The 72,089-nt window shown below is 44.4% G+C and overlaps 1 long non-coding RNA gene across 1 annotated transcript; it reads right to left on the reverse strand.

The window, feature by feature from the left end:
- Positions 1 to 14,032: 14,032 nt before the first annotated feature.
- On the reverse strand, positions 14,033 to 18,231 carry LOC133626754 (uncharacterized). Its single transcript, XR_009819752.1, has 3 exons — positions 18,026 to 18,231; positions 17,369 to 17,521; positions 14,033 to 14,695 (listed from the first exon to the last, which is right to left on the reverse strand). It is a non-coding gene; the product is annotated as an uncharacterized LOC133626754 (long non-coding RNA).
- Between the last annotated feature and the right edge of the window lie 53,858 nt (positions 18,232 to 72,089).

Consider the following 72,089-nt stretch of genomic DNA (forward strand, 5'->3'; position numbering starts at 1 on the left):
GCTTGTCTCATTTTCTAATGGCAAAAAGAACAACCAAAAGACAGTTGTATTTACATAAAGATATGCAAATGAACCGAGTGAACAAGGACAGAGGATATTTATAGTGATTCAAGTCTGTTTTAAACAAGACAACTCACAGAAAACATTCAAGTTACCTCTGTGTAGAGAAATCCCTCTAAACTCAAATCAAACAGTAAGGTATCACTGATCAATGCTACAAGTTATTTCAACAGTATCTAATGCTTTTCAGCATATCAACAAATGACCCTGCAACTCACCCTTTGTCTTATCAAGTACAAAATGCTTTAGAATATTCCTGCATCTGCTGATTTGATTGCTCTTTGTAAACTCTGATACATAGGCAGTGTTTGTTAGGATACTTTTTGTTCCACTTGTTGGATTCCAACTGATATAGTAGTTCAATATATCCAGGTAAAGACAAATGATGCACTGCATGAATGATTGCTGCCAACACACACGGTTCCCACTTGTTTCAGGATCTGTTGATACCTTCTGCTGGAGCAGCACTGTCCTCAAATCAAGTGCAGGATTAACAACTTTCATTGGAAGAGAGTCAAGATTTAATGATGTTTGGGTCTGCTGATAATCTGCTGAACTCACTGCATTCTCTTCAGCTTGCTCAAAATGAGCAAAGCTGCTTAAGACGAGATCGTCATTAACGCATACCTAAAAAACCCAAGTATTTCACTGACCAGAATCAACAAGCAAGTCACCATCACATACTGCTTTAGAATTTATTTGAAGCTGTAAACAACAGGAAGACATATGCAGTATGTACAAATGCTTTCTGAAGAGTACTCATTCCACAGCAGGAAAGTTGGTCATATCTTCCTCTATGTTCTCCAGACAGGTGTTACTTACCAGTTTCATGCTTTTGCCTAAAATTCTGTGCTCAGTTTTCTATGAGCTTTAAACATTTTTAGAAAAACTATCTTAGTTTTATGTCCCTTTGATTCAGAGTGCATCCAAACCTGGCAGGAAAAAACAATATTCAACTTAAAAGTTCTTACTGGCTCAGAGAGAAGTGACACTTGCCAACTGTGATTCTGAACAGAGAAGGTATTCAAATTAAGATGTAATCCAAGTTATTGTCTACAGTGAAGACCACAGCTCTAATGTTAAAAGTCTTGGTAAAATACTCCAAATGGCTCTCTGCACTGGCCTGATGCAAAGGCAATTTGCATCAAAACTTCTCCAAAATCCATTTTTTTCTCTCAGAATTGCACCAAAACCTCATTTTATCCCTCAGAACTCCCCCAAACCCCACTTTTTCCCCTCAAAACGCTTCCAAAACTCCACTTTTTCCCTCAAGATGGCACATTTTTACCCAGCAGTTCCCAAAAATCCCACTTTTTCCCTCAGAATAGCACCCAAAACCCACTTTTCCTCTGAAAATACCTCCAAAACCTCACTTTTTCATTCAGAACTCCACCAAAACACCACTTCTTCCCCTCAAAGCACCACCAAAACACTTGTTTTTCCACAAATCCACCCAAACCCCACTTTTCCCCTCAAACCTCCACCCAAATCCCACCTTTTCCCCTCAGAATTGCACCATAACCTCATTTTATCCCACAACTCCACTGCTTTTGGCCCTCAGAAATCTACTCCATCCCCACTTTGCCTCTCAAAACTCTTCCAAACTACACTTTTCCCCTGCAAAGCTGCACCAAAACCCACTTTTTCTCCTAAAACTCCAACAAAACCTCACTTTTGCTCTCAGAAATAAACAAAAACTCTACTTTTTCCCTCAGAATTGCTGAAAAACACCGCTTTTCCTCTATAAAATTCCACCCAAATCCCAACTGTTTTCCTGGAAAATGCCACCCAAACCTCACTTTTCCCCTCAGACATGCCCAAAAACCTCCTTTCATCTCTCACAACTCCACTGAAACCACACTTTTGCTCTCTCAATTGCGCCAAAACCTTATTTTATCCCTCAGAACCCCCCCCAAGCCCTACTTTTCTTCTCAAAACTCTACTAAAACCCCACTTTTTGCCACCTAAGTTCCCCAAAAACCCACTTTTCCACTCAAAACGCCACCCAAACCTCACTTGACTTCCGAATTGCCCCCAACCTCATTTTATCTCTCAGAACTCCCCTAAACCCTCACTTTTCCCCTCAAAACCCCAACAAAAACACACTTTTTCCTTGCAAACTCCACACAAACCCACACTTTTGCTCTCACAATTGAAACAAAACCCCATTTTATCCCAGAACTCCACCGCTCTTTGCCCTCGCAAATGTACTCAATCCCAGCTTTCTCCTGCAAAACTGCACCAAAGCCCCACTTTTTCTCCCAAAACGCCAACAAAACCCTACTTCTCCTTTCAGAAATAAACCAAAACACCACTATGCCCCTCAGAATTGCTCCAAAACCCCACTTTTCCTCTATCAAATTCCACCCAAATACCAATTTTCCACTCAAAACGCCACCCAAACCTCACTTTTCCCCTCAGATTTGCCCCCACACCTCATGTTATCCCTCACAACTCCCACAAACCCTCACTTTTCCCCTCCAAATCCCAACAGAAAACAACTTGCTCCTTCAAACCTCCACCCAAACCCCCACTTTGGACCTCAGATAGTTACCAAAACCTTCCTTTTTTTCTCAAAACTCCACCCAGATCCCCACACTTTCCCCTCAAGATTTCCCAAAAACCTCACTTTTTCTTTAAACACCCCAACAAAAACACATATTTTCCTTCCAAACTCCATACAAACCCCCACTTTTTCCCTCAAAATTGCTCCAAAACCCCACTTTTCCTCTCAAAACTACACCCAAATCCCAATTGCTTTCCCTCACAATTACCCCAAAACCTCTTTTCATCCCTCAGAACTCCCCCAAAACCCCACTTGGTCCTTCAAAACTCACACAAAACCCCTTTTCTCCTCATATCTTCCCCAAAGTCCCTCTTTTCCCCACAGAATTACTCCAAAATCTCATTTTTTCCATCCAAACTCCACCTAAACCCCACTTTTGCTCTCAGAAATTTACCAAAACCCTGCTTTTTCCCTCAAAACACCACCCAAATACCACTTTTTCCCTCAGAAATGCCCCAAAACCTCATCTTTGCCCTCAAAACTCCACCCAAATGCCACTTTTCTTTCTCAGAAATGTACTCAAACCCCACTTTACAGCCTCAAAACTCCTCCAAAATCCTTGTTTTTCTCTCACAATTGCACCAAAACCTCATTTTATCCCTCAGAATTCCCCCAAACCCCACTTTTCCCGTCAAAACGCCACCAACTCCCCCCTTTTTTGCATTCAAACTCCACCCAAACCCCACTTTTTCCCCTCAAAACGCTTCCAAAACTCCACTTTTTCCCTCAAGATGGCACTTTTTTACCCAGCAGTTCCCAAAAATCCCACTTTTTCCCTCAGAATACCACCCAAAACCCACTTTTCCTCTGAAGAGACCTCCAAAACCTCGCTTTTTCACTCAGAACTCCACCAAAACAACACTGTTTCCCTCGAAACTGCACCAAAACCCCACTTCTTCCCCCACAAGTTCCCCAAAACTGCACCTTTCCCCCCTCAAAACTCTACCAAACCCCACTTTTTCCCCTCAAAACTCCACCAAAACCCCATTTTCCCCCTCAAAACACCACCCAAACTCCACTTTTACCCTCAGAATTTCCACAAAACCCCACTTTTCCCCTCAAAACCCCACCAAAACACTTGGTTTTTTCAAAAATCCACCCAAACCCCACTTTTTCCCTTTAAAAATTTACCAAAACCTCACTTTTTCCCTCAAAACTCCACCCAAATCCCACCTTTTCCCTCAGAAATGCCCCAAAACCTCATCTTTTCCCTCTAAGCTCCACCCAAATGCCACTTTTGTTTGGGTATTTCCCACAGAAATACCCAAAAGTCTCATCTTTTCCCTCAAAACTCCACCAAAATCCCACCTTTTCCCTCAGAAATGCCACCCAAACCTCACTTTTCCTCTCAGATTTGCCCCCACACCTCATGTCATCCCTCACAACTCCCACAAACCCGCACTTTTCCCCTCTAAATCCCAACAGAAAACAACTTGTTCTGAAAGAATAAAATGAAATAAAATGGAGTCGGTGAGGCTCAGTCACAGCAAGGCCGACTAGGCCACGAGAAAGGATGATGAAACCAACCCTGGCCATTGCATCAGAAACCGCAGGGGCTGAGAAACATTTCTCAGAAAATTGGATCCATTGTCCCCACCTTGCCAGCAGGGCACCTGGGTTTAGGGGAAGTTGTGTGCGTGTGTTGGAATTTTCCGTCCCTCATCCCCAGCATATGTAAACCCCTACCTGCAAAGCCTCGGGGCCGCCTCCTCTATCTCCTGCGTGAGATACGAGACAGCCCGGAGCTCCGCAATAATACTCACCTCTTGCTTTTGCAACAAGCCGGTCTCTCGTCTCCCTTGGGGTGTTCGCCGTCCGGGCTTGGAGCGAAAGCCTGCAGCTTTCAACATCACGACCAACAGTTTTTACACTCGTTGAGGCAAGGGACTGAGGATGGAAAGGACGAGCCCAGCGGTCCGTGAGGGCCGGGGCCGGCGGTGTCGGCGCGGTGTGTGGGGGGGCTCCGGAGACACCGACCGGGCGCGGGAAGCGGCTGCGCGGCGGCGGCTGCGGATGGAAGGGGCAGGGGGGGTCTGGCTCACTCCGTGCCGGCCCCGGCGGCGCAGCCGCTGTTACTCTCTCCCGTGTTTTCTTTGTCTCCCCTCACATGCCCGATGGTGTCGAGTGTAACACGGGGTCGCGCTCCCCCACTCTCCTCTGATCATCCTGCGCTGCACCCCCGCCCGACTCTGCCCGCTCGGCATTCCCCTGCGAGTCGTCCCAGGGGTAACTCGGCGGGCTGGGCTCGATTTGGAAGCAGCTCTCCTGCGGGGGCTCTGCTCTGAAGCCCCTTCGCCTCTCTGACTTTGTAAATACTCTTGTGTAGAGAAGAACATTTTTCTTTTTTCTTGGTATCATCCGCCTCAGCGCCGCTCCCGGCACCTCTCCCGGCGCCTCTCCCGGCGCTGCTCCCGGCACCTCTCCCGGCGCTGCTCTCGGCACCTCTCCAGGCGCTTCTCCCGGCGCTTCTCCCGGCACCTCTCCCGGCGCCTCTCCCGGCGCTTCTCCCGGCGCCGCTCTCGGCACCTCTCCCGGCACTACTGTCGGTGCCTCTGCCAGTTCACTCTCTGCCCCAGGGACAGGCTCACTAAGTGGGGGGGGGGGAGGCGGGGGCTCTTTAGGCCGGCACTCTTGGTCCTCGGGAGGGGCTGATGGCTCTTATGGTTCTCGTACCCCGTCTGTGCCTCCAGGGTCATTTTCTACACGCGGGGTGGGGAGCACTACTTTTGAGACGGTAGGAGCCAGCGGGGTAGATTGGAAGCAGTCACGCTCATCGTTTTTGTTCTTACTCTGTGCTGCTGATGTGTGCTCAGCAGCCTTCTTTTCTGCCTGATGTTGCAACAACTCATTGTGCACTATCCGCCAAAACTTCCCTAACTTTTCAGCTATCTCATCGTCCTCCAGGGTAGCTTCCCACAGCAAATCCCCAAATCTACGCCATTCGCTCAATTCATGCACTGTCTGTGGATTCTGAAACACTCCCTTAGCATACCCATAAGCTAACAACCCTGGTAGGTCTTTTTGCAGATCTATACCCTTTATCTGCCGCTTCTGCAAGAATGCAGTAAATAAATCATATGCCGCTTGCCTTTTCACACCTATAGCATTCACTTTAGCATTGTATGATTGATTGTACTTGACTAATAAATGGTAACATATGTAACTAACAATAATATAAAGGTAACTAAACGTAAGGTAAGCATAACCATAGTGTGAGAGAAAACTAACTGAAGGCCGAACAGATGGGGTGATATTTTAGACACAATAAGGCTGATGTTTTATGCACAATAAGGATGGTGTTTAAACACAGTGAGGTTGATGTTTAAGTTCTTACCAAAATGAAACTTTGAGGCCTTATGCATAGTGCGTGATGCTTAGTATTAACTATTTGCCATGAATTGTGGCACGTACAAAGCATTTGGAAAAGGTATAGAAGTGATGATGATGTGACAATAAATTGGAGCTGATGCACATCAGATTGGCGTCTGGTCACTCCCGTTTCGCGCAACAAAGAAGAACCCCTGCACAAAGAAAAAGAAACCCTGCAGAACAGGCTGCCCAGAGGGCTTGTGGAGTCTCCTTCCTTGGAGGATTTCAGCACAAGCCTGGACACGTTCTTGTGCGACCTGATCTAGGTGAACTGAATTCTGGGGGAGGGGGTTGCTCTAGATGATCTCTAATGGTCCCTTCCAACCCCTATCGCTCTAGGATTCTATGATGTCACACAGTCTAGATGCAGTACCCAGATGTGCTGTCATGTCACGGAGCACTGTTGCAGCATCCAGAGGTGATGTGATGTTATAGAGAACTGTTGCCGTGCCCACATCTGCTGTGATGTCACAGAGTCTCATTTCAGTGCCCAGATATTGTGTGAAATCTCAGAGCACTGTGTGTCCAGTGTCCAGACATCCTGTGATGTCACAGAGCACTATTGCAGTGCCCAGATGTGCTGTCATATCACACAGCCCTGCTGCAAAGCCCAGATGTGCTGTTGCGTTACATAGTCCTATTGCAGTGCACACGTCTTATGATGTCACAGAGCACTGTTGCCTTTCCCAGATGTGCTGTGATGTCACAGAGCACTGTTGCACTGCCTAGTACTAGGACATCGCAGAACCCCACGACAGTGTCTGGATGTGATGTGATGTCAAACACTCTTGTTGCAGTGCCCAGATTTTCTGTGATGTCCTACAGCCGCGTTCCAGTGCCTAGATATGCTATGACGTCATGGAGCAGTGTAGCACTGCCCAGATGTTCTGTGATGTCCTACAGCCGCGTTCCAGTGCCTAGATATGCTATGATGTTACGGAGCAGTGTAGCACTGCCCAGATGTGCTGTAATGTGACACACACCGGACATCCTCTGCAATGCCCACATGTACTGCTGTGCCACACAGTCCTGTTGTAGTGTCTAGATGTTCTCTGATTTCACACACCCCCTTGTCATGCCCAGATGTGCTGTGATGTCACACGGCCCTGTTGCAGTGCCCAGATGTGCTGTGATGTCAGAGTACCACTGCAGTTCCCACTTGTGCTGTGATCTCACAGGCACTGTAGCAATGTCCTCTTGTGATAGGATGTTTCAGAGCACTGTTGCAGTGCCCACGTCTGCTGTGATGACAGAGTCTCGTTTCAGTGCCCAGATACTATGTGAAGTCTCAGAGCAGTGTGTGTCCAGTGCCCAGACGTCCTGTGATGTCACAGAGCACTATTGGAGTGCCCAGATGTGCTGTAAGGTCACACAGTCCTGCTGCAAAGCCCAGATGTGCTGTTGTGTTACACAGTCCTGTTGCACTGTGCACATGTTCTGTGATGTCACAGAGCACTGCTGCCTTTCCCAGATGTGCTGTGATGTCACAGAGCACCATGCCAGTGCCTAGTGATGCTGTTATATATCACAGCAGTGATTGAGTGCTCAGATGTCTTGTAATGTCACAGAGTACTGTAGCAGTGTGCAGTTAAGATGTTATAGAGCACTGTTGCAGTGCCCAGATGTGCTGTGATGTCAGAGAGTCCTGTTTCAGTGCCCAGATATGATGTGAAGCCTTAGAGCACTGCTACAGTGCCCAGACGTCCTGTGATGTCACACAGCACTGTTGCTGTGCCCAAAGGTGATGTGACATCACAGAATACTGCCGCAGTATCCGGATGTGATGTGATGTCACAGAGCCCCATTCCAGTGCCTAGATAAGCAATGATGTCACAGAGCAGTGTAGTGGTGCCCAGATGTGCTGTGATGCAATACACACAGCACAACCTCTGCAATGCCCACGTCTCCTGCAGTGTCACACAGCCATGTTGCAGTACCTAGTTGTGCTGTGATGTCACAGAGCACTGTTGCAGTGACAACGTCTGCTGTGACGCCACAGAAACCCGTTTCAGTGCCCAGATATGATGTGAAGTCTTAGAGCACTGCTACAGTGCCCAAAAGTGCTGTCATGTCACACAGCGCCGCTGCAAAGCCCAGATGGGCTGTTGTATTACACACTCCTGTTGCAGTGAGCACCTGTGCTGTGATGTCACAGGGCACTCTTGCAGTGTTCAGATGTGCTGTGATGTCAAACGTCCGCGGAAGAGGAAGACGGAGCACTGGAACAGGTTGCCCACAGGGCTTGTGGAGTCTCCTTCCTTGGAGGACTTCAGCATAAGCCTGGACACGTTCCTGTGCGACCTGATCTAGGTGAACTTGATTCTGGAGGAGGGGGTTGGTCTAGATGATATCTAATGGCGCGTTCCAACCCCTACCATTCTAGGATTCTATGATGTCACACAGCCTGGATGCAGTACCCACATGTGCTGTGATGTCACAGAGCACTGTTAGAGTGTCCAGAGGTGATGTGATGTTATAGAGCACTTTTGCCGTGCCCACGTCTGCTGTGATGTCACAGAGTCTCTCTGCAATTGCCACATGTGCGGCAATGTCACTGAACCCCATTGCAGCGCCCACGTGTGCTGTGATGTCCCCATGTAGTCTATCAGCCAGCACTCTGTCACATTTGCAGCTGCTTTCCTGTCGGAGCTATCTTCAATACCACACTTTTTATCCTCAGCTCCCATTGAAAAAATAAATGTGTCTGTTAAGGTAAACCACTGAATATGGGAGCTACAAGAAAGCAGGAAGGCAGACCCCAGCTACAGTAGTAAGTAGGTCCCCATGCAGTCTATCAGCCAGCACGGTGTCACATTTGCAGCTGCTTTCATGTGACAGCTATCTTCAATACCACATTTTTCTGTTCAGCTCCCTTTGAAAAAAATACATGTCTCAGTTAACTTATAGCACTGAGTATGGGAGCTACAAGAAAGCAGGAAGGCAGACCCCAGCTACAGTAGTAAGTAGGTCCCCATGCACTCTATCAGTAAGCATGGTGTCAACATTTGCAGCTGCTTTCCTGTGGGAGCTATCTTCAATACACTTTTTATCCTCAGCTACCAGTGAAAAAATACATGTGTCTGTTAAGGTATACCACTGAATATGGGAGCTACAAGAAAGCAGGAAGGCAGAGCCCAGCTACAGTAGTAAGTAGGTCCCCATGCAGTCTATCAGCCAGCACGGTGTCACATTTGCAGCTCCTTTCCTGTGGGAGCTATCTTCAATACCACACTTTTTCTCCTCAGCTCCCATTGAAAAAAATACATTTTGTCTGTTAAGTTATGCCACTGAGTATGGGAGCTACAAGAAAGCAGGAAGGTAGATTCCAGCTACAGTAGTAAGTAGGTCCCATGCAGTCTATCAGCCAGCACGGTGTCACATTTGCAGCTGCTTTCCTGTGGGAGCTATCTTCAATACCACAGTTTTTATCCTCAGCTCCCATTGAAAAAATACATTTTGTCTATTAAGGTATACCACTGAGTATGGGAGCTACAAGAAAGCAGGAAGGCAGACCCCAGCTACAGTAGTAAGTAGATCCCCATGCAGTCTATCAGCCAGCACGGTGTCACATTTGCAGCTGCTTTCCTGTGGGAGCTATCTTCAATACCACACTTTTTCTCCTCAGCTCCCTTTCAAAAAATACATGTGTATGTTAAGTTATGCCACTGAGTATGGGAGCTACAAGAAAGCAGAAGGCAGACCCCAGCTACAGTAGTAAGTAGGTCCCCATGCAGTCTATCAGTCAGCATGGTGTCACATTTGAAGCTCATTTCCTGTGGGAGCTATCTTCAATACCACAGTTTTTATCCTCAGCTCCCATTGAAAAAATACATGTGTATGTTCAGTTATGCCACTGAGTATGGGAGCTACAAGAAAGCAGGAAGGCAGACCCCAGCTACAGTAGTAAGTAGGTCCCCATGCAGTCTATCAGCCAGCACGGTGTCACATTTGCAGCTGCTTTCCTGTGGGAGCTATCTTCAATACCACACTTTTTCTGTTCAGCTCCCATTGAAAAAAATACATTTTTTGTTTTAAGTTAATACCGCTGAATACGGGTGTAGGCACAGACATAGCTTGGACCAGCCAGCTTGAATAAAGATGGTAGGGATAAGTTAATGCAGCTGGCATGCTACTTCAGAAACAGGTGCTGCAAGTTAATCAATTGGGCCCTGGGTGATCTCATGGGCAGAAGCAGCATATAAGGAGGTAGCTAGCAAAGGAAGGGTGGCTTCGAGTCAACTGTGGTGGTTGTACTGTGTTGCCCCTGTATGTCTCTGCACGTGCATTACTTAGACCCTCTACGTCTTTGAGTGAATATTGCTTGCTCAACAACAACAATTGGTGACCCCGATGTGATTCGCTGATCCTCGGCAGAAAAGCACTTGGATTCCTGCTGGAGAAAAGGCAAGTGATCTGAGTAAACTGATATAATGGGAAAAATGCTAAGCAAAGAGGAAAATCCTATTGACACCCTCCAGCATATCCTTGCGGAAAAAGGATTCAATTATGAAAGAGAGTCTTTGCTAAGACTCGTAAGATGGGGACAGGAAGTAGGTCTCTTTGCTTCCCCCCAAGAAGTATATGAAAAGGGACACTGGGATAATCTAGGAGACATGTTGAATAATGCTATCGGCTTGTGTAAATTGGTATCATCCATTATACACCAGCTAGAAGCTGAGCGTGCTGCCGCTGCTGCCATGAAAGCAGAAGCTGCTGCACCATCTGCGTTCCCTGTAGATGCTAAAAGATTCTTTGGAGGTGGTGACTTTATAGTACCATCGGCTCCATCTCTAGAAGAAAATACTCAGAGATTCTTCGGAGGGGATAATGTCGTAATACCCTCGGCTCCACCCCTGGAAGAGGAGAGCATGGATGTGAGCCCGCCTCCCCCAGAACCCCCTAGAGCACCGTTCCAGGAGCCGAATACACGCATTGCTTCTCCTCCCCTCCCACCCACCCTTCACCATCCTGCCCCATCCCAACCTTCTGCTATACCTGAAGGAGTACCTGACAGAGAACGAAAGGTACGTTTTACAAATGATGCTGTGGATATGCCGTTGCCCCTGAGCTCATCAATCCCTGAGTGTATTCCTCTGCCATCATCACCCCCAACTTCTAGTGAAGATCAACAAAGACAATTATTAAAGGAAGAGTTAATACAACACGGAGAAGATATGAAACACACTTTGGCCCAGTTGGAGGAACTGATAGAAAAACCAAAAGCAACAGCTAATCAACTGTTGGAACGAATTAATGAATTAACCAAAACAAAGATTAAAGTTTCATCCCCACAGGTACTCAGAGATCCTCGGCCGGATGACTATGATCCGGCTAAGAAATGGAGAGGCCTCATACGTGATGCAGTAATCGAAGGCGAATTTATTCCACAAGCCTTTCCAGTAATAACAGCACAAAGAAAACGACAATGGGCACCTTTAGATTGGAAATTGGTAAGAGAAGGCCAGAAAGCGGTAATGCAATATGGCTTGTCCAACCCATACGTTCAAACGTTACTGGATCATATTTTCGCCAGTGGGTTAATGACTCCATTTGACTGCCAGAAGCTTGCAGAAACTTTCCTGAAGCCCACTCAGGTATTACTATGGGAGTCCGAATGGGAAAAAAGAGTTGATCTGACAGTGGTGGAAAACATGGACTTACAACAGGGAGATCCGCGGCGAGTCGTCACAGCAGACATGATGCTGGGTAAAGGACCATTTGCTGATCCTCAGGTACAAGCCCGACTGCATGAAGCTATCTTGCAGCAAACAGAGACACTGGCACGTCAAGCATTTAAGATTGTTCCTGATATGGGGGTGCCAGTTCCCTCATATACAACTATTATTCAAAAACCTAATGAGCCTTTCATGACCTTCTTAGACCGTCTAAGAGCAGCTCTGGATCGTATACCAAACATGTTGGCTGAAGTCAAGGCGGAAATAGGGTTACACTTAGCAGTTGCTAACGCTAACCATGATTGCAAAAAGATCCTGCAGGCTCTCCCGCGGACAGCAACTTTGGTCGACATGATAGAAGCCTGCTCTAGGGTAGGATCGTCAGCACATTTAGCTGAGGCAATGGCAACAGCATTGAAACCTTTAGTTCAAGCCCACAAAGGAGATCGGAGGCCAAAGTGCTTTAACTGTGGAAAAATAGGACACGTGAAAAATCAGTGTCGGTCCAGACCATTGGTATGGACAAACAGCTCCGCCAGGCCATCTGGGTCCAATGGCAGATTTCATGGTAATTGTTACAGATGTGGCAAGTTTGGCCATAGAGCCACTGAGTGCCGCTCTCGAGTGGCCAGACATACAATGCATAAGGGAAACGGGTTGACGAGCGCAAAAAGGGCGAGCGCGATGACACAAAAACGCCCTTCAACACCAAGAGCTGCCTGGATGGCCTCAGATCAGCCACTGCAGGAAGCGCAGGAGTGGATGTGGAAACAGCAGTAGATGTAACCATCCACAACACAGAGGTAACAATTATCTCCTCTAACGTTAATGGACCCCTTGGCTATGGATTAAGTGCTTTACTTTTAGGACGGTCATCGGCCTCTCGACAGGGTATTTTTGTGCTCCCCGGTGTAATTGATGCAGACTATGAAGGAAATATTGGAATAATGGTTAAAGTTTGGCAGCCACCAGTTCATATACCTAAAGGAACTAAAATAGCGCAATTAGTTCCTTTCAGGGCTAAAGTTCCTTTCGCAGGAAGTCGTAAGCGCCGAGACGGTGGTTTTGGATCCACTGGAGTACCTGAGGTAAGACTGGCGGTGCCGCTTTCACAGGGAAAGCCCACTCAGACGGTTGTATTCCAACATCCAAATGGTGAACACATGGTTGGGTACAACACATTACTGGATACGGGAGCAGATGTTACTATTGTTCCATTATCCTACTGGCCAAAAAGCTGGCCTTTAGAGAATTTAGACACCCTTGTTGTTGGAGTAGGAGGAATACAGATGACAAAAATTAGCACAGACCTGATTTCGGTATGTATACAGGGCGAAGAGAATAGATGTGTGCAAATTAGGCCCTATGTAATGAATACTTCAGTTTGGCTTTTGGGTAGAGACGCCTTAAGCCAAATGGGCTTTCGCTTGTCAAATGAAAATTTTTAATGGCGGCCATTGATGGGCGACCAATCCTGAAGTTAACTTGGCTAACAGATAAACCAGTTTGGATTGATCAATGGCCGCTAAGCAAAGAAAAGCTCGCCCACATTCATGAATTAGTAAATGAACAACTAGAGAAGGGTCATATTAAGCCATCCACCAGTCCATGGAATACACCAATTTTTACTATCCCTAAAAAATCAGGGAAGTGGAGGCTGTTACATGATTTAAGAGCTGTTAATGCAGTGATGCAGGACATGGGTGCTTTACAGCCAGGATTGCCCTCTCCTCCAATGCTTCCAAAAGAGTGACCCCTGTTGGTGATTGACTTAAAGGACTGTTTTTTCACAATTCCCTTACATGAGGATGACAGTGAGAAGTTTGCCTTTACAGTACCATCGATTAACAAACAAGAGCCAGCAAAACGATATCAATGGACTGTTTTACCTCAGGGAATGAAGAACTCACCAACTATTTGTCAAACTCATGTTGCCTGGGCGCTGGCACCTCTGCGTAAAAAATACCCTCGTGTCTTATTTTACCATTATATGGATGATATCTTGATTGCAGGAAAAGACCTGGACCAGCATCGCATTCTACAAGAAGTGAACCGGCAGTTAAGCAACTCTGGGTTGGTGATCGCGCCAGAGAAGGTACAAATGCACGCCTCTTGGAAATATTTAGGTAATATTATCACTGATGTGCGCATTTATCCTCAGAAGGTGGCAATTAAAACAGATATTGCTAACTTAACAGACGTTCAAAAGCTTATAGGTGATATCCAATGGGTACGAACCATATGTGGTATCACAAATGAGGATCTTGCGCCACTAATGCCTTTGTTAAAGGGCTCAGTAGAGGCTGATAGTGCGTGAAAACTGTCTCGGCAGCAAATCCAAGCAATAGAAAAAATAGGAAGCAAGATAGTCAATAATTACAGTCATCGATATGATCCTGACTTGTCAATTAACATTGCTGTGATAAGTCAAAACCAGCATGTAATGGCAATCTTGATGCAATGGGATTCAGTAGCGAAAGACCCATTGAGGATCTTGGAGTGGATATTTTTGCCACATAATTTACAAAAAACAATTACCACGAGGCTTGAGGCAATTGCAAAAATAATAGTTAAGGCCAGGAAACGTCTGGTGGAAATAGCAGGGATTGAGGCAGACATCATTTTCGTTCCTCTCACAGATGAGTTCTTGAACTGGGCACTGCAACAATCTGATGAATTACAGTGGGCCTTATTGTCATATCCAGGAACTATAAATAATCATTATCCGGCCCATAAATTGTTTTCTGTTAAATTTCAAATGGAAGACCAGCCGTTGAGATCAGCAGTACCCGTTAAAGGCCTGACTGTTTTTACCGATGCCAGTAAGATCCAAGCCAAAGCAGGAGTGGTTTGGTGGGAAAATGGAAAATGGCAAAATCTAACTGTCCACTCCCCAGGCAGTTCAGTTCAACTGCTGGAACTGATGGCTGTAGTTAAAACTTTTGAGAAATGGTCAGACGTCCCATTAAACATCATCTCCGATTCCCTCTATGTGGTCGATGCTGTCACTCGATTAGAGAGAGCGCTGTTGAAAGAAATCTCTAATCAGAATTTGTATAACTTATTTCTGCGACTCTGGCATCAGATAAATGAACGGCAAACTGCTTATTATATTGGACATATTCGAAGCCATTCGGGCTTAAAAGATGGCCTATCAGTTGGCAATGAAATTGTTGACAAGATAGTGGCAGCTCCTTTATTGATACCTACGGGGCCAATAATTGACAAATTTTCTCAAGCCCGAAGATCGCACGATTTTTTTCATCAAAGTGCGAAAATGCTGGTGAAGCAGTTTGACCTGACCATATCAGACGCTCAGGGTATTGTTTCCACATGCCCTGCATGCCAGAATCAGATCGGCCTAGGAGTAGGAGTCAATCCCAGGGGTCTGGCACCATTAGGTATATGGCAATCAGATATCACTGTCTATGCTCCTTTTGGGCGATTTAAACGTATACATGTTACTATTGATACTTATTCAGCCATGGTTTGGGCCACAGCCTTAACTAGTGACAGTTCTCGAGACGTCATAAGACATTGGAGGAGTTGCTTTGCAGTCCTTGGTGTTCCAAGAGAGATAAAAACTGATAATGGAAGAGATACTTCCATCTTATTGATAATGCTCACAGATCAGCATGCTAAAGGATCTGAAAAAAAGTCCAGAACTACATCAGGAAAAAGAAATATCAGTGGAGCTACCAAGACCTCATCCCTTTCTGCCAGTGTGCGTCCCTCCTACCAACACATATCAGATTGTTTATTTTGACTTTATGGATTTCTGTATTGTATTGTTCAGCGATGTAGCTGTTATTGACCTTTTGTTGTAAACTCATGGCCATGGGTAAAAATATTTATGTTTTCTTCATGTACCTTTAATTTTGAAATGTGTTGCTAAAGGCTGGCTGGTTCAAAAAAGAAAAAGGGGGGAATTGTAGGCACAGACATAGCTTGGACCAGCCAGCTTGAATAAAGATGGTAGGGATAAGTTAATGCAGCTGGTATGCTACTTCAGAAACAGGTGCTGCAAGTTAATCAGTTGGGCCCTGGGTGATCTCATGGGCAGAAGCAGCATATAAGGAGGTAGCTAGCAAAGGAAGGGTGGCTTCGAGTCAACTGTGATGGTTGTACTGTGTTGCCCCTGTATGTCTCTGCACGTGCATTACTTAGACCCTCTACGTCTTTGAGTGAATATTGCTTGCTCAACAACAACATAGGGAAGCTACAAGAAAGCAGGAAGGCAGACCCCATCTACAGTAGTTAAGTAGGTCCCCATGCAGTCTATCAGCCAGCACGGTGTCACATTTGCAGCTGCTTTCCTGTGGGAGCTATCTTTAATACCACACCTTTTCTCCTCAGCTCCCATTGAAAAAATACATTTCTATGTTAAGGTAAACCACTGAATATGGGAGCTACAAGAAAGCAGGAAGGCAGACCCCAGCTACAGTAGTAAGTAGGTCCCCATGCAGTCTATCAGCCAGCACGGTGTCACATTTGCAGCTGCTTTCCTGTGGGAGTTATCTTCAATACCACACTTTTTCTGTTCAGCTCCCAGTGAAAAAATACATGTGTCTCTTAAGTTATGCCACTGAGTATGGGAGCTACAAGAAAGCAGGAAGGCAGAGCCCAGCTACAGTAGTAAGTAGGTCCCCATGCAGTCTATCAGCCAGCACGGTTCACATTTGCAGCTGCTTTTCCATGGGAACTATCTCCAATTACACTCACATTGACTCCTCAACTCCCATTGAAAAAATACAAACTGTAGGTAGAAGTTATACCACTGAGTATGGGAGCTACAAGAAAGCAGGAAGGCAGACCCCAGCTACAGTAGTAAGTAGGTCCCCATGCAATCTATCAGCCAGCACGGTGTCACATTTGCAGCTGCTTTCCTTTGGGAGCTATCTTCAATCCCACTCACTCTAAAATCGTGGCGGACCAATATCAGTACAATCAAACTGATAATAACTACATTTTTTTGCGACAGGTATTATTATGGTCAGTAAGCTGCATTAGCGTGGTTAAGTAAGGGTGGAATAAAGAGAGTTTCCCCAAAGAACAGGGTCCACCCGGGGGATTTACTGGTATTCCGTTCCAGACCCTTTCTGCACAGATTAAAAATATACCCGTGGGCAATTTCTTCGGTGATGTAATACTAGAAACATTACAGCTGGAATGCAATTGCTTAAATACTGTTTCTGACTTCAAAGAAGAGTCTAAGGTGGCCCAGTATTTTTGATTCCTATTATAGTTATGGATATCCTGTGGCCTAGAACTTATCCAATTTTTCCCCCAGTTACATTAGTACCGAAGCTTGCATTGGCACTTCCAAACAGGTCTATTTCCTCAGGGGGTGAGGCTAATGTGGTATTAAGGGACTTAATCATCTCACATTGACGTTTCCCATCCTAATTGCATTCAGCCTCATTCTATTACACAAGGTGTTATCATCTACTAGTCCACAAAGTTCCTCCAGATTCCACACGGGCAATCCTACCAAACATGTTTTAAAAAGGATTAGTAACCTCTCCGAAACTAAGACAAAGAGATGATTGACCAGTTCGATTAGCAAAGGTTATCCAAATATTATCTCTAGGCTGATTAAAATGCGTCAAGCTGTTAGCAATTATAGTTATACTAAAAGCTATGGTTATAACAAAACACCTCATTATTCATTAAATTCACTGTCTTTTTGTTATATAACCTTCAGTCTTTTGATTGCTAGCCAGTCCTCCAATGACCACAAGACGAGGGTGTATGTATTCTTCAATCTCTTCCTGTCCTTTTTCATCAGATGGTTGGATCTCCGCAGCTTCAAGGACAGCTCTTGTCCACCTGGCTGGCACCCAAATGGATCCTGTGGGAGAATCAACACACAAATACCCACGTCCCCGGTATAATACTTTGGCCGGAGGCTGCCATATCCCTGTTTTAGGGTCACGATATTTAACCCATATTTCTTTCTTTCTTTCCTTTTCTGCCTTTGGATTATGATGCATTATTACAGGTGGTAGCTTCTGTTCCCCAAACACACACAGGTGGTTCATAACAAATAAGGCCTTTAACAATTTCATATGTGGGTCTTTAACATCCCCATATTTGCCAAGATATCTTTTTAGAGTCCCATTAGCTCTTTCTATTATGGCCTGTCCTGTGGGGGAATGGGGAAATCCCTGCTACATGTTTAACTCCCCATTGCTTCATAAACTGTTCTATGCTTCTACTTATATAGGCTGGCCCTTTGTTTACACCATGTGCTTATATCTGCTACCACCAGCACCTCCTCTCACTCCACCCCGTGCCCACCTCTTCTGTACCTTTCACCTCTCACGTTACAACCCGAGATCTTCCGGATGCCTACCACATCTCCCGTTCCCTATGCTCGATGACTCCAGTGTCCTGTGGCACGGGCTGATACATAACGTGTCTGTCCAGCACACATGCTAGCTGAGTCAATTGCAGGAAGATATGATCAGGTGGTCGTGTTCCACTTCATTATTCAATCTTGCCAATAGCTGAGTGACTCCATCTTGATCTGCATCACGGTGAGCACTCCGAGAAACGCGTCAATCTGCAAGAGAGACTCAGTAGACCGTTATATCTTCTACACTCCATGCTCTCCCCCTCCCTAAGACTAGTGTGAGGGATACCGTGGCTCAAGGCATGGGGATAGCTGGTATGTCCATGACCCCTGCGGGCAGCCTATAACTCAAATTTTACTAACAAGCATCAGACCCTTACAATCAGCAGCAAAGCCAGCGTGTTTATAGTACTTCTAATTGGTCCTTTCTCTAAAAGCCAGCTGTAGTTTTCTGCGAGAAGCCTTGCAGTTTCACACGCTGCCTCAGCTTCCTCCTTGCTCCTTGTGTAGGTATTTTTGCTTCTTTGTTTCTCACAGTAGAGAGCAGCTCAAGGACAATCTGCACATTAGTTTTAGCAACTCATGCCTGGTAAGCTTCTTCTTATACACTGAAAAAAAAGCACAGCTGACAAACAAAGTTATTATACTTGTGCTAAAGGTAAAATCTCTAGCAGGTCTATGTTGCAAAGTTGTATGGCTGATGCTACTTACATTACTAATCAAGTCTTCTGATGTCATTAAGGTTTGGTTACTTTGTTTGCTAGGCCAGTATCCTAATTTGCATAGCTGAGTCAATAAAGCAGATACTCCTACACCTGGAGCAAATATACTAGTTGCTATTATTGTTGAGGGAGACCAAAGGTAACATGGTCATCACATTTGCCAGTAAATGCATGCACAAATTGTTTTGGACAATGATGTTTCTAAATCATTGTGTGATTAGGCATCAAGATCGTCAGTTGTCCCAAACTGCATGGTCCCCTTTGTAATCTCGAGGCTATTCCAGGCCATGCCTGGTCCCCACAGATCAGAAAAATTCCCTTTGGTAACTGTACAGGCACAAGACTAGACCTGGATCTTTTTGGTGAAGTATAATTGCACCAAGATGTTGTGTTCTTATACGCCCAGGATGGGATCCACATTCTGTCCCAAATGTTTTGGTATTGCCGGTAAAATTAAACATAACACAAAAATCCATCTTTATAGATCCCAATAATTCTAACTCCTGTGGCTCTGTTGTCATTATTGGCAACTGTGAAATGATCAAATCCCAGCTGTCAACTTTGCCATTACCCTTAACTAAGGGATTTGGTTTTAATGCATTTGGTACAGGCCATTGTGCCACATCTGATGGAACTCCCACCAAACAGGTAGAAAAAGGATTATCTGGAGTGGCCATTGATAAACATATTGTAGACTGATTGATTGCTTTGGCCAGTGTAACCCACATGTTTTGCTTGGGTTGTTGAAATTGCCTAAAACTATTTACTACAATCATTTCAAGCATCAACATAAACCACCTTTTAGCTTCTCAATGCCAAAATGTTCTGTTCTTCCAAGTTCCATTCCTGACACCTAAAACGACTTAGAGAGTTTCCACTGTAAGAAAACCAGTATTCATCATCACATTTACAGCAAAATGCATAACATCACGACCAACAGTTTTTACACTCGTTGAGGCAAGGGACTGAGGATGGAAAGGACGAGCCCAGCGGTCCGTGAGGGCCGGGGCCGGCGGTGTCGGTGCGATGTGTGTGGGGGGGCTCCGGAGACACCGACCGGGCGCGGGAAGCGGCTGCGCGGCGGCGGCTGCGGATGGAAGGGGCGGGGGGGGTCTGGCTCACTCCGTGCCGTCCCTGGCGCCGGCGGCGCAGCCGCTGTTACTCTCTCCCGTGTTTTCTTGGTCTCCCCTCACATGCCCGATGGTGCCCAGTCTAACACGGGGTTGCGCTCCCCCACTCTCCTCTGATCATCCTGCGCCGCACCCTGGCCCGACTCCGCCCGCTCGGCATTCCCCTGCAAGTCGTCCCAGGGGTAGCTCGGCGGGTTGGGCTCGAATGGGAAGCAGCTCTCCCGCGGGGGCTCTGCTCTGAAGCCCCTTCGCCTCTCTGACTTTCTAAATACTCTTGTGTAGAGAAGAACCTTTTTCTTTTTTCTCGGTATCATCCGCCTCAGCGCCGCTCCCAACACTACTCTCGGTGCTGCTCCAGGCGCTGCTCTCGGCACCTCTCCCGGCACTACTGTCGGTGCCTCTGCCAGTTCACTCTCTGCCCCAGGGACAGGCTCACTAAGTGGGGGGGGCAGAGGTGGGGGCTCTTTAGGCCGGCACTCTCATTCCCCGGGAGGGGCCGATGACTCACATGGCTCCCGCACCCCATTTTCTACACGCGGGGGGTTGAGCATTACTTTTGAGACGGTAGGAGCCAGCGAGGTGGATTGGAACCTGTCATGCTCATTGTTTTTGTTCTTACTCTGTGCTGCTGATGTGTGCTCAGCAGCCTTCTTTTCTGCCTGATGTTGCAACAACTCATTGCGCACTATCCTCCAAAGCTTCCCTAACTTTTCAGCTATCTCATCGTCCTCCAGGGTAGCTTCCCAGAGTTTATCCCCAAACTTTCGCCATTCACTTAACTCATGAACAGTATGTGGGTTCTGAAAACAACCCTTAGCATACCCATAAGCTAAAAGCCCAGGGAGATCCTTTTCCAAATCTATTCCCTTAACCTGTCGCTTCTTTAAAAAGCAAGTAAATAAATCATATGCTGCTTGCCTTTCCATTTTCAGAAGTCGTCAGCGCTGTTGCAGCCCCACAAGGTCTCGGCAGCACGTATCAGCCGGGCTCGTCTGTACGGTCACCCAGGGCACGGCACCACCCCTTCCTTCTCTTTTCTGGTGCTTAGTTGCCATCCTCGCTGCTAGGACCCGAGCTCCTTCGCCGCTCCGCCGTGGTTGCCAATCTTGTATCACGTCGTTCGTGTATCACGTCGGTATATCACGTCCCCCGTGTATCACGTCGAGGTCACCATTTGTCGGAGACGGCGGGAGAAATGCAACACGACCAACAAGGATGATCAGCAAATCTCACTTTATTTGCAAAGACACCACTCTTTTATAGCATCAATACTCAGCCTGATACATATTGCCAAAGCTAAGCTCATCATTGGCTATTTGTCTAAATGTCAACTCCTCTTAAGAAACATCTTGCTCTACATTTTTGTGGTTAATACATCCTCTTTTTATATCCTGTCTACATGCAGCTGCAAGCAGTCCCTTATCTCAAGGACAATGCGCCCTTGGGCTAACCTTTTTTCTATTTAAGACATTTCTATTAGGTTAACATTGCTATGACCTCTTTCTTTCAGCCATACTTGAGCAACACTCTCCACAGTGGTGCAAGGAGTAGGAACAGTGAGAGAAACAACCATGCGGACTCCAAGGTCAGTGAGGAAAGAGAGGAGGAGGTGTGCTGGAACAGAGACCTCCCTGCATTCTATGGAGAGAACTGGGGAAGCTGAGGTTTGTTTGCATTTCTTTAAAGACCCTACAGCAGCGGTAGAGACTCATTTTGGTAAAGCTGGCCCCAGTCCAGGGGCAGCGATTCACTTGATTATTGGCCCTGAGCAGGGGAAGTGATTTCCTTCTTTATCACTATGGCCAGAGCAGGCCGTGTCCCGAAGGAGGGACCAATATCCACAGCTGTAACTGTGGGGAGGAACCATATTGGGATTTATCAAAATGAGACAGAACATAGTTAAAAATGTCATCATGAATGCATTCTGTGTCAGACATTCCTGTCAGCCTTTCTTCAGGCTGGCAGAAGGCCAGGGTTTGGGCTATTTTTAGCAGAAGTAGTTAAATTACAAATTCACAAATCTCCTTTATTCTTAGAAGTCAAGATATTTTAGTTTGTTATATCTTAATAATTAAAAACCCCACTTACCTGTGTAAAATGATGCTCACCCGATGAACCATTTCTGCCTCATCTCCTGAATTAGTGAATGTCAGCACCTTCTGAATATTACTGCGGGTAAAAGACAGTATTTTGAGTAACACAGCGGTTCTTTCACTGTCCATACAAGGCTGTACAACCTAAAGGTGGATACAAACCAGAGGGCTGGTAATTCATGGAATCTAGACATGCTTTACTGTGTATTTCTTATTTTAAGAAACACGAAGCATTGTTTATGCCAAAGACCATCGGTAAATCGTAAATCTTCTGTTAAACTTATAACGTACAATATACAACTCTCACAAAGGGTGTGAATTTCTGACAGCTTCCAGAAGCAAAATTAAAACCCATCACAATCAAAATCTCACATCGGTATTTTCTTATACGTGTGATTTTTGATGATTTGTCAATGTTGAAGTTTCTCACTGAAGTACCACTGAAGAAGTTTCACACTCCATAAGCACAGTGCACTACCTCAGATAGTCTTTAAAAAAGCCCCAAAACATGGACATTTGCAGTGCTGCCAAATCACTAGACTTTTCACAAAAAGAGATGTTTTTCCAGTTTCATGTCATGCTCAGAATGTCTGGTCTTAGAGACTTCCCAACATTTTCAATCCCCAAATGATTATGTTTTGAGTCATTGAAGAATTCAGATCATACTTGTAACATTTTATACAATTCTTCAGCTCTATACCACACTGCCTGGAAGTTCCATGAGAAGACACCTCAGGGTATACAGTAGCTTTCTCAAAATATTAGGTCAAATTAATTTCTGCACTGTGTGGCACAGAGCAGTCAAACAAGCATTTTACTAGCTCTGTCTTTGGAAAACTCACTTGTAGTTCTACCACTCAATCAACAACCACAAAAACATTCTGAACATTCTGGTCACAAACAACTAAGACAGCCTACATTGCATTCAAGTGTCATTAAGACGACAGAAGTATTCTTACTTCCTCAGATTTTCACACTTTTAGCTGCTTCTTTGTTCTGCCCAAGTATTAACAACATTGGATGAAGCTGTCTGGAGCATCTCTGGTATGTTTTCAGTAGCTCAAAAACAAGTTGTGTCTCCTTCCACCCAGGACACAAGATAAGTGCTAGTGGCTAGGTGTGTATGTACAAAAGAGTTACAGTAGAGCATGAGACAACTGTTTAGAATCTTAGTCATTGTACTATTTCAGAATTTAGGGCAAAAGTAAAATCCGCAAAACGGGCCTTTCAATGCTTCAAACAGAAGCTTTTAACACCATATCACCTCTTCAATGCAGATGGTACAGGCCCGAGGAACCGTGCACCAAGCTGGAGACAAATGGATGTGCAGCAACACACGGTGAAAGGTCCAAAAGTTTCATAGAAGCAGAAACATCTTGTCTTACTTGGAGCTGTGTGAGCCATTTTCAGTGGTCCCTTACAGCCTCAGTAAGTCTATGTTTCTGTGATCTAATGCAGTAGAAAATGAATGACAATGTTTTAAAAATCAAACCAGACATTTCCATTTCACTATGTAACAGCCCCTTAAAAATCAAGCTTCATCGAGTATCAAAGTGATATGACATTAACCACTTGTTAGATATGACTTGATAAATAAGTTACAGACTCCCACACTCATGCAGTCCATCTCTGTCAATGTCTAAGCAGATGGCCTAAATAACCTGGGAAGCATCATGAAGATACTCTAAGATGACATCAGATGCACCCATTCTCAACATGCACTACCTTTTGGATCATTCATTGACATTTGCACCTTAGAACACAAAACCTGCAGTACTCTAATATATACATCCTCCACTCCTTTTTCTCAAGGTTTGTAGCAACTGCTCGACTGCAAAAGTGTAAGAATTGGTGGAATATACAAGAAAGGATTATTTCCCTGATATGAGATGGCAACTATATCACATCCTTGAGCTATTGGTGGCCAACAGTAAGATTCAGTGGAGTTAGGGCCTAAAACTTTTTTCCAAGTAAGTTCCTACAGAAAGAGAAATAAAGAGTTCTACCTGAAAATCGTGTGCTTGAAACACCAACAAGGCAACACAAAGCACTGAGCAATTTAAAAGCCTTTGACCCACTGCATAATACATTTCCTTAACACACAATATGATAAGAGTTCTTCTGGGATGAGGAGTTAAATTCTTACATCTAATTCAAATGCCATCATTTGTAGCAGTGGTTGATAGATCAGATGAAACTGTACAATTCTACAGTCTCTCTGAAGCATAATTTACTCAACCGTATGAACAACCTCCTACACATTCCTCAATCAAAATTAGCTACTATAATATTTAGCATCTGAAAGTTAAGGTATGATACTAGTCTTAAAAATACTAAATGTAATGTAATACATTAGCATTACTCTTCCCAGATCTTCAAGAAGTGGTGCTGTTTCCAGAACTGATGGTGGCTTCATTTTCTTGCCAAGAAAGACAAAGTTTCTTTCTTCAAGATTTTCAAAACTCTGAAACCACATGAAATAGATGACAAAGGCAATACTTAGTAAATGGGTTTGAGCTTACATCCAACTTAAAAACTATTTTTTTTGAGAAGAATTAGCCAAAGAAATGCAAACACAAATGAAGTACAACTCACACACACGTCACACAGAACAGAGCTGAGACTCCTACTGTCCCCTGACTTGGCCATTGCCTCTGTTTCTTGCTTTTTTTCTTTTTGTCTCTTCCCCTGCATTTTTTTTTTGCCCTTCATATTTTCACAGAGGCACCATCAGCTTTGCTGGCTTGCTGACCTTTGGTCTGGTCTTGTTGCTGATGTGGCTGGATTCAGTCCCTGATGTCCCTCCACAGAGTCCCTCCACAATGACCACTCTTGTAGCCTCAACACTACCCACACCTCCACATATATGACACACGTTTGCAAAGGTTTAAATGGAAGTTATATCCTGGAATTACCTGTTGCTCATTTTCAGTTCTATGTGTGTTCAAAGGATCAGAATTTAAGCACTGCTGAAGCCTGAGAAATATACAAATATTAAATTCAATGGAAATGCAAAAGGAAAGTGTAATCGATAAATATCACCAATATTTCTAAAATGGCACGAAACAGTTCACCTACAAAATATCTCTGATGTATTACCTGTGCCAACAAAAACCCTCAAATATGACAGAAGAAATCAAAAAGGACCATTTTGGATGTAAAATTTACTATTAGGTTTTAGGTATCTGAAAATAACCCAAAGGTTTTTTTAACCAAGATAATTGGTGGGTTCCTCAACTTCAGAAGAAAATCAGATGGGACTGCAGGAAAAAGGTGTCTTAAAGTTGCAAAAACATGAAACAATGTATCTTTGCAACAGTTAAAACTTGAATTAGAAACACTCCTCAGCTTGTTTACATATGCAGCAAGTGATCTGCAGCATAACAAAAGCCTTGCACAAATCAACTCAGTCAGATTTCATTCAGCTGGAAAACTTTATAAATCACACTAAGAATAAAATAAGGCAACTGAATATGCTGAGTGTGCAGAAACCTACTGCCTCATCACAGCCTTGTTTTCAAGCTACTGTTTAGAAAGAATTGCTATTTTTACTGTGGTCTGGATAAGTATCAGCAGCTTCTAATGGCCTCCTTCCCCAATACCATGTGCACACATCTGGTCTTACCCTCTGTCCTTTTAACTGTCTAAGAAGAGTAACTGGAAACATACTACAGCTCCTAATTATCTGGCTACACAATTGGTTCAAATATGTAACATACTGTACCATACCTGTCTGTGTGAACTGCTGGATTTTCCTTGAAAGGCAATCCTGGGATTGTTTTGACAATCTATCAAGAAAAGACAAACCCTTTTCTGGCAGTAAAATACTGTTTAAGAGCAACATTTTAGAAAAAAAAGATTACTGAGCTCAAGGTGGTTTTCTTACCTAACCGAATTTTCTTCATTAAGAATCAAGCATGCAACAAGAACATCAACCACACAGGAGAATCAGTTCATGTTCACAGCTCAAGCTATAGCTTCTGGCAGCTCTTTCTCTGAAGAATTCCCCCCTGTATTCCCCCAACAACTACCAAAAGCTGGCCACACAAAACCACTACACATCTTCACACCACTAGAGCAAGTGAGTACAAAAGGAGACACAACCTGTTCAAAGTCCTTAGTTGCAATCTAAAAACCCAAAACCACCAGAACCACAAACTTGAAGGACAATGTTCTCTTTTAACTAGATCAAGAGTTAGTCCCAGATTTGTTTCAGAAAAGGATGTGATAGCTGACTACAGTATTCCTAATCTGCCTTACAGATGCTGCACTTAATTCATTTTGACATTTGAAGAGAAAATCTAACACTTACAGATGTGGTAGTTTCACTGTCATCTGTGCTGGAGCTTTGTCATGTCTTTTCAAGAACAGAACCAGATACAGCAAGATCTAGAAAGACAATTTTAAAAGATGCAGAAACACGTTTGTGATTATCTGAATCTATGAAAGGCCAGTGTTTTTACAGTTGGTTGCAACTGACTTCTTTCTCTGCTTGTCTCATTTTCTAATGGCAAAAAGAACAACCAAAAGACAGTTGTATTTACATAAAGATATGCAAATGAACCGAGTGAACAAGGACAGAGGATATTTATAGTGATTCAAGTCTGTTTTAAACAAGACAACTCACAGAAAACATTCAAGTTACCTCTGTGTAGAGAAATCCCTCTAAACTCAAATCAAACAGTAAGGTATCACTGATTAATGCTACAAGTTATTTCAACAGTATCTAATGCTTTTCAGCATATCAACAAATGACCCTGCAACTCACCCTTTGTCTTATCAAGCACAAAATGCTTTAGAATATTCCTGCATCTGCTGATTTGATTGCTCTTTGTAAACTCTGATACATAGGCAGTGTTTGTTAGGATACCTTTTGTTCCACTTGTTGGATTCCAACTGATACAGTAGTTCAATATATCCAGGTAAAGACAAATGATGCAGTGCATGAATGATTGCTGCCAGCACACATGGTTCCCACTTGTTTCAGGATCTGTTGACACCTTCTGCTGGAGCAGCACTGTCCTCAAATCAAGTGCAGGATTAACAACTTTCATTGGAAGAGAGTCAAGATTTCATGATGTTTGGGTCTCCTGATAATCTGCTGAACTCACTGCATTCTCTTCAGCTTGCTCAAAATGAGCAAAGCTGCTTAAGACGAGATCATCATTAATGCATACCTAAAAAACCCAAGTATTTGACTGACCAGAATCAACAAGCAAGTCACCATCACATACTGCTTTAGAATTTACTTGAAGCTGGAGACAACAGGAAGACATATGCAGTATGTACAAATGCTTTCTGAAGAGTACTCATTCCACAGCAGGAAAGTTGGTCATATCTTCCTCTATGTTCTCCAAACAGGTGTTACTTACCAGTTTCATGCTTTTGCCTAAAATTCTGTGCTCAGTTTTCTATGAGCTTTTAGAAAAACTATCTTAGTTTTATGTCCCTTTGATTCAGAGTGCATCCAAACCTGGCAGGAAAAAACAATATTCAACTTAAAAGTTCTTACTGGCTCAGAGAGAAGTGACACTTGCCAACTGTGATTCTGAACAGAGAAGGTATTCAAATTAAGATGTAATACAAGTTATTGTCTACAGTGAAGACCACAGCTCTAATGTTAAAAGTCTTGGTAAAATACTCCAAATGGCAGCACTTTTCAAACACATTTATTTTTGTCTACTAGGCAGCTGCTCAAGTCTGACAGTAGCTGCAGCAGAGATTTAGCAGGAGTTACGCACTTTGGTAAGTGCAACGAGCTTTCTTCCTTTCTCCCAGCTATTTGGGAATTCAGCCTTATGCACATGTGAACTTGTATTTATTTTCATAACACCATGCAACTGCCTTCTTGAAATATCTTTAAGTGTATCACAAAGAAGGACAAGAGTACAGTAAATTCACATAGTTGTTCATCTGAAGTACTTGGGGGTCTTCATTTGCTTGTCAATACCTTCCAAAGCGGTTCACAAGTTTCCACCTCACAGAATTCATTCCAGAGTTCATAAACAACAGATTTAGAAAATAAATCTTCTAGTAAGTTAATGATTGCACTTCTACTGTATATGGCAAATTACAAAATTCACTTGCAAGTAACACTTTTCGGTCTGAAATTTGTCACAAAGTTATAACATCTATAGTAGAGTGCACAAAGAGGTTTGTAGAGATAAAAATATCTCACCTTTTCACCTTTTATTGTCACATAAAGGAAAACACCAGATGTGGTATCTTCTACAGCACATACTTTGGCTGTCGTCTGGGTAGTAGCAAAACTGAGTGATGGTGTTTCAATGACGCAGCTGCCTGTTCTTTCTTGCTCTCCTCCAGCCCAGTGTTTCCTCACTAACCCAGCATCTGGAAGAGCAAACAATGGGTGTTTTAAAAGTCTCCCTCTCACTGTAGTGGTGACAAGTTTCTGTTGATCTCCTGGGGACTTTACTTTGGGTTTGCTTTGACATTTTGGCCACCTGGACTTGAGAATTCTCCCTCCCTTTTCCACCCCCCTTTTCACATTTGTTGCCTGGGATTCTCCCTTTACAGTTCTTGCTGGACATTTATCCAGACTCTGTGCTCTGCACTTGAAACAACTAGCAGATGATTTCTGATGGAACCTGAGGCTCTCTGCACTGGCCTGATGCAAAGGCAATTTGCATCAAAACTCCTCCAAAATCCTTTTTTTTCTCTCTCAGAATTGCACCAAAACCTCATTTTATCCCTCACAACTCCCCCAAATCCCACTTTTTCCCCTCAAAACGCTTCCAAAACTCCACTTTTTCCCTCAAGATGGCACTTTTTTACCCAGTAGTTCCCAAAAATCCCACTTTCTCCCTCAGAATAGCACCCAAAACCCACTTTTCCTCGGAAAATACCTCCAAAACCTCACTTTTTCATTCAGAACTCCACCAAAACACCACTTTTTCCATTCAAAACACCACCAAAAAACTTGTTTTTCCACAAATCCCCCCAAACCCCACTTTTCCCTCAAAACTCCACCCAAATCCCACCTTTTCCCCTCAGAATTGCACCAAAACCTCATTTTATCCCACAACTCCACTGCTTTTGGCCCTCAGAAATCTACTCCATCCCCACTTTGCCTCTCAAAACTCTTCCAAACTACACTTTTCCCTGCAAAGCTGCACCAAAACCCACTTTTTCTCCTAAAACTCCAACAAAACCTCCCTTTTGCTCTCAGAAATTGTGGTGGTTTAGGCCCATCAGGGAACAAAGACCACGATTAGCCCTGAGTACCCAAGTGGCTGAGAATTGCTCAAGGGCAGGGAGAGCTTAATTGCCGCTTAAGGTTCAGGACAAAGCAGACCAGGCCACTCGGTTTGGGGAAGAAAACAGAGAAACAGTTTGATGCAACGTCAACTAAAACATACCCCCAAAAACCCAAAACATAACCAAAATGAAACAACACAGAGCAATACATCAATGAAGAGTCCAACCAGCCTTTTGAAGAACACCTTCTTGCCACCCCTCCCCTCTTCCCGGGCTCAGAGCCCTGATCCCGGGGCTTTTACCTTGTCCCCCCCCCCGAACGGTTCGGGGGAGCAGGCAGTGGAGGTCTCAGTTAGTCTGTTCCCCATAGCTTCTGCCGTTTGTCCCTCCTCAGGACGGGTGAACTCCACACCAGTCCTCCCTGCGAGTCCGTGGGGTAACTCACACGCATGGCAGCCCTGCACGGGCTGCTCCGATGCCCACTGACTCCAAAGGCTGCAGCTCGTCTCTGCCTCTCGTGTGGGGCTGCTCTGCGGCGTGCAGGCTCTCCAGCACGGCCTGGGCCATGGCCCCTCCCCACACAGTCCCTCTCCCATCCGGGCTCACTCACACGGAGCTGCTGGGAACTCTCGGTCCTGCCATGGATCTCCATAGGCTGCAGGGGCACAGCTGCATTCTCGCCACGGCTTGCAGAGGGGTCTCTGGACTGTTGCTTCTCCTTCCTTCCTCCTTCTCTGGCTGAAGGGTCCACGTGGTCGCCTCCATCTCGTGTCACTCTTACACCTCCTGCCTCGCATTCCAAATTCCCGTCCCCTAAATAGTGCTGGCAGAGGCGCCAGATTGGCCCAGCCGGGCCGGAGGTGGGTGTGAACCCAGGAGCCGGGGGAGAGTCCACAAACTCTTTCTCGGGTCTTCACTGCAACCCGCTCCCCCGGTACTAAGCCAAAAGCTGTTCCTTGCTAAAACAGAACACAAATAAACAAAAACTCTACTTTTCCCTCAGAATTGCTCAAAAACACCGCTTTTCCTCTATCAAATTCCACCTAAATCCCTCAAAAGGCCACCCAAACCTCACTTTTCCCCTCAGATTTGCCCCCAGACCTCATGTTATCCCTCACAACTCCCACAAACCCGCACTTTTCCCCTCTAAATCCCAACAGAAAACAAGTTGTTCCTTCAAACCTCCAGCCAAACCCCCACTTTGGACCTCAGATATTGACCAAAACCTTCCTTTTTTTCCTCACAACTCCACCCAGACCTCACACTTTCCCCTCAGGACTTCCCCAAAACCTCACTTTTCCTCTCAAAACTCTACCAAATCAAACACTTTTCCCCACAGAAATACCCTCAAAACCCCACTTTTGCCGCCTCAGAAAACCACCAAAACCCCCACTTTTCCCCTCAGACATGCCCAAAAACCTCCTTTCATCCCTCACAACTCCACTGAAACCACACTTTTGCTCTCAGAATTGTGCCAAAACCTTATTTTATCCCTCCAAACACCCCCCAAACCCTACTTTTCTTCTCAAAACTCTACCAAAACCCCACTTTTTGCCACCTAAGTTCCCCAAAAACCCATTTTCCCACTCAAAACGCCACCCAAACCTCACTTGACTTTCGAATTGCCCCCAACCTCATTTTATCTCTCAGAACTCCCCTAAACAATCACTTTTCCCCTCAAAACCCCAACAAAAACACACTTTTTCCTTGCAAACTCCACACAAATCCACACTTTTGCTCTCAGAATTGAAACAAAACCCCGTTTTAGCCCACAACTCCACCGCTCTTTGCCCTCGCAAATGTACTCAATCCCAGCTTTCCCCTGCAAAACTGCACCAAAGCCCCACTTTTTCTCCCAAAACTCCAACAGAACCCCACTTCTCCGCTCAGAAATAAACCAAAACCCCACTATGCCCCTCAGAATTGCTCCAAAACCCCACTTTTCCTCTCAAAACTACACCCAAATCCCAATTGCTTTCCCTCACAATTACCCCAAAACCTCTTTTCATCCCTCAGAACTCCCCCAAAACCCCACTTGGTCCTTCAAAAAATCACACAAAACCGCTTTTCTCCTCACATCTTCCCCAAAGGCCCTCTTTTCCCCTCAGAATTACTCCAAAACCTCACTTTTTCCATCCAAACTTCACCTAAACCCCACTTTTGCTCTCAGAAATTTACCAAAACCCTGCTTTTTCCCTCAAAACACCACCCAAATCCCACCTTTTCCCCCAGAAATGCCCCAAAACCTCATCTTTTCCCTCAAAACTCCACCCAAATGCCACTTTTCTTTCTCAGAAATGTACCCAAACCCCACTTTACCTCCTCAAAACTCCTCCAAAATCCTTGTTTTTCTCTCACAATTGCACCAAAACCTCATTTTATCCCTCACAACTCCCCCAAACCCCACTTTTTCCCCTCAAAACGCTTCCAAAACTCCACTTTTTCCCTCAAGATGGCACTTTTTTACCCAGCAGTTCCCAAAAATCCCACTTTTTCCCTCAGAATAGCACCTAAAACCCCCTTTTCCTCTGAAAAGACCTCCAAAACCTCACTTTTTCACTCAGAACTCCACCAAAACACCACTGTTTCTCTCAAAACTGCACCAAAACCCCGATTCTTCCCCCAGAAGTTCTCCAAAACTGCACCTTTCCCCTCAAGACTCTACCAAACCCCACTTTTTCCCCTCAAAACTCCACCAAAACCCCATTTTCCCCCTCAAAACACGACCCAAACTCCACTTTTACCCTCAGAATTTCCACAAAACCCCACTTTTCCCCTCAAAACCCCAGCAAAACATTTGGTTTTTTCAAAAATCCACCCAAACCCCACTTTTTCCCTTTAAAAATTTACCAAAACCTCACTTTTTCCCTCAAAACTCCACCAAAATCCCACCTTTTCCCACAGAAATACCCAAAACTCTCATCTTTTCCCTCAAAACTCCACCCAAATCCCACCTCTTCCCTCAGAAATGCCCCAAAACCTCATCTTTTCCCTCGAAACTCCACCCAAATGCCACTTTTGTTTGGGTATTTCCCACAGAAATACCCAAAAGTCTCATCTTTTCCCTCAAAACTCCACCAAAATCCCACCTTTTCCCTCAGAAATGCCACCCAAACCTCACTTTTCCTCTCAGATTTGCCCCCACACCTCATGTCATCCCTCACAACTCCCACAAACCCGCACTTTTCCCCTCTAAATCCCAACAGAAAACAACTTGTTCTGAAAGAATAAAATGAAATAAAATGGAGTCGGTGAGGCTCAGTCACAGCAAGGCCGACTAGGCCACGAGAAAGGATGATGAAACCAACCCTGGCCATTGCATCAGAAACCGCAGGGGCTGAGAAACATTTCTCAGAAAATTGGATCCATTGTCCCCACCGTGCCAGCAGGGCACCTGGGTTTAGGGGAAGTTGTGTGCGTGTGTTGGAATTTTCCGTCCCTCATCCCCAGCATATATAAACCCCTACCTGCAAAGCCTCGGGGCCGCCTCCTCTATCTCCTGCGTGAGATACGAGACAGCCCGGAGCTCCGCAATAATACTCACCTCTGGCTTTTGCAACAAGCCGGTCTCTCGTCTCCCTTGGGGTGTTCGCCGTCCGGGCTTGGAGCGAAAGCCTGCAGCTTTCAACATCACGACCAACAGTTTTTACACTCGTTGAGGCAAGGGACTGAGGATGGAAAGGACGAGCCCAGCGGTCCGTGAGGGCCGGGGCCGGCGGTGTCGGCGCGGTCTGTGGGGGGGGGCTCCGGAGACACCGACCGGGCGCGGGAAGCGGCTGCGCGGCGGCGGCTGCGGATGGAAGGGGCGGGGGGGGTCTGGCTCACTCCGTGCCGGCCCCGGCGCCGGCGGCGCAGCCGCTGTTTCTCTCTTCCGTGTTTTCTTTGTCTCCCCTCACATGCCCGATGGTGTCGAGTGTAAGACGGGGTCGCGCTCCCCCACTCTCCTGCGCACTCTCCTGCGCTGCACCCCGGCCCGACTCTGCCCGCTCGGCATTCCCCTGCGAGTCGCCCCAGGGGTAACTCGGCGGGCTGGGCTCGAACGGGAAGCAGCTCTCCCGCGGGGGCTCTGCTCCGAAGCCCCTTCGCCTCTCTGACTTTCTAAATACTCTTGTGTAGAGAAGAACCTTTTTCTTTTTTCTCGGTATGATCCGCCTCAGCGCCGCTCCCGGCACTACTCTCGGCGCATCTCCCGGCACCTGTCCCGGCACTGCCTCTGCCAGTTCACTCTCTGCCCCAGGGACAGGCTCACTAAGTGGGGGGGGGGGGGGGGGGGGAGGCGGGGGCTCTTTAAGCCGGCACTCTTGTTCCTCGGGAAGGGCTGATGGCTCATATGGTTCTCGTACCCCGTCCGTGCCTCCAAGGTCATTTTCTACACGCGGGGTGGGGAGCACTACTTTTGAGACGGTAGGAGCCAGCGGGGTGGATTGGAAGCAGTCACGCTCATCGTTTTTGTTCTTACTCTGTGCTGCTGATGCGTGCTCAGCAGCCTTCTTTTCTGCCTGATGTTGCAACAACTCATTGTGCACTATCCGCCAAAACTTCCCTAACTTTTCAGCTATCTCATTGTCCTCCAGGGTAGCTTCCCACAGCAAATGCCCAAATCTACGCCATTCGCTCAATTCATGCACTGTCTGTGGATTCTGAAACACTCCCTTAGCTAACAACCCTGGTAGGTCTTTTTGCAGATCTATACCCTTTATCTGCCGCTTCTGCAAGAATGCAGTAAATAAATCATATGCCGCTTGCCTTTCCACACCTATTTGTCAGCGCGCTGTTGCAGCCTTCAAGGTCCGGCGGCACGTATTGCCCGGGCTCGGCTATACGGTCACCCAGGGCACGGCGTGTTCCCAATTTTCACACTTATTGCCGTCCTTGCTCCATAGCACCCGAACCCCTTTGTCGCTCCGCCGTGGCGCCCAGTCGGTATATCACGTCCTTCGCGTATCATGTCGGGGTCACCATTTGCTGAAGATGACGGGAGACAAGCCCACCCTGCAGTGCAACAACTCTCAAGTTTATTTGCAAAGATACAACTCTTTTATAGATACAATAATCAGGCTCATACATATTGCAAAAGCTAAGCTCATCATTGGTTCCCAGTTAGGTGCAAACCTCGCCCTTGTTTCAACATACTCCAGATAGGTGTGGCTGCTTAACCCAAACTAAGCTCCTGCTTTCTCATCCTGTTATCATACAGCTCTCTTGCTCTCATGGCCTTGAGCAGGAGTCCACTATCTTATCGCTTAATGCTTACTGCCTAACCAGCTGTATTCTATCATGTCCTCTTTTCTCTAGCCAAGTCTCCACAAAACTCCCCACATAGGTGGGATCTGCCTTCCTGCTTTCTTGTAGCTCCCATACGCAGTGCTGTAACTTAACCGACAACATGTATTTTTTCAATGGGAGCTGAGCAGACAAAGAGTGTGGTATTGAAGATAGCTCCCACAGGAAAGCAGCTGCAAATGGGACACAGTGCTGGCTGATAGTCTACAATGGGACCTACGTACAACTGTAGCTGGGGTCTTCCTTCCTGCTTTCTAGTAGCTCTCATACGCAGTGGTATAACTTCTACCGACAGTTTGTATTTTTTCAATGGGAGTTGAGGTTAATTATGGACGGATAAAGTTGTGATGGACCGGCTTGCACCTCCTCGTCCACATCCATAGCAAGCTTGAGCAAGGGGAAAACCGAAACAGCAGATTGTAACAGAAACAAGGTCAAAGCAAGAAGATAGCACAGGACATTAAACCAAGCGTTGTTAGAGGACTGAATATAGCATTCAATTTAGCATTGTATGATTGACTGTACTTGACTAATAAATGGTAACATATGTAACTAACAATAATATAAAGGTAACTAAACGTAAGGTAAGCATAACCATAGTGTGAGAGAAAACTAACTGAAGGCCGAACAGATGGGGTGATATTTTAGACACAATAAGGCTGATGTTTTATGCACAATAAGGATGGTGTTTAAACACAGTGAGGTTGGTGTTTAAGTTGTTACCAAAATGAAACTTTGAGGCCTTATGCATAGTGCGTGATGCTTAGTATTAACTATTTGCCATGAATCGTGGCACGTACAAAGCATTTGGAAAAGGTATAGAAGTGATGATGATGTGACAATAAATTGGAGCTGATGCACATCAGATTGGCGTCTGGTCACTCCCGTTTCGCGCAACAAAGAAGAACCCCTGCACAAAGAAAAAGAAACCCTGCAGAACAGGCTGCCCAGAGGGCTTGTGGAGTCTCCTTCCTTGGAGGATTTCAGCACAAGCCTGGACACGTTCTTGTGCGACCTGATCTAGGTGAACTGAATTCTGGGGGAGGGGGTTGCTCTAGATGATCTCTAATGGTCCCTTCCAACCCCTACCGCTCTAGGATTCTATGATGTCACATAGTCTAGATGCAGTACCCAGATGTGCTGTGATGTCACGGAGCACTGTTGCAGCATCCAGAGGTGATGTGATGTTATAGAGAACTGTTGCCGTGCCCACATCTGCTGTGATGTCACAGAGTCTCATTTCAGTGCCCAGATATTGTGTGAAATCTCAGAGCACTGTGTGTCCAGTGTCCAGAAGTCCTGTGATGTCACAGAGCACTATTGCAGTGCCCAGATGTGCTGTCATATCACACAGCCCTGCTGCAAAGCCCAGATGTACTGTCGCGTTACATAGTCCTATTGCAGTGCACACGTCTTACGATGTCACAGAGTACTGTTGCCTTTCCCAGATGTGCTGTGATGTCACAGAGCACTGTTGCACTGCCTAGTACTAGGACGTCGCAGAACCCCACGACAGTGCCTGGATGTGATGTGATATCAAACACTCTTGTTGCAGTGCCCAGATTTTCTGTGATGTCCTACAGCTGCGTTCCAGTGCCTAGATATGCTATGATGTCACGGAGCAGTGTAGCACTGCCCAGATGTGCTGTGATGCGACGCACAGTGCACATCCTCTGCAATGCCCACATGTACTGCTGTGCCACACAGTCCTGTTGTAGTGCCTAGATGTTCTCTGATTTCATACATCCCCTTGTAATGCCCAGATGTGCTGTGATGTCACACGGCCCTGTTGCAGGGCCCAGATGTGCTATGATGTCACAGAGCACTGTTGCAGTGCCCAGATGTGCTGTGATGTCACAGAGTACCACTGCAGTTCCCACTTGTGCTGTGATCTCACAGGCACTGTAGCAATGTCCTCTTGTGATAGGATGTTTCAGAGCACTGTTGCAGTGCCCACGTCTGCTGTGATGACAGAGTCTCGTTTCAGTGCCCAGATACTATGTGAAGTCTCAGAGCAGTGTGTGTCCAGTGCCCAGACGTCCTGTGATGTCACAGAGCACTATTGGAGTGCCCAGATGTGCTGTAAGGTCACACAGTCCTGCTGCAAAGCCCAGATGTGCTGTTGTGTTACACAGTCCTGTTGCACTGTGCACATGTTCTGTGATGTCACAGAGCACTGCTGCCTTTCCCAGATGTGCTGTGATGTCACAGAGCACCGTGCCAGTGCCTAGTGATGCTGTTATATATCACAGCAGTGATTGAGTGCTCAGATGTCTTGTAATGTCACAGAGCACTGTAGCAGTGTGCAGTTGAGATAAGATGTTATAGAGCACTGTTGCAGTGCCCAGATGTGCTGTGATGTCAGAGAGTCCTGTTTCAGTGCCCAGATATGATGTGAAGCCTTAGAGCACTGCTACAGTGCCCAGACGTCCTGTGATGTCACACAGCACTGTTGCTGTGCCCAAAGGTGATGTGACGTCACAGAATACTGCCGCAGTGTCCGGATGTGATGTGATGTCACAGAGCCCCATTCCAGTGCCTAGATAAGCAATGATGTCACAGAGCAGTGTAGTGGTGCCCAGATGTGCTGTGATGCAATACACACAGCACAACCTCTGCAATGCCCACGTCTCCTGCAGTGTCACACAGCCATGTTGCAGTACCTAGTTGTGCTGTGATGTCACAGAGCACTGTTGCAGTGACAACGTCTGCTGTGACGCCACAGAAACCCATTTCAGTGCCCAGATATGATGTGAAGTCTTAGAGCACTGCTACAGTGCCCAAAAGTGCTGTCATGTCACACAGCGCCGCTGCAAAGCCCAGATGGGCTGTTGTATTACACACTCCTGTTGCAGTGAGCACCTGTGCTGTGATGTCACAGGGCACTCTTGCAGTGTTCAGATGTGCTGTGATGTCAAACGTCCACGGAAGAGGACGATGGAGCACTGGAACAGGTTGCCCACAGGGCTTGTGGAGTCTCCTTCCTTGGAGGATTTCAGCATAAGAATGGACACGTTCCTGTGTGACCTGATCTAGGTGAACTTGATTCTGGAGGAGGGGGTTGGTCTAGATGATATCTAATGGCGCGTTCCAACCCCTACCATTCTAGGATTCGATGATGTCACACAGCCTGGATGCAGTACCCACATGTGCTGTGATGTCACAGAGCACTGTTAGAGTGTCCAGAGGTGATGTGATGTTATAGAGCACTTTTGCCGTGCCCACGTCTGCTGTGATGTCACAGAGTCTCTCTGCAATTGCCACGTGTGGCAATGTCACTGAACCCCATTGCAGTGCCCACGTGTGCTGTGATGTCCCCATGTAGTCTATCAGCCAGCACTGTGTCACATTTGCAGCTGCTTTCCTGAGGGAACTATCTCCATTCCCACTCACTGGGACTCCTCAGCTCCCATTGAAATAACACATGTTGTCGGTGAAGCTCTACCACTGAGTATGGGAGCTACAAGAAAGCAGGAAGGCAGACTCCACCTAGAGTGGTAAGTAGGTCCCATTGTAGTCTATCAGCCAGCACGCTGTCACATTTGCAGCTGCTTTCCTGTGGGACTTATCTCCAATCCCATGCACTTGGGCTGCTCAGTTCCCATTGAAAACACACAGGCTGCCAGTAGAAGTTATGCCACTGCGTGTGGACACTACAAGAAAGCAGGTACACAGACCCCAACTACAGTGGTAAGTAGGTGTGGTAGTTTGAGCCTGGCTGGATGCCAGGTGCCCACACCACTCTATCCCCCACCTCCTCAGCAAGCCAGGGAAGGGGAGAAAATAAGATGGGAGTCTCATGGGTTGAGATAAAAGCAGTTTAATAAAGAAGCAGCAAAGCCGCGCGCAGGAAGCAAAGCAGAAGCAGATAAAGCTGTTCCTCTCTACTTCCCATCAGCAGCGATGTCCGGCCACCTCCCGAGAAGCAGGGCTGCGGTACGCGTAGCGGTTGCTTTGGGAAGGCCAGAAATGAATCTCGCCTCCCCTTCCTGCTCCTCTCCCCCAGTTTATATTCCTGAGTTGATGTCATAGGGTATGGAATATCTCCTTGGTCAGTCTGGGTCAGCTGTCCTGGCCATGGCCCGTGCCAAGATCATGCCCACCCACAGCTATTGGTGAAGGTGGGAGAAGGAATGCTGGAGGGACAGCCCTGATGCTGTGCGAGCGGTAGTCATAATATTGATATCAACAGTAAGCACAGCACTGCAGGAGCTGCTGTGGAAAATCACTACCATCCCAGACCCACTACAGACAGTCACAGGAATGCAGACATATTACAAACACTATTGTTTCTGTGTTCAAACGAAACACACAGTCAGTAATATCAATCATGAAAACATCTCCTTAATTGTAGCATTCTTTTTTCATAAAGTGTATGCTCAAAAAACCTTGTAAACTCTTACAAGGGCTCCAAGTTTGCTGCATGTCCAATATGTTCATGTGGCTGCACAGCTTCTGAAGTTGTGTTCTATGTTCTGCATTGTCAGTTCCCAGACCTGTAGGCAAAACCTCAGATTGAACGTCGTATTCGTTAACTGACATCTTCAAGTCTGGAAGCCTGGTAACCCGGACCTTGGATGACAAAACACACCAAGTTGAAACCATAACTCATCAGTAGTCTAACTCTAAGCTACTCTAAGTGAAGCTTTAAACATGTACCCATTTATTGACACCTGTAAGTAATTGGTTTCCTCCCAATGTCCCAACAGGCACGTTCCCATGTTTAATTCTTCTCCAGATATTGCCATCTTTTTCATCATAATAGTGTCGTAAGGAACTTGTAGTCAACTCCATGTAACACAACCAAGAGAGCAACCAAGTAAACAATCCGAGCCCTGATTACACAAGTTACATCTGAAATACACACCACACAGAATAACTTCCTAGACCAAAACATAGAAGAAAACTGCTGGGGGGACACAGTTAGAAAAACTCTAAACAAGAACAAAAGCAGAGCAATCAGAAAAAGGCTGAGATGTGCCATATAGAAAAGGAAGCTGCTAAAGAGAATTACTTCCAGTAATTCCCCATTTCCACTGTATTTTTCATCTGAAATGGACTGAATGGTCAGATGGAAAACAGCATCACACATTCCAAAACACTAACTAACTGTACTCTTGGACAGGACCAAGCAGCCACAAGAGGCATGTCATGATCCTGAGATGGAGGGGTGGACTTCTGATGAACTTGTCCAGACAATTAAAAAATAACCAACTCTTTAAGCAAAACTCACCTCTAAGTCAATCTCCTACCAACAAGGTTTTGGGAGAATAGGAGAATGCTGAGAGGAAACACTCATTGCATGAAGGGCTGTTACCTTCTAGTCAGTCTTACCCAGAAGAATATTTGCCAGTGCCTTTATTACAGGCCAGGGAACTGACAGAACAATACAAACATGGCACTGACTAATATTTTCTTTTCAGGAAAACCTGAAGAGTTGACTCTGAGAAAACCAATAATTAAAACAATTTCATCCCATGCCTGAGATTATTGCCATGAGAAGTTATCTCAGTTTACCACAGAATGGCTGTGGCTGGAACGGCCCTCTGGAGATAATTTCATCCAAACTCCCTGCTCAAGCAGGGACACCTAGAATCATGTGCCCAGGACCACATGCTGGTTGCTTCTGCTTATTTCCAAGGACAGAGACTCTACAGTCTCTGAGAAACCTGTTCCAGGGGTCAGACGCCACCACAGTAAATTATCCAACAGTACTACCTGAATACCGTGTGGAATCAAATTGAACTTGGAACGGACAGAAGCAAAGAAAAGAACAGGTGCTCTTGGTAAAGGAGTTTAGATACAAATATTTTGTAATGCTGCAATTCTATACCTCCCATTGGGTCAATCCCAGTTGTGTTTCCCAAGGTCAGTACTACTTTCGCTTTGTGTAGTTCTCCTTTAACTTTTTGATGAATAGAATTAGTTACCTAAGGAAAAAAAGTCACTGCACTTGAGGTGAATTCCAACATAACTTTACAATAACTGCAATGAAACAAATCTTCCAAGCTAAAACATGACACGAGTATTAAACAAATAAAACCAGATTTTGTTACTCATTAAGGAAGGAGCTTCCTGAATGGGACAGTACTCAAACACAGTTTCATTTACAGAGGCTACCCTTCCCCTGTTGAATCCCCACAGATGCAAAAGCAGCAATAACGTTTTCTGGAAGAAGATACTGAATTCAGAAGAATTGAAGAAAAAAAAATCGCATAAATCTCACTTGATTTTGCAGGAAAACAAACCAAGAAAGCTGACTTCTCAGAATCTGGCCCAATAGTAGATATTTCTTGTTAATACTAATGAGGAGTTAAATTTGAAAACTAAGTTTGCAGTTCATTACTGCTTTCTTACAGAAAATAACACACAAAGAGAAATAAAAGAACATACCATTGAAAATCTGATAAATATTACCTTTGGGTTCCACTCCAGTTCATTACCAATGGGTGTCACTCTACAAAGTCCCCAGCCTGAGGTGGCAGACACTGAAACTTGGCAGGTGAGTGAAGCAGCTGGTAACTTTGGACTTGACATGTTCTGCCTTCATCTAGATAGTTAATTTTGACACTACAGAACATATTTTCCTTCTCTTTTGGGGAAAATATCTAGCACCTGAGCCCTTCAGAGTTGGAGAGGAAACAAAGAATTATTACAGTTGTAAAGTTTCTTCACCTACTTGTGTCTAAAAAAGATTAAACTTTCACAGCACAATGTTCAGTGGTGTGTATGTGGAGCCATTCTGGCTTCCCTTCAGCACAGTCAGCATGGGAGAGCTTTTTAAAAACAATTTGTACAGCAGAGATTTTTTTGCTACTTTTGATGGTGGGTTAACTTTAACTTAGCAGTAAAAGTTCTAAACTACTTTGTATTAAAAAGTGCACATGAATAATTTAAACCAAAACAAATCCACATTTTTACCTGTGAACAACTGTTTTCTGACATAAACCATGAAATGCCAGCTTCTCCACATTTTTAACAGCAATCTTATTACCAGGTTCCTTAAAATACCCAATAATTCCTTCAGCAAGAATTGTATATTGGTCCTTCTGCTGATCTACTCTTCGACCAAAGTAGTTTGTTGCATTTACAACGTGGAGAGGCAGAATCTGAAAGCATAAAATACGTTATAAAGACAACTGATGGTTTCTTAAGTTAATGAGACGTTTTCATATTGAAGATGATCTACCTCTTTCCAGCCTAAAGAGATGACAAATACTGCTGTACACATGCATTTCAGAAGATGATGACCTCTTATTACTCCAAAGATTAGGAATAATCCTGAATGAATCCTTATGAATGGTAACTGTCCACAGCCCAGTCCAGACTGGACACAAGTTTATAGAGCAAGATCAATAGGTCTTGGTGGTATTCCACTTAAATGAACACTAGTGAACTACAGTATTACCTGTCAAGCTACTAACCACTAAGGCATTGCACATCATCCAAGCTTAATTTTAAGTGTTCTCCAACCTTACAATGAGATTTAGAAGAACTGACTGGGGAAGCGTGACGCCTTCCCTCTTTTTGCACGGAAAATGCTTGGCATAAGCTATCAAGAACACCAATTCACAAAATGCTGGGTGCATTTCATCCAAAGGCTCATGCTAGGCACAAGTACTGAGATACAGCTGAGTGTATGAGGCCAGACAGAAAAGACGACCAGAAAGGTAATTTCCACTTACTAAAACCCTAAAATTCTCACAATGCAACTAGAGATTCTTAAAGGAAAGCAACATGATACCGAGTTCTAAACAAAAGAGACAGTGAACACTTATCCAATTGACAACTGATTTGTAAGACATATATCCAGGCTCTGCAGTCAGCAGAAGCAGAACTAGATGAGGAAAGAGGCCACAACTGCTGTCTTGAGTGCACAAAAGGGAAGTACAAGTTTATAACAGGAGTATTATGAAATCTGTCCAGGTTTCAAGCACTCAAACTATATCTATAGGTTATCAACGAGTTTGAACTACCAGCTGCCAACAAAAGCTTATTTATTAGGCAGAAATGGAGTGACACCAAGGAATCCGCCCAGTTTTTATTGTCTATTCTCACAACCTATGATTTTTGGGAATGGGGAACACCCATTGATTGCATGACTTGAGCGCACCTGAATTCTAGCTAAAGACAGGACAGGAAGAAAGTGTAAGCAGCTCATCCAAAAAGGAAAGCACCCAGCAGTTCTCAGATCCAAGTACTAACCTTGAAAGGAAGCACCAGTGTCTACACATCTGCCCTCAGCAATCATTATCCAAGGTGGAGACAAGACAGACTCTACAGTACTGCTGTACAGGAAGACTCTCTAGTAAAGTCGGGACTGACCTTTAATCTTTGCCTATTTTGGTTTATGTTCTAAATTGATAGAGGAAAGGAATAAACAGAACAAATGCCCTCTTCCCATAGAACACAAGCCTCCAATGCAGGAGAAAACCTAAGGTAAACTCTGAACCACCTACAAAACAATTTTAGGTCAAGCTAAAGATTAAGGGAAAATCTGACACACACCTAAGCAACGGAGAAACTAAAAAAGCTAAAAATCTCCCAAATACCCAAGAGATGTGGGATATGTACTACATTAACATGAAGGTAATATGCTAAGGAGGTATTTAAGATGTGTTCCTGGTACACCAAACCAAGGGAAAAAGCAATAACTGTAACTTACCATCAGATATCCAGGTGTTTGTGTCACTGTATCTGGGATATGCTGGGGCACGTCTGTTTGTAAATTAACTTGACGACGATCCAGACACACTGTTCTGTTTCTACATATTTAAAAACTGGTTTAGAACAAAGCCCTTTTACTTATAAACTATTTTTGATGTGGCTTACAACATCTTTTCACACTAACATTTCATCAGCCCTCAGTATTCAATTTCTGTTTCAAGTAGCACCAATGACTGGAGATTAGACAGAAGTGGTCAAAAAGCTCTTGTTGTAAAAGTTTATACAATAAAACCAAAATCCACCAGGAAACTAGTTTCAGAATAAAACAAATACTAACACTGAATTTTGTGTTACTTGCAACAAGGGTCATCCACACAAGAAGGAATATCTGAGGGCTTCATCCAAGGCCCTGTTAGAATCCAGTTAGACACAGCTCAGAGAAGTCATCTACTTACCTAATCTGGAGGGACAGAAGACAACAGAGGAGAGAGCAAAGCATAAGCCTTGGGCAATTATGGGCTAGAATACTAATCAAAAAAGAGCCTGAAGTTCCCTCAAGAACACTTGGGCAGGAATGACAATGAATTATGATATCCTGTCAGGCTACATGAGATTGGTCTCCAGAAAATGTTGGTATTTTGATTTTCGTAGCAGTACCTAAGAAGAGTGAAACTGATGCAAAAGTAACCACAAGAAAAAGAGTCATGAGCAAAAAATGGTTTCATGAAAGTATCCAACAGGAAAATTGAGCAAGAAAACAGAAACAGCCATGATTGAGGCATATACCACCTTCCTACACCAGTATGGGTGGTAAGAAAGCTTGGCAATTCCTTACCTGCAAGCCCCAAATGTTTTAAGATGGGTACACAGTGGCCTTGACAATTTCTGGTATTCTTCATCTTTTAGCACCTTGGCAGTCAAACCAGGCAGTTCTGGGGGAACTTCAGCTTCTGCCTGCTGCAAATAGCGGAGGATCCCAAGTGCATCACACTCGTTGTTTTCTCTTAACAGAACGACTGACTTTGCCTTTGTGATCTCTTGGTCTACAGAAGAATCCTAAAACAAATACACACGTATTTTTAACAGCTTCTGTGTATCCACTACTTTGTGATCAAATGCACTATTAACCTGGCAACGGTTTGTCAAACCTTTATCGCATTACAGAAGTTGTCAGGCATGCTGTGTACACGATGAGCAAAGATTCTTGGAGAGGAAAACTGAAATGTGTCACACAAGTGGCATCTGTAGCTTCCAAAGACTGCATGCATTCATCTGTTAAAGCTAAGCACACGGTTTATACACACTTGTAAGTGTACTACTCGAAGCATGTGAAGTGTGACATCACTTTAACAGTGTCTGTTTCCATCTCTCCATCCACTGATTTCAGAAGCAAGAAAAAAGGTCCTTCCCAAACCACTTTGTCATGGTTTGCCATGACAGCCTTTTCTGGTGAGGCGGAAGGGGCTGTAAAGATGACTCCTGGAAGAAGCTGCTCGCAGCTCTCCCCAGCTCTGAGCCAGACCCACTGCTGGGGCTGAGCCAATGAGCCTCCATCATCACTTTTTAAGAGAAGCCTGAAGAGGAGGTTTCTTCCTCCATTCTTCTTTCTTCTGCCCTTTCTTCTTCTGGCTGGTGGTGGTGCAAGGAGTAGGAACAGCGAGAGAAACAACCACGCGGACTCCAAGGTCAGTGAGGAAAGAGAGGAGGAGGTGTGCTGGAGCAGAGACTCCCCTGCATTCTATGGAGAGAACTGGTGAAGCTGAGGTTTGTTTGCATTTCTTTAAAGACCCCGCAGCAGCGGTAGAGACTCATTTTGCTAAAGCTGGCCCCAGTCCAGGGGCAGCGATTCACTTCATTAATGGCCCCGAGCCAGGGGCAGTGATTTCCTTCTTTATCACTATGGCCAGAGCAGGCCGTGTCCCGAAGGAGGGACCAATATCCACAGCTGTAACTGTGGGGAGGAACCATATTGGGATTTATCAAAATGAGACAGAACATAGTTAAAAATGTCATCATGAATGCATTCTGTGTCAGACATTCCTGTCAGCCTTTCTTCTAGCTGCCAGAAGGGCAGGGTTTGGGCTATTTTTAGCAGAAGTAGTTAAATTCCAAATTCACAAATCTCCTTTATTCTTAGAAGTCAAGATATTTTAGTTTGTTATATCTTAATAATTAAAAGCCCCACTTACCTGTGTAAAATGATGCTCACCCAATGAACCATTTCTGCCTCATCTCCTGAATTAGTGAATGTCAGCACCTTCTGAAGATGACTGTGGGTAAAAGCCAGTATTTTGAGTAACACAGCGGTTCTTTCACTGTCCATACAAGGCTGTACAACCTAAAGGTGGATACAAACCAGAGGGCTGGTAATTCATGGAATCTAGACATGCTTTACTGTGTATTTCTTCTTTTAAGAAGCACAAAGCATTGTTATATGCCAAAGAACATTGGTAAATCCTAAATCTTCTGTTAAACTTATAATGTACAATATACAACTCTCACAAAGGGTGTGAATTTCTGACAGCTTCCAGAAGCAAAATTAAAACCCATCACAATCAAAATCTCGCATCGGTATTTTCTTATACGTGTGATTTTTGATGATTTGTCAGTGTTGAAGTTTCTCACTGAAGTACCACTGAAGAAGTTTCACACTCCATAAGCACAGTGCACTACCTCAGATAGTCTTAAATAAAGGCCCAAAACATGGACATTTGCAGTGCTGCCAAATCACTAGACTTTTCACAAAAAGAGATGTTTTTCCAGTTTCATGTCATGCTCAGAATGTCTGGTCTTAGAGACTTCCCAACATTTTCAATCCCCAAATGATTATGTTTTGAGTCATTGAAGAATTCAGATCATACTTGTAACATTTTATACAATTCTTCAGCTCTATACCACACTGCCTGGAAGTTCCATGAGAAGACACCTCAGGGTATACAGTAGCTTTCTCAAAATATTAGGTCAAATTAATTTCTGCACTGTGTGGCACAGAGCAGTCAAACAAGCATTTTACTAGCTCTGTCTTTGGAAAACTCACTTGTAGTTCTACCACTCAATCAACAACCACAAAAACATTCTGAACATTCTGGTCACAAACAACTAAGACAGCCTACATTGCATTCAAGTGTCATTCAGACGACAGAAGTATTCTTACTTCCTCAGATTTTCACACTTTTAGCTGCTTCTTTGTTCTGCCCAAGTATTAACAACATTGGATGAAGCTGTCTGGAGCATCTCTGGTATGTTTTCAGTAGCTCAAAAACAAGTTGTGTCTCCTTCCACCCAGGACACAAGATAAGTGCTAGTGGCTAGGTGTGTATGTACAAAAGAGTTACAGTAGAGCATGAGACAACTGTTTAGAATCTTAGTCATTGTACTATTTCAGAATTTAGGGCAAAAGTAAAATCCGCAAAACGGGCCTTTCAATGCTTCAAACAGAAGCTTTTAACACCATATCACCTCTTCAATGCAGATGGTACAGGCCCGAGGAACCGTGCACCAAGCTGGAGACAAATGGATGTGCAGCAACACACGGTGAAAGGTCCAAAAGTTTCATAGAAGCAGAAACATCTTGTCTTACTTGGAGCTGTGTGAGCCATTTTCAGTGGTCCCTTACAGCCTCAGTAAGTCTATGTTTCTGTGATCTAATGCAGTAGAAAATGAATGACAATGTTTTAAAAATCAAACCAGACATTTCCATTTCACTATGTAACAGCCCCTTAAAAATCAAGCTTCATCGAGTATCAAAGTGATATGACATTAACCACTTGTTAGATATGACTTGATAAATAAGTTACAGACTCCCACACTCATGCAGTCCATCTCTGTCAATGTCTAAGCAGATGGCCTAAATAACCTGGGAAGCATCATGAAGATACTCTAAGATGACATCAGATGCACCCATTCTCAACATGCACTACCTTTTGGATCATTCATTGACATTTGCACCTTAGAACACAAAACCTGCAGTACTCTAATATATACATCCTCCACTCCTTTTTCTCAAGGTTTGTAGCAACTGCTCGACTGCAAAAGTGTAAGAATTGGTGGAATATACAAGAAAGGATTATTTCCCTGATATGAGATGGCAACTATATCACATCCTTGAGCTATTGGTGGCCAACAGTAAGATTCAGTGGAGTTAGGGCCTAAAACTTTTTTCCAAGTAAGTTCCTACAGAAAGAGAAATAAAGAGTTCTACCTGAAAATCGTGTGCTTGAAACACCAACAAGGCAACACAAAGCACTGAGCAATTTAAAAGCCTTTGACCCACTGCATAATACATTTCCTTAACACACAATATGATAAGAGTTCTTCTGGGATGAGGAGTTAAATTCTTACATCTAATTCAAATGCCATCATTTGTAGCAGTGGTTGATAGATCAGATGAAACTGTACAATTCTACAGTCTCTCTGAAGCATAATTTACTCAACCGTATGAACAACCTCCTACACATTCCTCAATCAAAATTAGCTACTATAATATTTAGCATCTGAAAGTTAAGGTATGATACTAGTCTTAAAAATACTAAATGTAATGTAATACATTAGCATTACTCTTCCCAGATCTTCAAGAAGTGGTGCTGTTTCCAGAATTGATGGTGGCTTCATTTTCTTGCCAAGAAAGACAAAGTTTCTTTCTTCAAGATTTTCAAAACTCTGAAACCACATGAAATAGATGACAAAGGCAATACTTAGTAAATGGGTTTGAGCTTACATCCAACTTAAAAACTATTTTTTTTGAGAAGAATTAGCCAAAGAAATGCAAACACAAATGAAGTACAACTCACACACACGTCACACAGAACAGTGCTGAGACTCCTACTGTCCCCTGACTTGGCCATTGCCTCTGTTTCTTGCTTTTTTTCCTTTTGTCTCTTCCCCTGCATTTTTTTTTTTGCCCTTCATATTTTCACAGAGGCACCATCAACTTTGCTGGCTTGCTGACCTTTGGTCTGGTCTTGTTGCTGATGTGGCTGGATTCAGTCCCTGATGTCCCTCCACAGAGTCCCTCCACAATGACCACTCTTGTAGCCTCAACACTACCCACACCTCCACATATATGACACACGTTTGCAGAGGTTTAAATGGAAGTTATATCCTGGAATTACCTGTTGCTCATTTTCAGTTCTATGTGTGTTCAAAGGATCAGAATTTAAGCACTGCTGAAGCCTGAGAAATATACAAATATTAAATTCAATGGAAATGCAAAAGGAAAGTGTAATTGATAAATATCACCAATATTTCTAAATGGCACGAAACAGTTCACCTACAAAATATCTCTGATGTATTACCTGTGCCAACAAAAACCCTCAAATATGAAAGAAGAAATCAAAAAGGACCATTTTGGATGTAAAGTTTACTATTAGGTTTTAGGTATCTGAAAATAACCCAAAGGTTTTTTTAACCAAGACAATTGGTGGGTTCCTCAACTTCAGAAGAAAATCAGATGGGACTGCAGGAAAAAGGTGTCTTAAAGTTGCGAAACCATGAAACAATGTATCTTTGCAACAGTTAAAACTTGAATTAAAAACACTCCTCAGCTTGTTTACATATGCAGCAAGTGATCTGCAGCATAACAAAAGCCTTGCACAAGTCAACTCAGTCAGATTTCATTCAGCTGGAAAACTTTACAAATCACACTAAGAATAAAAGAAGGCAACTGAATATGCTGAGTGTGCAGAAACGTACTGCCTCATCACAGCCTTGTTTAGAAAGAATTGCTATTTTTACTGTGGTCTGGATAGGTATCAGCAGCTTCTAATTGCCTCCTTCCCCAATACCATGTGCACACATCTTGTCTTACCCTCTGCCCTTTTAACTGTCTAAGAAGAGTAACTGGAAACATACTACAGCTCCTAATTATCTGACTACACAATTGGTTCAAATATGTAACATACTGTACCATACCTGTCTGTGTGAACTGCTGGATTTTCCTTGAAAGGCAATCCTGGGATTGTTTTGACAATCTATCAAGAAAAGACAAACCCTTTTCTGGCAGTAAAATACTGTTTAAGAGCAACATTTTAGAAAAAAAAGATTACTGAGCTCAAGGTGGTTTTCTTACCTAACCGAATTTTCTTCATTAAGAATCAAGCATGCAACAAGAACATCAACCACACAGGAGAATCAGTTCATGTTCACAGCTCAAGCTATAGCTTCTGGCAGCTCTTTCTTTGAAAAATCTGCCCCTGTATTCCCCCAACAACTACCAAAAGCTGGCCACACAAAACCACTACACATCTTCACAGCACTAGAGCAAGTGAGTACAAAAGGAGACACAACCTGTTCAAAGTCCATCGTTGCAATCTAAAAAACCAAAACCACCAGAATCACAAACTTGAAGGACAATGTTCTCTTTTAACTAGATCAAGAGTTAGTCCCAGATTTGTTACAGAAAAGGACGTGATAGCTGACTACAGTATTCCTAATCTACCTTACAGATGCTTAACTTAATTCATTCTGACATTTGAATAGAAAATCTAACACTTACAGATGTGGTAGTTTCACTGTCATCTGTGTTGGAGCTTTGTCATGTCTTTTCAAGAACAGAATGAGATACAGCAAGATCTAGAAAGACAATTTTAAAAGATGCAGAAACACGTTTGTGATTATCTGAATCTATGAAAGGCCAGTGTTTTTACAGTTGGTTGCAACTGACTTCTTTCTCTGCTTCTCTCATTTTCTAATGGCAAAAAGAGTTTGGGAACTCAGCCTTATGCACATATGAACTTGTATTTATTTTCATAACACCATGCAACTGCCTTCTTGAAATATCTTTAAGTGTATCACAAAGAAGGACAAGAGTACAGTAAATTCACATAGTTGTTCATCTGAAGTACTTGGGGGACTTCATTTGCTTGTCAATACCTTCCAAAGCGGTTCACAAGTTTCCACCTCACAGAATTCATTCCAAAGTTCACAAACAACAGATTTAGAAAATAAATCTTCTAGTAAGTTAATGATTGCACTTCTACTGTATATGGCAAATTACAAAATTCACTTGCAAATAACACTTTTCGGTCTGAAATTTGTCACAAAGTTATAACTTCTATAGCAGAGTGCACAAAGAGGTTTATAGAGAGAAAAATATCTTACCTTTTCACCTTTTATTGTCACATAAAGGAAAACATCAGATGTGGTATCTTCTACAGCACATACTTTGGCTGTCGTCTGGGTAGTAGCAAAACTGAGTGATGGTGTTTCAATGACACAGCTGCCTGTTCTTTCCTGCTCTCCTCCAGCCCAGTGTTTCCTCACTAACCCAGCATCTGGAAGAGCAAACAATGGGTGTTTTAAAAGTCTCCCTCTCACTGTAGTGGTGACAAGTTTCTGTTGATCTCCTGGGGACTTTACTTTGGGTTTGCTTTGACATTTTGGCCACCTGGACTTGAGAATTCTCCCTCCCTTTTCCACCCCCCTTTTCACATTTGTTGCCTGGGATTCTCCCTTTACAGTTCTTGCTGGACATTTATCCAGACTCTGTGCTCTGCACTTGAAACAACCAGCAGATGATTTCTGATGGAACCTGAGGCTCTCTGCACTGGTCTGATGCAAAGGCAATTTGCATCAAAACTCCTCCAAAATCCTTTTTTTTCTCTCTCAGAATTGCACCAAAACCTCATTTTATCCCTCACAACTCCCCCAAACCCCACTTTTTCCCCTCAAAACGCTTCCAAAACTCCACTTTTTCCCTCAAGATGGCACTTTTTGACCCAGCAGTTCCCAAAAATCCCACTTTTCCCCTCAGAATAGCACCCAAAACCCACTTTTCCTCGGAAAATACCCAAAACCTCACTTTTTCATTCAGAACTCCACCAAAACACCACTTTTTCCCCTCAAAACACCACCAAAACATTTGTTTTTCCACAAATCCACACAAACCCCACTTTTTCCCTCAAAACTCCACCCAAATCCCACCTTTTCCCCTCAGAATTGCACCAAAGCCTCATTTTATCCCACAACTCCACTGCTTTTGGCCCACAGAAATCTACTCCATCCCCACTTTTCCTCTCAAAACTCTTCCAAACTACACTTTTCCCTGCAAAGCTGCACCAAAACCCACTTTTTCTCCTAAAACTCCAACAAAACCTCCCTTTTGCTCTCAGAAATAAACAAAAACTCTACTTTTTCCTCAGAATTGCTCAAAAACACCGCTTTTCCTCTATCAAATTCCACCCAAATCCCAACTGTTTTCCTGTAAAATGCCACCCAAACCTCACTTTTCCCCTCAGATTTGCCCCCACACCTCATGTTATCCCTCACAACTCCCACAAACCCGCACTTTTCCCCTCTAAATCCCAACAGAAAACAATTTGCTCCTTAAAACCTCCACCCAAACCCCCACTTTGGACCTCAGATAGTTACCAAAACCTTCCTTTTTTTCTAACAACTCCATGCAGACCTCACACTTTCCCCTCAGGACTTCCCCAAAAGCTCACCTTTCCTCTCAAAACTCTACCAAATCAAACACTTTTCCCCACAGAAATACCCTCAAAACCCCATTTTTGCCGCCTCAGAAAACCACCAAAACCCCCACTTTTCCCCTCAGACATGCCCAAAAACCTCCTTTCATCCCTCACAACTCCACTGAAACCACACTTTTTCTCTCAGAATTGCACCAAAACCTTATTTTATCCCTCCAAACACCCCCCAAACCCTACTTTTCTTCTCAAAACTCTACCAAAACCTCCTTTCATCCCTCACAACTCCACTGAAACCACACTTTTTCTCTCAGAATTGCACCAAAACCTTATTTTATCCCTCCAAACACCCCCCAAACCCTACTTTTCTTCTCAAAACTCTACCAAAACCCCACTTTTTGCCACCTAAGTTCCCCAAAAACCCATTTTTCCACTCAAAACGCCACCCAAACCCCACTTGACTTCAGAATTGCCCCCAACCTCATTTTATCTCTCAGAACTCCCCTAAACCCTCACTTTTCCCCTCAAAACCCCAACAAAAACACACTTTTTCCTTGCAAACTCCACACAAACCCACACTTTTGCTCTCAGAATTGAAACAACACTCCATTTTATCCCAGAACTCCACCGCTCTTTGCCCTCGCAAATGTACTCAATCCCAGCTTTCTCCTGCAAAACTGCACCAAAGCCCCACTTTTTCTCCCAAAACTCCAACAGAACCCCACTTCTCCTTTCAGAAATAAACCAAAACCCCACTATGCCCCTCAGAATTGCTCCAAAACCCCACTTTTCCTCTCAAAACTACATCCAAATCCCAATTGCATTCCCTCACAATTACCCCAAAACCTCTTTTGATCCCTCAGAACTCTCCCAAAACCCCACTTGGTCCTTCAAAAAATCACACAAAACCCCTTTTCTCCTCACATCTTCCCCAAAGTCCCTTTTTTCCCTTCAGAATTACTCCAAAACCTCACTTTTTCCATCCAAACTTCACCTAAACCCCACTTTTGCTCTCATTTACCAAAACCCTGCTTTTTCCCTCAAAACACCACCCAAATCCCACCTTTTCCCTCAGAAATGCCCCAAAACCTCATCTTTTCCCTCAAAACTCCACCCAAATGCCACTTTTCTTTCTCAGAAATGTACCCAAACCCCACTTTACAGCCTCAAAACTCCTCCAAAATCCTTGTTTTTCTCTCAGAATTGCACCAAAACCTCATTTTATCCCTCACAACTCCCCCAAACCCCACTTTTTCCCCTCAAAATGCTTCCAAAACTCCACTTTTTCCCTCAAGATGGCACTTTTTTACCCAGCAGTTCCCAAAAATCCCACTTTTTCCCTCAGAATAGCACCCAAAACCCACTTTTCCTCGGAAAATACCTCCAAAACCTCACTTGTTCACTCAGAACTCCACCAAAACACCACTGTTTCCTTCAAAACTGCACCAAAACCCCGCTTCTTCCCCCAGAAGTTCCCCAAAACTGCACCTTTCCCCTCAAAACTCTACCAAAGCCCACTTTCTCCCCCTCAAAACTCCACCAAAACCCAATTTTCCCCCTCAAAACTCTCCCAAACTCCACTTTTACCCTCAGAATTTCCACAAAACCCCACTTTTCCCCTCAAAACCCCACCAAAACACTTGGTTTTTTCAAAAATCCACACAAACCCCACTTTTTCCCTTTAAAAATTTACCAAAACCCCACTTTTCCCTCAAAACTCCACCCAAATCCCACCTTTTCCCCTCAGAATTGCACCAAAACCTCATTTTATCCCACAACTCCACGGCTTTTGGCCCTCAGAAATCTACTCCATCCCCACTTTTCCCCTCAAAACTCTTCCAAACTACACTTTTCCCTGCATAGCTGCACCAAAACCCACTTTTTCTCCTAAAACTCCAACAAAACCTCACTGTTCTTCTCAGAAAGTGTCCTGGTTTAGGCCCATCAGGGAACAAAGACCAGGATTAGCCCTGAGTACCGAAGTGGCTGAGAATTGCTCAAGGGCAGGGAGAGCTTAATTGTCACTGAAGGTTCAGGACAAAGCAGAGCAGGCCACTGGGTTTGGGGAAGAAAACAGAAACAATTCAATGCAACATCAACTAAAACATACCTCCAAAAACCCAAAACATAACCAAAATGAAACAACACAGAGCAATACATCAATGAAGAGTCCAACCAGCCTTTTGAAGAACACCTTCTTGCCACCCCTCCCCTCTTCCCGGGCTCAGAGCCCTGATCCCGGGGCTTTTACCTTGTCCCCCCCTGAACGGTTCGGGGGGGCAGGCAGTGGAGGTCTCAGTTAGTCTGTTCCCCATAGCTTCTGCCGTTTGTCCCTCCTCAGGACGGGTGAACTCCACACCAGTCCTCCCTGCGAGTCCGTGGGGTAACTCACACGCATGGCAGCCCTGCACGGGCTGCTCCGATGCCCACTGACTCCAAAGGCTGCAGCTCGTCTCTGCCTCTCGTGTGGGGCTGCTCTGCGGCGTGCAGGCTCTCCAGCACGGCCTGGGCCATGGCCCCTCCCCACACAGTCCCTCTCCCATCCGGACTCACTCACACGGAGCTGCTGGGAACTCTCGGTCCTGCCATGGATCTCCATAGGCTGCAGGGGCACAGCTGCATTCTCGCCACGGCTTGCAGAGGAGTCTCTGGTCTGTTGCTTGTCCTTCCTTCCTCCTTCTCTGGCTGAAGGGTCCGCGTGGTCGCCTCCATCTCGTGTCACTCTTACACCTCCTGCCTCGCATTCCAAATTCCCGTCCCCTAAATAGTGCTGGCAGAGGTGCCAGATTGGCCCAGCCGGGCCGGAGGTGGGTGTGAACCCAGGAGCCGGGGGAGAGTCCACAAACTCTTTCTCGGGTCTTCACTGCAACCCGCTACCCCTAATCGTGATCTTTGTTCCCTGATGGGCCTAAACCAGGACAAGCTGCAATAACATACCCTTTCTGTAACAATACTTCAGAAGAGCTACAATCAGATTTTTATCAAATAGTTCAAACATTTTCAAATGACCATTTCCCGCTGAAAGAGCATCTTTGTTTTTCCTATTGAAGACAGACGTTTTTGAGAAACTGAGAACTACCTTTCCCACAATTTTAATGTTATATCCACACTCCATCTCAGGAAGTCCAATAGCACAACAGAAAGAGCAGTCTGAAGAGAAAATAGCAATAGCCCACTGGATAAAGAAGACATATCATCTAATTTATGACTTGATATTTGCTGCTACAAAGGCACATTTAACAGCTTCACGTACAGCAAATTGGGCAACCTGTTTCCACTAAGGAATTTCTCTAGCTTATCACAGCTAGAAGCACAGCCCTTTAGTCTTATCACCAATTTTTTAACACATAATATTAGAAGGTTAATGATTTAAAAAAAATCTGATACTGATACATCCTGGTCAACATGGAACTTGATGCTGTTCCTCTTATAAGACTGTGATCAGCTCCTTCTTTTATCTGCACTATCATTAAGACCCAAGAACCCAAGAAAATGCTTCCAAGACTATTTGATCATTCACTTCTGCCTTTCATTCTACTGTTTAAACAGTGCTGGTAAGAGGAAAAATGAAGTTTGTTACAGACAAGACCTTAAAGCGGATTAAAGACCCCTACACTGCAATCACCGCTACCAAATGGAACAAAAAGAAAAGTCAACTGCTTTGGAAACCATCTACAGCAAAAGACAACAGCATAATGGAGCAGTAGCTTAGACCAGGGCAAGACAGGGCTCACTGACTAAAGAAAAAAACAAGGCAAAGTCTGCTTTGACTGATTACAACTCCACTTCTCCAATACTTCATTCTGCCAGAAGTATAAAAATGTGGGGTTTTCAAGCTTCATTTTCTTTTCAACTCTACCACTGGGGTTCAGGAAGGTGTTTGTTTTCAGTGGGTGACACTTGCACAATTGAATACTATTTTACCATCTGAACATGTAAGCTATTTACCTGTTCAGGAGCATCAGAGAACAGCACCTCAACCTCATCAAGAACAAGATGGCAAAGATTACGAAACAGCGTGTGACGTTCAGTCTCAGGAGGCAATATGGTGTAGGCACTATTACCTCACCTACAAGTCGGTAAAGGACAACTATTAACATTAATTTACATTACACATGACACACTAGTTTTATGAAGAAGGTCTCAACTGCATTTCAGATGCATCATCTTGAAGTTATGGGAAGGGTTTTTTTGGTTGGTTTTGGTGGTAAGGTATTTTTGTTTGGATATTTGTGTGTGTTTGGATTTTTGGTTGGGGTTTTTTGTTTTGTTTTTTTTTAAATAGGGACCATAGAACTCCATGTTCTGACTTCTAGTCAACAGTCATTTTAGTTCGCTTCTATTTCTTTACCCCTGTGTGTCTTTAAGATCTGAGTAGGCAAAACTGTGTTTCTGAAACACTGAAAAGTCTTTGTTAACAGGTTTACAGAGCAAGATGTCATTTCATTTCCCAACAAGACCATGGTAGAACCAGATCGACAGAAGGTAAATATTTAAATACATTCAAGCATAGCCTTTAGAAGTTTGGTTTTAGCAACAAAATAAAGCCAATATTGTATCTTCCATATCTACACATGTATGTAAAAATACACACATGTAAAAATAAAACCACTATCGTAAAACCTGCCTCTAAATCAGGAACATCTATGATGAATCTTAATTCAGCATGAACCTCAGCAAACCCCTCCCACTCATTTGACTCAAAAAAGTGGTTATGAGACTTGCAAAAACACAGATCATTTTAACAGCTTTAATGCTATTTACTGTTAAACAGCATTAATGAACTTTCATGCATCACTAGAGTTACAGCATCTAAGAAAAAAAATGATCACTTGATACGAAAAAGTAAAACTTCATTTCTTACAGTTTTGTGCAACTAAGACAGCCTACATTGCATTCAAGTGTCATTCAGACGACAGAAGTGTTCTTACATCCTTGGATTTTCACACTTTTAGCTGCTTCTTTGTTCTGCCCAAGTATTAACAACATTGGATGAAGCTGTCTGGAGCATCTCTGGTATGTTTTCAGTAGCTCAAAAACAAGTTGTGCCTTCTTCCACCCAGGACACAAGATAAGTGTTAGTGGCTAGGTGTGTATGTACAAAACAGTTACAGTAGAGCATGAGACAACTGTTTAGAATCTTACTAATTGTACTATTTCAGAATTTAGGGCAAAAGTAAAATCCGCAAAACGGGCCTTTCAATGCTTCAAACAGAAGCTTTTAACACCATATCACCTCTTCAATGCAGATGGTACAGGCCCGAGGAACCGTGCACCAAGCTGGAGACAAATGGATGTGCAGCAACACACGGTGAAAGGTCCAAAAGTTTCATAGAAGCAGAAACATCTTGTCTTACTTGGAGCTGCGTGAGCCATTTTCAGTGGTCCCTTACAGCCTCAGTAAGTCTATGTTTCTGTGATCTAATGCAGTAGAAAATGAATGACAATGTTTTAAAAATCAAACCAGACATTTTCATTTCACTATGTAACAGCCCCTTAAAAATCAAGCTTCATCGAGTATCCAAGTGATATGACATTAACCACTTGTTAGATATGACTTGATAAATAAGTTACAGACTCCCACACTCATGCAGTCCATCTCTGTCAATGTCTAAGCAGATGGCCTAAATAACCTGGGAAGCATCATGAAGATACTCTAAGATGACATCAGATGCACCCATTCTCAACATGCACTACCTTTTGGATCATTCATTGACATTTGCACCTTAGAACACAAAACCTGCAGTACTCTAATATATACATCCTCCACTCCTGTTTCTCAAGGCTTTGTAGCAACTGCTCAACTGCAAAAGTGTAAGAACTGGTGGAATATACAAGAAAGGATTATTTCCCTGATATGAGATGGCAACTACATCACATCCTTGAGCCAACAGTAAGATTCAGTGGAGTTAGGGCCTAAAACTTTTTTCCAAGTAAGTTCCTACAGAAAGAGAAATAAAGAGTTCTACCTGAAAATCGTGTGCTTGAAACACCAACAAGGCAACACAAAGCACTGAGCAATTTAAAAGCCTTTGACCCACTGCATAATACATTTCCTTAACACACAATATGATAAGAGTTCTTCTGGGATGAGGAGTTAAATTCTTACATCTAATTCAAATGCCATCATTTGTAGCAGTGGTTGATAGATCAGATGAAACTGTACAATTCTACAGTCTCTCTGAAGCATAATTTACTCAACCGTATGAACAATCTCCTACACATTCCTCAATCAAAATTGGCTACTATAGTATTTAGTATCTGAAAGTTAAGGTATGATACTAGTCTTAAAAATACTAAATGTAATGTATTACATTAGCATAACCCTTTCCAGATCTTCAAGAAGTGGTGCTGTTTCCAGAATTGATGGTGGCTTCATTTTCTTGCCAAGAAAGACAAAGTTTCTTTCTTCAAGATTTTCAAAACTCTGAAACCATGTGAAATAGATGACAAAGGCAATACTTAGTAAATGGGTTTGAGCTTACATCCAACTTAAAAACTGGTTTTTTTGAGAAGAATTAGCCAAAGAAATGTAAACAGAAATGAAGTACAACTCACACACACGTCACACAGAACAGTGCTGAGACTCCTACTGTCCCCTGACTTGGCCATTGCCTCTGTTTCTTGCTTTTTTTCTTTTTGTCTCTTCCCCTGCATTTTTTTTTGCCCTTCATATTTTCACAGAGGCATCACCAACTTTGCTGGCTTGCTGACCTTTGGTCTGGTCTTGTTGCTGATGTGGCTGGATTCAGTCCCTGATGTCCCTCCACAGAGTCCCTCCACAATGACCACTCTTGTAGCCTCAACACTACCCACACCTCCACATATATGACACACGTTTGCAGAGGTTTAAATGGAAGTTATATCCTGGAATTACCTGTTGCTCATTTTCAGTTCTATGTGTGTTCAAAGGATCAGAATTTAAGCACTGCTGAAGCCTGAGAAATATACAAATATTAAATTCAATGGAAATGCAAAAGGAAAGTGTAATCGAAAAATATCACCAATATTTCTAAATGGCACGAAACAGTTCACCTACAAAATATCTCTGATGTATTACCTGTGCCAACAAAAACCCTCAAATATGAAAGAAGAAATCAAAAAGTACCATTTTGGATGTAAAATTTACTATTAGGTTTTAGGTATCTGAAAATAACCCGAAGGTATTTTTAACCAAGATAATTGGTGGGTTCCTCAACTTCAGAAGAAAATCAGATGGGACTGCAGGAAAAAGGTGTCTTAAAGTTGCAAAACCATGAAACGATGTATCTTTGCAACAGTTAAAACTTGAATTAAAAACACCCCTCAGCTTGTTTACATATGCAGCAAGTGATATGCAGCATAATAAAAGCCTTGCACAAATCAACTCAGTCAGATTTCATTCAGCTGGAAAACTTTATAAATCACACTAAGAATAAAAGAAGGCAACTGAATATGCTGAGTGTGCAGAAACCTACTGCCTCATCACAGCCTTGTTTTCAAGCTACTGTTTAGAAAGAATTGCTATTTTTACTGTGGTCTGGATAAGTATCAGCAGCTTCTAATTGCCTCCTTCCCCAATACCATGTGCACACATCTTGTCTTACCCTCTGCCCTTTTAACTGTCTAAGAAGAGTAACTGGAAACATACTACAGCTCCTAATTATCTGACTACACAATTGGTTCAAATATGTAACATACTGTACCATACCTGTCTGTGTGAACTGCTGGATTTTCCTTGAAAGGCAATCCTGGGATTGTTTTGACAATCTATCAAGAAAAGACAAACCCTTTTCTGGCAGTAAAATACTGTTTAAGAGCAACATTTTAGAAAAAAAAGATTACTGAGCTCAAGGTGGTTTTCTTACCTAACTGAATTTTCTTCAATAAGAATCAAGCATGCAACAAGAACATCAACCACACAGGAGAATCAGTTCATGTTCACAGCTCAAGCTATAGCTTCTGGCAGCTCTTTCTTTGAAGAATCTGCCCCTGTATTCCCCCAACAACTACCAAAAGCTGGCCACACAAAACCACTACACATCTTCACACCACTAGAGCAAGTGAGTACAAAAGGAGACACAACCTGTTCAAAGTCCATCGTTGCAATCTAAAAACCCAAAACCACCAGAACCACAAACTTGAAGGACAATGTTCTCTTTTAACTAGATCAAGAGTTAGTCCCAGATTTGTTACAGAAAAGGACGTGATAGCTGACTACAGTATTCCTAATCTACCTTACAGATGCTTAACTTAATTCATTCTGACATTTGAATAGAAAATCTAACACTTACAGATGTGGTAGTTTCTCTGTCATCTGTGTTGGAGCTTTGTCATGTCTTTTCAAGAACAGAACCAGATACAGCAAGATCTAGAAAGACAATTTTAAAAGATGCAGAAACACGTTTGGGATTATCTGAATCTATGAAAGGCCAGTGTTTTTACAGTTGGTTGCAACTGACTTCTTTCTTTGCTTGTCTCATTTTCTAATGGCAAAAAGAACAACCAAAAGACAGTTGTATTTACATAAAGATATGCAAATGAACCGAGTGAACAAGGACAGAGGATATTTATAGTGATTCAAGTCTGTTTTAAACAAGACAACTCACAGCAAACATTCAAGTTACCTCTGCATAGAGAAATCCCTCTAAACTCAAATCAAACAGTAAGGTATCACTGATCAATGCTACAAGTTATTTCAACAGTATCTAATGCTTTTCAGCATATCAACAAATGACCCTGCAACTCACCCTTTGTCTTATCAAGTACAAAATGCTTTAGAATATTCCTGCATCTGCTGATTTGATTGCTCTTTGTAAAGTCTGATACATAGGCAGTGTTTGTTAGGATACCATTTGTTCCACTTGTTGGATTCCAACTGATACAGTAGTTCAATATATCCAGGTAAAGACAAATGATGCACTGCATGAATGATTGCTGCCAACACACATGGTTCCCACTTGTTTCAGGATCTGTTGATACCTTCTGCTGGAGCAGCACTGTCCTCAAATCAAGTGCAGGATTAACAACTTTCATTGGAAGAGAGTCAAGATTTAATGATGTTTGGGTCTCCTGATAATCTGCTGAACTCACTGCATTCTCTTCAGCTTGCTCAAAATGAGCAAAGCTGCTTAAGACGAGATCATCATTAATGCATACCTAAAAAACCCAAGTATTTGACTGACCAGAATCAACAAGCAAGTCACCATCACATACTGCTTTAGAATTTACTTGAAGCTGGAGACAACAGGAAGACATATGCAGTATGTACAAATGCTTTCTGAAGAGTACTCATTCCACAGCAGGAAAGTTGGTCATATCTTCCTCTATGTTCTCCAAACAGGTGTTACTTACCAGTTTCATGCTTTTGCCTAAAATTCTGTGCTCAGTTTTCTATGAGCTTTTAGAAAAACTATCTTAGTTTTATGTCCCTTTGATTCAGAGTGCATCCAAACCTGGCAGGAAAAAACAATATTCAACTTAAAAGTTCTTACTGGCTCAGAGAGAAGTGACACTTGCCAACTGTGATTCTGAACAGAGAAGGTATTCAAATTAAGATGTAATCCAAGTTATTGTCTACAGTGAAGACCACAGCTCTAATGTTAAAAGTCTTGGTAAAATACTCCAAATGGCAGCAGTTTTCAAACACATTTATTTTTGTCTACTACGCAGCTGCTTAAGTCTGACAGTAGCTGCAGCAGAGATTTAGCAGAGTTACGCACTTTGGTAAGTGCAACGAGCTTTCTTCCTTTCTCCCAACTGTTTGGGAATTCAGCCTTATGCACATGTGAACTTGTATTTATTTTCATAACACCATGCAACTGCCTTCTTGAAATATCTTTAAGTGTATCACAAAGAAGGACAAGAGTACAGTAAATTCACATAGTTGTTCATCTGAAGTACTTGGGGGACTTCATTTGCTTGTCAATACCTTCCAAAGCGATTCACAAGTTTCCACCTCACAGAATTCATTCCAAAGTTCACAAACAACAGATTTAGAAAATAAATCTTCTAATAAGTTAATGATTGCACTTCTACTGTATATGGCAAATTACAAAATTCACTTGCAAGTAACACTTTTCGGTCTTAAATTTGTCACAAAGTTATAAACTCTATAGCAGAGTGCACAAAGAGGTTTATAGAGAGAAAAATATCTTACCTTTTCACCTTTTATTGTCACATAAAGGAAAACATCAGATGTGGTATCTTCTACAGCACATACTTTGGCTGTCGTCTGGGTAGTAGCAAAACTGAGTGATGGTGTTTCAATGACGCAGCTGCCTGTTCTTTCCTGCTCTTCTCCAGCCCAGTGTTTCCTCACTAACCCAGCATCTGGAAGAGCAAACAATGGGTGTTTTAAAGTCTCCCTCTCACTGTAGTGGTGACAAGTTTCTGTTGATCTCCTGGGGACTTACTTTGGGTTTGCTTTGACATTTTGGCCACCTGGACTTGAGAATTCTCCCTCCCTTTTCCACCCCCCTTTTCACATTTGTTGCCTGGGATTCTCCCTTTACAGTTCTTGCTGGACATTTATCCAGACTCTGTGCTCTGCACTTGAAACAACCAGCAGATGATTTCTGATGGAACTTGAGGCTCTCTGCACTGGTCTGATGTAAAGGCAATTTGCATCAAAACTCCTCCAAAATCCTTTTTTTTCCTCTCTCAGAATTGCACCAAAACCTCATTTTATCCCTCACAACTCCCCCAAACCCCACTTTTTCCCCTCAAAACGCTTCCAAAACTCCACTTTTTCCCTCAAGATGGCACTTTTTGACCCAGCAGTTCCCAAAAATCCCACTTTTCCCCTCAGAATAGCACCCAAAACCCACTTTTCCTCTGAAAAGACCTCCAAAACCTCACTTTTTCATTCAGAACTCCACCAAAACACCACTTTTTCCCCTCAAAACACCACCAAAACACTTGTTTTTCCACAAATCCACACAAACCCCACTTTTCCCCTCAAAACTCCACCCAAATCCCACCTTTTCCCCTCAGAATTGCAACAAAGCCTCATTTTATCCCAAAACTCCACTGCTTTTGGCCCTCAGAAATGTACTCAATCCCAGCTTTCCCCTGCAAAACTGCACCAAAGCCCCACTTTTTCTCCCAAAACTCCAACAAAACCCCACTTCTCCTTTCAGAAATACACCAAAACACCACTTTGCCCCTCAGAATTGCTCCAAAACCCCACTTTTCCTCTCAAAACTACACCCAAATCCCAATTGCTTTCCCTCACAATTACCCCAAAACCTCTTTTGATCCCTCAGAACTCCCCCAAAACCCCACTTGGTCCTTCAAAACTCACACAAAACCCCTTTTCTCCTCATATCTTCCCCAAAGGCCCTCTTTTCCCTTCAGAATTACTCCAAAACCTCACTTTTTCCATCCAAACTCTACTTAAACCCCACTTTTGCTCTCAGACATTTACCAAAACCCTGCTTTTTCCCTCAAAACACCACCCAAACCCCACCTTTTCACTCAGAAATGCCCCAAAACCTCATCTTTTCCCTCAAAACTCCACCCAAATGCCACTTTTCTTTCTCAGAAATGTACTCAAACACCACTTTACAGCCTCAGAACTCCTCTAAAATCCTTTTTTTTCTCTCTCAGAATTGCACCAAAACCTCATTTTATCCCTCAGAATTCCCCCAAACCCCACTTTTTCCCCTCAAAACGCTTCCAAAACTCCACTTTTTCCCTCAAGATGGCACTTTTTTACCCAGTAGTTCCCAAAAATCCCACTTTTCCCCTCAGAATAGCACCAAAACCCCACTTTTCCTCTGAAAAGACCTCCAAAACCTCGCTTTTTCACTCAGAACTCCACCAAAACACCACTATTTCCCTCAAAACTGCACCAAAACCCCGCTTCTTCCCCCTCAAGTTCCCCAAAACTGCACCTTTCCCCTCAAGACTCTACCAAACACCACTTTTTCCCCTCAAAACTCCAACAAAACCCCATTTTCCCCCTCAAAACTCCACCCAAACTCCACTTTTACCCTCAGAATTTCCCCAAAACCCCACTTTTCCCCTCAAAACCCCACCAAAACACTTGTTTTTTTCAAAAATCCAACCAAACCCAACTTTTTCCCCTCAGAATTGCACCAAAACCTCATTTTATCCCACAACTCCACTGCTTTTGGCCCACAGAAATCTACTCCATCCCCACTTTTCCTCTCAAAACTCTTCCAAACTACACTTTTCCCCTGCGAAGCTGCACCAAAACCCACTTTTTCTCCTAAAACTCCAACAAAACCTCACTTTTGCTCTCAGAAATAAACAAAAACTCTACTTTTCCCCTCAGAATTGCTCAAAAACACCGCTTTTCCTCTATCAAATTCCACCCAAATCCCAACTGTTTTCCTGTAAAATGCCACCCAAACCTCACCTTTCCCCTCAGATTTGCCCCCACACCTCATGTTATCCCTCACAACTCCCACAAACCCGCACTTTTCCCCTCTAAATCCCAACAGAAAACAGCTTGTTCCTTCAAACCTCCACCCAAACCCCCACTTTGGACCTCAGATAGTTACCAAAACCTTCCTTTTTTTCTCACAACTCCACCCAGACCTCACACTTTCCCCTCAGGACTTCCCCAAAAGCTCACCTTTCCTCTCAAAACTCTACCAAATCAAACACCTTTCCCCACAGAAATACCCTCAAAACCCCACTTTTGCCGCCTCAGAAAACCACCAAAACCCCCACTTTTCCCCTCAGACATGCCCAAAAACCTCCTTTCATCCCTCACAACTCCACTGAAACCACACTTTTTCTCTCAGAATTGCCCCAAAACCTTATTTTATCCCTCCAAACACCCCCCAAACCCTACTTTTCTTCTCAAAACTCTACCAAAACCCCACTTTTTGCCACCTAAGTTCCCCAAAAACCCATTTTTCCACTCAAAACGCCACCCAAACCTCACTTGACTTCAGAATTGCCCCCAACCTCATTTTATCTCTCAGAACTCCCCTAAACCCTCACTTTTCCCCTCAAAACCCCAACAAAAACACACTTTTTCCTTGCAAACTCCACACAAACCCACACTTTTGCTCTCAGAATTGAAACAAAACCCTGTTTTAGCCCACAACTCCACCGCTCTTTGCCCTCGCAAATGTACTCAATCCCAGCTTTCTCCTGCAAAACTGCACCAAAGCCCCACTTTTTCTCCCAAAACTCCAACAAAACCCCACTTCTCCTTTCAGAAATAAACCAAAACACCACTATGCCCCTCAGAATTGCTCCAAAACCCCACTTTTCCTCTCAAAACTACACCCAAATCCCAATTGCTTTCCCTCACAATTACCCCAAAACCTCTTTTGATCCCTCAGAACTCCCCCAAAACCCCACTTGGTCCTTCAAAACTCACACAAAACCCCTTTTCTCCTCACATCTTCCCCAAAGTCCCTCTTTCCCCTCAGAACTACTCCAAAACCTCACTTTTTCCATCCAAACTCCACCTAAACTCCACTTTTGCTCTCAGAAATTTACCAAAACCGTGCTTTTTCCCTCAAAACACCACCCAAACCCCACCTTTTCACTCAGAAATGCCCCAAAACCTCATCTTTTCCCTCAAAACTCCACCCAAATGCCACTTTTCTTTCTCAGAAATGTACTCAAACACCACTTTACATCCTCAAAACTCCTCCAAAATCCTTTTTTTTTCTCTCAGAACTGCACCAAAACCTCATTTTATCCCTCAGAACTCCCCCAAACCCCACTTTTCCCATCAAAACCCAACCATCTCCCCCCTTTTTGGCATTCAAAATCCACCCAAACACCACTTTTTCCCCTCAAAAGGTTTCCAAAACTCCACTTTTTCCCTCAAGATGGCACTTTTTTACCCAGCAGTTCCCAAAAATCCCACTTTTTCCCTCAGAATAGCACCCAAAACCCACTTTTCCTCTGAAAAGACCTCCAAAACCTTGCTTTTTTACTCAGAACTCCACCAAAACACCACTGTTTCTCTCAAAATTTCACCAAAACCCCGCTTCTTCCCCCAGAAGTTGCCCAAAACTGCACCTTTCCCCTCAAAACTCTACCAAACCCCACTTTTTCCCCTCAAAACTCCAACAAAACCCCATTTTCCCCCTCAAAACTCCACCCAAACTCCACTTTTACCCTCAGAATTTCCACAAAACCCCACTTTCCCCCTCAAAACCACAGCAAAACATTTGGTTCTTTCAAAAATCCACCCAAACCCCACTTTTTCCCTTTAAAAATTTACCAAAACCTCACTTTTTCCCTCAAAACTCCACCAAAATCCCACCTTTTCCCACAGAAATACCCAAAACTCTCCTCTTTTCCCCCAAAACTCCACCCAAATCCCACCTTTTCCCTCAGAAATGCCACCCAAACCTCACTTTTCCTCTCAGATTTGCCCCCACACCTCATGTCATCCCTCACAACTCCCACAAACCTGCACTTTTCCCTTCTAAATCCCAACAGAAAACAACTTGTTCTGGAAGAATAAAATGAAATAAAATGGAGTCGGTGAGGCTCAGTCACAGCAAGGCCGACTAGGCCACGAGAAAGGATGATGAAACCAACCCTGGCCATTGCATCAGAAACCGCAGGGTCTGAGAAACATTTCTCAGAGAATTGGATCCATTGTCCCCACCGTGCCAGCAGGGCACCTGGGTTTAGGGGAAGTTGTGTGCGTGTGTTGGAATTTTCCGTCCCTCATCCCCAGCATATATAAACCCCTACCTGCAAAGCCTCGGGGCCGCCTCCTCTATCTCCTGCGTGAGATACGAGACGGCCCGGAGCTCCGCAATAAAGCTCACCTCTTGCTTTTGCAACAAGCCGGTCTCTCGTCTTCCTTGGGGTGTTCGCCGTCCGGGCTTGGAGTGAAAGCCTGCAGCTTTCAACATCACGACCAACAGTTTTTACACTCGTTGAGGCAAGGGACTGAGGATGGAAGGGACGAGCCCAGCGGTCCGTGAGGGCCGGGGCCGGCGGTGTCGGCGCGGTGTGTGTGGGGGGGCTCCGGAGACACCGACCGGGCGCGGGAAGCGGCTGCGCGGCGGCGGCTGCGGATGGAAGGGGCGGGGGGGGGTCTGGCTCACTCCGTGCCGGCCCCGGCGCCGGCGGCGCAGCCGCTGTTACGCTCTCCCGTGTTTTCTTTGTCTCCCCTCACATACCCGATGGTGTCGAGTGTAACACGGGGTCGCGCTCCCCCACTCTCCTCTGATCATCCTGCGCCGCACCCCGCCCGACTCTGCCCGCTCGGCATTCCCCTGCGAGTCGTCCCAGGGGTAACTCGGCGGGTTGGGCTCGAATGGGAAGCAGCTCTCCCGCGGGGGCTCTGCTCTGAAGCCCCTTCGCCTCTCTGACTTTCTAAATACTCTTGTGTAGAGAAGAACCTTTTTCTTTTTTCTCGGTATCATCCGCCTCAGCGCCGCTCCCGACACTACTCTCGGTGCTGCTCCCGGCACCTCTCCCGGCGCTTCTCCTGGCGCTGCTCCCGGCACGTCTCCCGGCGCTTCTCCCGGCACTACTGTCGGTGCCTCTGCCAGTTCACTCTCTGCCCCAGGGACAGGCTCACTAAGTGGGTGGGGGGGGGGGGAGGCGGGGGCTCTTTAAGCCGGCACTCTTGTTCCTCGGGAGGGGCTGATGGCTGATATGGTTCTCGTACCCAGTTAGGTGCAAACCTCGCCCTTGTTTCAACATACTCCAGATAGGTGTGGCTGCTTAACCCAAACTAAGCTCCTGCTTTCTCATCCTGTTATCATACAGCTCTCTTGCTCTCATGGCCTTGAGCAGGAGTCCACTATCTTATCGCTTAATGCTTACTGCCTAACCAGCTGTATTCTATCATGTCCTCTTTTCTCTAGCCAAGTCTCCACAAAACTCCCCACATAGGTGGGATCTGCCTTCCTGCTTTCTTGTAGCTCCCATACGCAGTGCTGTAACTTAACCGACAACATGTATTTTTTCAATGGGAGCTGAGCAGACAAAGAGTGTGGTATTGAAGATAGCTCCCACAGGAAAGCAGCTGCAAATGGGACACAGTGCTGGCTGATAGTCTACAATGGGACCTACGTACAACTGTAGCTGGGGTCTTCCTTCCTGCTTTCTAGTAGCTCTCATACGCAGTGGTATAACTTCTACCGACAGTTTGTATTTTTTCAATGGGAGTTGAGGTTAATTATGGACGGATAAAGTTGTGATGGACCGGCTTGCACCTCCTCGTCCACATCCATAGCAAGCTTGAGCAAGGGGAAAACCGAAACAGCAGATTGTAACAGAAACAAGGTCAAAGCAAGAAGATAGCACAGGACATTAAACCAAGCGTTGTTAGAGGACTGAATATAGCATTCAATTTAGCATTGTATGATTGACTGTACTTGACTAATAAATGGTAACATATGTAACTAACAATAATATAAAGGTAACTAAACGTAAGGTAAGCATAACCATAGTGTGAGAGAAAACTAACTGAAGGCCGAACAGATGGGGTGATATTTTAGACACAATAAGGCTGATGTTTTAAGCACAATAAGGATGGTGTTTAAACACAGTGAGGTTGGTGTTTAAGTTCTTACCAAAATGAAACTTTGAGGCCTTATGCATAGTGTGTGATGCTTAGTATTAACTATTTGCCATGAATCGTGGCACGTACAAAGCATTTGGAAAAGGTATAGAAGTGATGATGATGTGACAATAAATTGGAGCTGATGCACATCAGATTGGTGTCTGGTCACTCCCGTTTCACGCAACAAAGAAGAACCCCTGCACAAAGAAAAAGAAACCCTGCAGAACAGGCTGCCCAGAGGGCTTGTGGAGTCTCCTTCCTTGGAGGATTTCAGCACAAGCCTGGACACGTTCTTGTGCGACCTGATCTAGGTGAACTGAATTCTGGGTCAGGGGGTTGCTCTAGATGATCTCTAATGGTCCCTTCCAACCCCTACCGCTCTAGGATTCTATGATGTCACACAGTCTAGATGCAGTACCCAGATGTGCTGTGATGTCACGGAGCACTGTTGCAGCATCCAGAGGTGATGTGATGTTATAGAGAACTGTTGCCATGCCCACATCTGCTGTGATGTCACAGAGTCTCATTTCAGTGCCCAGATATTGTGTGAAATCTCAGAGCACTGTGTGTCCAGTGTCCAGACGTCCTGTGATGTCACAGAGCACTATTGCAGTGCCCAGATGTGCTGTCATATCACACAGCCCTGCTGCAAAGCCCAGATGTGCTGTTGCGTTACATAGTCCTATTGCAGTGCACACGTCTTATGATGTCACAGAGTACTGTTGCCTTTCCCAGATGTGCTGTGATGTCACAGAGCACTGTTGCACTGCCTAGTACTAGGACGTCGCAGAACCCCACGGCAGTGTCTGGATGTGATGTGATGTCAAACACTCTTGTTGCAGTGCCCAGATTTTCTGTGATGTCCTACAGCCCCGTTCCAGTGCCTAGATATGCTATGATGTCACGGAGCAGTGTAGCACTGCCCAGATGTGCTGTGATGCGACGCACACCGCACATCCTCTGCAATGCCCACATGTACTGCTGTGCCACACAGTCCTGTTGTAGTGCCTAGATGTTCTCTGATTTCACACACCCCCTTGTCATGCCCAGATGTGCTGTGATGTCACATGGCCCTGTTGCAGGGCCCAGATGTGCTATGATGTCACAGAGCACTGTTGCAGTGCCCAGATGTGCTGTGATGTCACAGAGTACCACTGCAGTTCCCACTTGTGCTGTGATCTCACAGGCACTGTAGCAATGTCCTCTTGTGATAGGATGTTTCAGAGCACTGTTGCAGTGCCCACGTCTGCTGTGATGACAGAGTCTCGTTTCAGTGCCCAGATACTATGTGAAGTCTCAGAGCAGTGTGTGTCCAGTGCCCAGACATCCTGTGATGTCACAGAGCACTATTGGAGTGCCCAGATGTGCTGTAAGGTCACACAGTCCTGCTGCAAAGCCCAGATGTGCTGTTGTGTTACACAGTCCTGTTGCACTGTGCACATGTTCTATGATGTCACAGAGCACTGCTGCCTTTCCCAGATGTGCTGTGATGTCACAGAGCACCGTGCCAGTGCCTAGTGATGCTGTTATATATCACAGCAGTGATTGAGTGCTCAGATGTCTTGTAATGTCACAGAGCACTGTAGCAGTGTGCAGTTGAGATAAGATGTTATAGAGCACTGTTGCAGTGCCCAGATGTGCTGTGATGTCAGAGAGTCCTGTTTCAGTGCCCAGATATGATGTGAAGCCTTAGAGCACTGCTACAGTGCCCAGACGTCCTGTGATGTCACACAGCACTGTTGCTGTGCCCAAAGGTGATGTGACGTCACAGAGTACTGCCGCAGTGTCCGGATGTGATGTGATGTCACAGAGCCCCATTCCAGTGCCTAGATAAGCAATGATGTCACAGAGCAGTGTAGTGGTGCCCAGATGTGCTGTGATGCAATACACACAGCACAACCTCTGCAATGCCCACATCTCCTGCAGTGTCACACAGCCATGTTGCAGTACCTAGTTATGCTGTGATGTCACAGAGCACTGTTGTAGTGACAACGTCTGCTGTGATGCCACAGAAACCCGTTTCAGTGCCCAGATATGATGTGAAGTCTTAGAGCACTGTTACAGTGCCCAAAAGTGCTGTCATGTCACACAGCGCCGCTGCAAAGCCCAGATGGGCTGTTGTATTACACACTCCTGTTGCAGTGCGCACCTGTGCTGTGATGTCACAGGGCACTCTTGCAGTGTTCAGTTGTGCTGTGATGTCAAACGTCCACAGAACAGGAAGACAGAGCACTGGAACAGGTTGCCCACAGGGCTTGTGGAGTCTCCTTCCTTGGAGGACTTCAGCATAAGCCTGGACACGTTCCTGTGCGACCTGATCTAGGTGAACTTGATTCTGGAGGAGGGGGTTGGTCTAGATGATATCTAATGGCGCGCTCGAACCCCTACCATTCTAGGATTCTATGATGTCACACAGCCTGGATGCAGTACCCACATGTGCTGTGATGTCACAGAGCACTGTTAGAGTGTCCAGAGGTGATGTGATGTTATAGAGCACTTTTGCCATGCCCACGTCTGCTGTGATGTCACAGAGTCTCTCTGCAATTGCCACATGTGCGGCAATGTCACTGAACCCCATTGCAGTGCCCACGTGTGCTGTGATGTCAGAGTCTCTCTGCAATTGCCACATGTGTGGCAATGTCACTGAACCCCATTGCAGTGCCCACGTGTGCTGTGATATCCCCATGTAGTCTATCAGCCAGCACTGTGTCACATTTGCAGCTGCTTTCCTGAGGGAACTATCTCCATTCCCACTCACTGGGACTCCTCAGCTCTCATTGAAATAACACACGTTGTCGGTGAAGCTCTACCACTGAGTATGGGAGCTACAAGAAAGCAGGAAGGCAGACTCCACCTATAGTGGTAAGTAGGTCCCATTGTAGTCTATCAGCCAGCACTGTGTCACATTTGCAGCTGCTTTCCTGTTGGACTTATCTCCAATCCCATGCACTTGGGCTGCTCAGTTCCCATTGAAAACACACAGGCTGCCAGTAGAAGTTATGCCACTGCGTGTGGACACTACAAGAAAGCAGGTACACAGACCCCAACTACAGTGGTAAGTAGGTGTGGTAGTTTGAGCCTGGCTGGATGCCAGGTGCCCACACCACTCTATCCCCCACCTTCTCAGCAAGCCAGGGAAGGGGAGAAAATAAGATGGGAGTCTCATGGGTTGAGATAAAAGCAGTTTAATAAATAAGCAGCAAAGCCGCGCGCAGGAAGCAAAGCAGAAGCACATAAAGCTGTTCCTCTCCACTTCCCATCAGCAGCGATGTCTGGCCACCTCCCGAGAAGCAGGGCTGCGGTACGCGTAGCGGTTGCTTTGGGAAGGCCAGAGATGAATCTCGCCTCCCCTTCCTGCTCCTCTCCCGCAGTTTATATTCCTGAGCTGATGTCATAGGGTATGGAATATCTCCTTGGTCAGCCTGGGTCAGCTGTCCTGGCCATGGCCCGTGCCAAGATCATGCCCACCCACAGCTATTGGTGAAGGTGGGGGAAGGAATGCTGGAGGGACAGCCCTGATGCTGTGCGAGCGGTAGTCATAATATTGATATCAACAGTAAGCACAGCACTGCAGGAGCTGCTATGGAAAATCACTACCATCCCAGACCCACTACAGACAGTCACAGGAATGCAGACATATTACAAATACTATTGTTGCTGTGTTCAAACGAAACACACAGTCAGTAATATCAATCATGAAAACATCTCCTTAATTGTAGCATTCTTTTTTCATAAAGTGTATGCTCAAAAAACCTTGTAAACTCTTACAAGGGCTCCAAGTTTGCTGCATGTCCAATATGTTCATGTGGCTGCACAGCTTCTGAAGTTGTGTTCTGTGTTCTGGATTGTCAGTTCCCAGACCTGTAGGCAAAACCTCAGATTGAACGTCGTATTCGCTAACTGACATCTTCAAGTCTGGAAGCCTGGTAACCCGGACCTTGGATGACAAAACACACCAAGTTGAAACCATAACTCATCAGTAGTCTAACTCTAAGCTACTCTAAGTGAAGCTTTAAAC

The sequence above is a fragment of the Colius striatus genome, chromosome 14, assembly GCF_028858725.1.
Source record: "Colius striatus isolate bColStr4 chromosome 14, bColStr4.1.hap1, whole genome shotgun sequence".
Lineage (NCBI taxonomy): Eukaryota > Metazoa > Chordata > Aves > Coliiformes > Coliidae > Colius > Colius striatus.